Source organism: Empidonax traillii, unplaced genomic scaffold (assembly GCF_003031625.1).
Source record: "Empidonax traillii isolate 1590-97213 ecotype Southwest subspecies unplaced genomic scaffold, ASM303162v1 scaffold277:size2070623, whole genome shotgun sequence".
Taxonomy (NCBI): domain Eukaryota; kingdom Metazoa; phylum Chordata; class Aves; order Passeriformes; family Tyrannidae; genus Empidonax; species Empidonax traillii.
The window spans coordinates 1,521,660-1,593,748 of NW_020955470.1; the positions used below are offsets into that span (position 1 = coordinate 1,521,660).

General features: G+C 40.9%; 1 protein-coding gene across 4 annotated transcripts; it reads left to right on the forward strand.

Annotated features, from left to right (window-relative positions):
- Positions 1-20,784: 20,784 nt before the first annotated feature.
- Positions 20,785-51,186, forward strand: NAMPT (nicotinamide phosphoribosyltransferase). 4 transcript variants are annotated; one of them, XM_027890079.1, is made up of 12 exons: positions 20,785-20,951; positions 31,809-31,965; positions 33,189-33,292; positions 36,094-36,222; positions 36,675-36,833; positions 37,182-37,318; positions 39,307-39,532; positions 40,706-40,825; positions 43,434-43,451; positions 46,154-46,294; positions 46,451-46,585; positions 48,240-51,186. In XM_027890079.1, the coding sequence occupies exons 1-12, from the start codon at positions 20,814-20,816 to the stop codon at positions 48,351-48,353; spliced, it is 1,578 nt and encodes a 525-aa protein (XP_027745880.1). In that variant the 5' UTR covers positions 20,785-20,813; the 3' UTR covers positions 48,354-51,186. The 4 variants fall into 4 exon arrangements, with proteins under 4 accessions (XP_027745880.1, XP_027745881.1, XP_027745882.1 ...); XM_027890081.1 differs by lacking the exon at positions 20,785-20,951 and adding an exon at positions 21,591-21,749; XM_027890080.1 differs by lacking the exon at positions 43,434-43,451.
- The last annotated feature ends 20,903 nt before the right edge of the window (positions 51,187-72,089 follow it).

A 72,089-nucleotide genomic window follows, 5' to 3' on the forward strand; every position in this document is an offset into this window, starting at 1 on the left:
GGAGTGTTCCTACTTTAGGATGAGTTTCAGCCCTGTAACTGCTGTCTGTGTGTGTAATGGGGAATCTGCTGAGATCACAGAATGGAAATCAAAACCCTACCCATATTCAGATTCAGGTAGCTACCACCCTCTAAATGCTTTAAACAGAAATCTGGGACTGCTGATGCTTACATAAAGTGTCTTAAACAATTCCTCTGTGTAGTTATACTCTGAGCTCAGAAACAGTCTCCTTACATCACATAAGAGCTGTCCAGGCCTGCTCCATCTGTGCCCATTTTGGGAAAGGATTAGGAGAGGTTTAAGTGCATAGAGGCAGCCTGCAAAGCTAGAACACTTGGCAGGACTGCATCCTTCTCCCTTGTGCTGGTTGACTTGGGAATTTTCACACTTGGTTGTTTTTCACACAAATTCTGCTTTATCTGAAGGTACAATGATTGTTATAATTCAATCACTGTACTGTGTTCACTGATCTAAATAATTTCTGACAGCTTTATTTGTACTGATCTAAATTTATAAAGAACAATGTCAACTGTGGTAGCAGTTATAAAGCCCTCAAATACGCTCAGATATTACTGAGGTCCATAATAAGTGCACCAGGTACCCTAAAGATTTTTTTCAGGATATGTTTTTAAATGAGGAAAGCCATGGCAGCTTCTTAAGGAATGCAGTTTGCAGTGAACAGACACTTAATTTTAATGCTGATCCCTAATCCCACTTGGAGTAAATCAAAAGTGGAAATAAAATTGTACTATTACACAATTGCCAAGGCAGTCAGTTCTGCTGTCAGCAGATGTGATGGCCAAAGATCCCCTTAATCACAGACACAGGATGTCTGAGTGATACATCTCTGGATAAAGGAACAAATACCAATGTGAAAATGAAACATTGGCAAACATTTCACATAGAGCCTAAGTTATGTAGTGTGCCAGAGGGTCTGAGTCATAGATACATTATACTGTAATATTAGATGCTGCAGACAGTGAAAATGTCACCATTAGTACAAGTTCTGCCCCCTCATCAGGCAGAAATAAAATACATAGGTCAGTTAACCTGCCACATGCTGCATTTTTTTTACTATTATGGCAATAGTATTGCCACTGGATTGCTATGCAATCTCAGGTATAGATAGGGGAATAAGTATATATTTATTAAAACAAATTTATATTTAAAAAAATATTTTATATATTTATTTATGTTGTATATGGATCTCACTACTCTTGATAGTTGCAAACTTCTACAATCACACCACAAGGATTTCTCAGAGGGACTCACAGATTACTGATGTTTACCCCAGGGTAATTACTGTCACACGTGTATCTTTCATCTGACAGATACAGTACATTTAGATAGTGTCTGCCAAATGATGAATGTCTGTTTTCTGAAATTCCTTTAAAGATGCTCAACCTTTAACTGTTCCTCTCAGACACCAGATGAAAGCAGCATTCAGACATTCAACTAAGTTTTGCTGCACATGTTCTCCCAAGGCCAAGGGAATGGAGTTTTTTTGAGGACATATGAAGGTGATCTCTTACAACCCATTTTCATCTGGCAGGTGCTTTGGCACATAATAAATACCTGGAACAAATCCAACTATTTTGAGGGTAGTTGTATAAAGATTAATCTGTTTCAGAATTCCTGTGCAACTGTTGATAGATAAAATGGCATAAGATTATTTTAAATACAAGCTGTCTTCCTCATTCCTTCTGTACTCCCTTTCTTTTCTTTTTTTTCCTTAAACTTTCTTTTGACTTTGAAGTCCTCGATTACATTTTCATTGCACATCATTATGCATGTAACAACCTGGAAACTGAAGGGCTGTTTAATTTCAGTGTATCACAGGGGCTAGGCTAAAATCCATGTAAATTTCTATATTGCTCCTGAAAGCCTTGGAAACAGCAAAGAGGGATGTACTGCAACTTGTGATAGGCTGCAGCTGTCTGTTCAATTAGTCTGAGATTGCATTTTTCTGGGGTGAGTTAAGAAGCTGTGAGTTGTGGACTGCTAGCTGACAAGGTTGTCATACCACAGCTTCAAGGGATTTGAACCTCTGCATTCACAGAAAAAGCAAAGCATTTTCATGGCTGCATATGAGCAATGTCCTGCTAGAAAAGAACACTTAACAATGGTACAGGTGGAGTCCTTATCTCCATCATCCCCCCAAAATTAAGACATTGAGTATCTAACCTTATATAAATACTTCTCTGCTTAGTACCTGAGGAGTACAAGAAGTGCAGACTGACTGTACTCCTGTTACAAGGCATGTGCTGCAAAAGGTCTGGCTCAGATTTTACTTATTGCCTAATTTCCCCTCTACAGACTTATCTGTAGTTCAAAGCAGGTTTCAGGGAATGTCAGGTCTCTCAGTGTTACGGAAAACAAACATTCATCTAAACATATGTTCCTCTCTGGGTATGTCTGCACTATGTGTTTACTACATGTTCTGGAGTGAACTACTGGGCCCAGACATCTGCTGTCAAATTGCTATATGTCTCATTGGTGGCTAATGGGAATTTGGGGATTGCTATTTTGCTCTGGAATGTTGTCAGGCATGTCTTCACTTGAGAGCCCTTCTGTGAGCATTGCACCCGAATGGCAGAGACATCTCCAGTGCACACCACAAACCTCATCCACCTGCTGCACGTGGGTGTGATTGCTGCATTTTGCAGCACAGGATCTAGAAACTGCCATAGGGTCCCTGCAGACTGAGTGACTCCTCCAGGACAAAAAGTGACTTTGGGGCCTCTGGAAAAGAAATCTGAAGAAAGTGTTCTAATGGCAGAAAACTCATTGACTCTGATGGTTACTCCACAGAAAAAAAGAAACTCTGTGTCTTGAGGCTCACAAAGCATGCTCTTGAATGGTCTTAAAGGATTTATCAAACCTGTTGCCTCTCTTTGGACTGCTTGTACTGCTCCATTAGGAGTGGCTGCTCTGCTACCCAGTTCCTGTACGGTGAGCTCCTATACCCTTAGTGGAAGTGGTGCTCCCACGGCAGACCAGGTGTGAGTCAACAGAGCAGTTCTGATTCGGGGTCCTTGTCTCTAGGCCCTGGGCAGAAGGACCAGTCGTGGCAGCAGCCAGTGTCTCTCCACCTGAGAACCTTCTGGAGAGAACGTGTGTGTCAATCTCTGAGGATTTCTGGAAACACACAGTACAACGCACTGCTCATGTGTGCTCCCTCCAGTGCCCCAAACACCAAGGTCTACATTGTCAGCAGAGGAGTGAGAAGCCTGAGAGATACCTGTGTTGTAAGAGGATGAGGCCACTGAGTTGCAAGGCTCTTTCAACACATTCAGCTCAGCAGCAGCCTGTGCTTCAAATCACAGAGCAGGTAGTTGAGCAAGCACAGGCAAGGTGAGGGAAAGGAAAAGTCAGCTTATGCACAGCATATGAAGGACACCACCATAAATGCCCTTCTCTGCTGGGGCTTTATAACCAACTCTAACTAGTGAACGAGCTGAACACCTCCTGCTGATTCATATAGTCCTCTAGGAAAGTGGATGATGCCTTTGGATGCCAAGACTTCCCACACTTGCTGTTCATTTGCAGACTGCTGGGGAGTGACAGGATACACCTCATGAAGTTGGGCGAGAGCATCTCTGTCAAAAGGCTGGCCATCCTGGTAAGATGGGCTTTAAACAACAAATATTGTGAAATGGAGGTTATGACCATAAGATCGTAATGTAAGATGAAGAAGCAGAGGTTGGTACTGGAAACCAAATGATCCAAATTGTTGGTAAAAAGAGAAAGTTCAGGAAAAATAAAACAGGAAAAATGGACACCCATCTCAAATACATGTCCACAGCCTGAAAAAAAACCCACTTTTGTTTTTCTTGGGGTTTTTTTTACAAACAAACTCTTGAGACTTACAGCACTACATGCAGAACTGGAACAACTGAGATGTGGTTGGATAGTTTGTATAACAGGTGAAATGTGAGGGATGGATAGAAACTTTTCAGGAATGATAGTAGGGAAGAGGACAAGAGTTTTCTTCTATGTGAAGAGACAGTTTGGATGTGTGGAGCTTTTTTAAGGGCTAGATGACAATTCTGGTTGAGAGGCGGTGAAGAACATGGTCAGGACCAGAAGACAAGACAGTAGAGATCATGTTGTGGTGGGACTTAATAACAGACCACATGACCAAGGTAAGAAAGTGGATAAAAACTTCTTCTAACATGGGAGTCTGTTGATCACAGACTTCTCAGTACTTTGGGGGGATTTCAGCCTCTCTTATATCTGCTGCAAGGGTGCACAGTGGGAAGTAAGCCATACAGGAGAATTTTGGAGTATACTACGGGAAACATCTCTGAAGTGTTAAACTGTTCAGGAAAGCTGCCAAGGCCTTAAGTGCAGCATCCTCCAAGCACAATTGCAATATGCAGGATATCAAGTAGACTTATCAGGAGACTGGATACTATAAATAGCAAACTCATGACTGAGTCCTAGTGCAATCAACAGCATAAAGGAGGTGGGACCTGGGATAGGCAACAAAGGAGGAATTTAGAAAGACTGCACAGAGATGGGGTTAGGAAAGCCAAGTTCCTTTCAAGGAGAGTTGAAACTTACAGAGGATGTGATGGGCAGTGTGAGCTTCCACCCTTAATTAGTAGTAGAAGGCTGAAAAAAGAAAATATGGGACCATTGCCAAATGCAATGGCTATTTAGTAACAGTGGATACAGAAAAAGCTGAGATATGTAGTGCCTTCTTTGCCTCAGCCTTCGCTTACAAGGTCTCTTAGGCATCTGGGCTGAAAAGCAGGTTCAAAGGGAACTACCAACAAGCAAGTCAGTCCATTCAAGTCCATAGGAGCACAAAGGCTGCACCCAAAAGTGCTGAGACAACTGGCCAATACTGTAGTGAGGCCACTGCAATTTTTGAAAGGTTGGGGAAGGTCTCCAACGAATGGAGGAAGTCAAATGTTACATCATCTTCAAAAGGGGCACAATCAGCCTCCCTACAACCCCTTAAGAAGTCATTTAGTGGGGCTTCTTAGAGCACATTTCTGGGCACATGAAGGAGAAGATGATCTTTACTCGTGTGAGGGTGATGAGGAACAGATTGCCCAGAGAAGTTGTGGATACCCCATCCCTAGAAGTGTTCAAGGCTGGGCTGGACAGGGCTGTGAGGAACATGGTCTAGTGGAAAGTGTCCCTGCCCATGGCAGGAGGGTTGGAACCAGATGATCTGCAAGGTCCCTTTCAAACCAAGCCATTCTGACAGCCTCCTGGGGTGTTAACACAAGCAGTATGAACAGAATGAGTAAAGTGCTTATCTCACTTGGCAGTCATTAGACCACACCCAATCTGATGTGCTCCAGTACAGGAGAGATGTTGATCAGCTGGACTAAGTTCAGTGGCATGGGTTCAGGATGATCAAGGGGCTGCTGCACATGCTCCATTTAGACAGGCTGAGCTTCCATAGCCTGGAGAAGGTCCTAAGTGATCCATGGCAGAAGAGCAAAAGACAATGGGCATAAATTGAAATAAGAAAGATTGTACCAGGCTCAATATTGAGAAAAACTTTTTCACCATGAGGACAATTAAGCATTAGAACAGATTGTCCAGAGAATTTGTGAATCTTCCATCCTCTGAGAACTTCAAGACCCAACTGGATAAAGCTCTGAGGAACACAATCTCATCCCGTAGACAACTCTGAAACCTCCTGAGATCCCTTCTAACCTGAATTATTATGATTCTATAAACTTTGTGGAGTTCTCATTGCTGTTGGAGTTTGCCTCCATGCCCTATTCCCAGTGGGCCTGGTGACACGCCATGGATTCTATGCTTAGGTAGGGATGGAAGAATAAGTTCTAATGGCTTTTGGTAGAAGTTATCTAAAATATACCCTGGTCTCATGCTGACTACAATTGTCTGTGCATCCTGAGATTCATGGATGTGAAGAATTAAGAGGCTCCTATCTTACTTTGTTTTACCAAGAAGTACGTATTTCTTATCACCTTTCCCCCTTCTTTTAACATATCACCAGAATTGTTCTGCTGATGACTGCTTGGACTCTCGGGAATGCCAGTGTGGCCTGACAACAGGCAGACATTTTCCAAGCCTAGTGGAAGATGGAGAAGGGATACTGTAGCCCATAAAAGGAAAAAGTCACACGTGGAAGACTGTGCTGTGCTTTTTTTTCTCAAATATGGAGAATAAGTGCAATGGCAATAGCATTCTCACAGGGACACCATATGACACCAAGCACACCAGTGGCAGGAAACAAAAGCGGATGCTGTTCAGAGCAAGCTTTTCCTTGCAGAACTGCAATCACAATGTACCAAGTCAACACAACTATTGCAGCCAGAGTGACTGACGTGATGTAGCTGGTTTCTGTGCAGAAGTCCATGCCAGCTGATGCCAAACAGGGGAAACACCCAGCTAACAAACCCAGCACACTTCACTGCCTGTAGTTGGTCTACGGCAGGAGGAGTATCTGGGACAGTTTTGGAAAATGCTTGCATTCACAGTCTGTTGCACTCATGCACCTTTCTCCCTTGTCTTAGGGTTGAAACAACTATACAAAGCAAAACAATCACCAGTGTTAGGCTTCTGGGCGGCCAAGAACCATGGCATGCAGACTGAGGATGGTGGTGACAACAAAAGGAAGCTGTTTCCTGATTCCACTGAACAGGCTTCACCTAGACCACTGTTCTTCAACTTGGATGGGAACAAGAAGACAGAGGTTCCAGGTTCCCTCTACCATGACAGGCTTTATATGAAGGCCAAACCACATGTGACATCATGATGAACTCATAGACAAAGTTTTAATCTTGATCATCTTAACCAAGACAATTTTTGACAAGCCCGTAACCAAAGACTCACTGTCCTATATCTTGAACCAACATGCTTCTACCTCTATGCAACTACTGCTAGGAAATCCTTCTGGCAGCAAAACCCGAGCTCCCTTTTCCAGCATAGCCTCACAGAACCTCATTTCTAGACTCAGTGTCTTCCTTCTGTAGAAGGACGAAGTCTGGGACATCTGTCTTTGAGGATAAAAAAGACAAAAGAAGCAAAAAGTAAACCCCTAAAATTAAACCGGATAAAGAACAGGAATAAGGATAGCAAAAAGAACCACAATAACCCCCAGAAGAAATAACAGCAAACAGCAGTAAAATGCAGTGCTCATGCCAATGGGCCCTGGCAGCAAGCTGCTGAGTGGGGACCTTCTCTGAGCTACGATACAGGCCACGGAGGAACACAAAGTGATCAGAGCGATCAGGGAATGAGGTACACGCAGTGACAAAGGCACCACAAGAAATGGTAACTGTTACAGATGACTACATGGAATTGAAAATTTAAGGGCTGAACACAATTAAATGCTGTGAACTGTTTTGAACCCAGAGCCTGGGACAAAGTCTTTGCCCCAAAAAAACGCAGTGGGCTTTAACCATTTGAAAAATGGTTACAAAATTGTATGCCTTGATTTCCCAATGTATTAAAGGAAAATAATGTTACTTACTTGATATATTTTATATGCTTCATTCCTTCAGTGTTCAAAGGGCTCTAAGATCTTAGGAGGATTGACTGATGCAGAAGTACAAAACATATTCTTTTTGATTACCATCTTATTGATCAAAATTTTTCATATACTTGGAAATTCTCCCTGAATTGAAGTGACTTTTCAAAACCATACAGCAGTGTTTGACTACATGTAAAAAATAATCCGAAGACCTTTGTTCCAATTAAGATGAAGAGATGGGAAATTTATTCAGAATGCTGGATTAATTTTCTTATTAAAAAAAAAAAAAAGCAGCAACCAACCCACAAAACTGTAAGGGTCTGTAAGATAGTAAAACCACAATAAAACCCCCCACAGAGTATAAATTCTTTTCATCTCAAATCTCTTTGGGCTTCTGATCTGGCTGCAGCAAGAGATAGAAAAATGTAAAATTTCAGTTCTTGGAGAATTAATCTATTCAAAAAATGTGTGTGAATTACACAAAAAGGAATTAACCAAAGAACGTATGTAATCAACCTTGATTCAAGAAAGGTATGTTTTTAAAATCCAATTACATTGATGGCATTAGCAAAATATTGCAGCAATTTAGTGACTTCTCACCCTTAAGGGGAAGGGAGCATGCAAGATTCATAGATGCTCATGGTCAAGAGAAACAACATAAGAGGGTCCACAAAAACTCACACGCTTTTATTAGTAAACTACATACATTGCCATGGAAATTGGTATGTTGTCCCCTGACCACTTATACAAGTACAAAACAGTGAGTTTTGGATAAAGAGGTTAGATGAAAGGGAAGAGAGAAATAAAGAGGTGAATTGAAATGGAGGAGAGAGAAAGAAAAGTCAGAAAGGGAGAAAGACACCACCAGTCCTGGTTTTAGCATCCGTCCAGCTGATGGGGTGTCCAAGGTCCTGAGGACACTGCCTGGGCTTGGTAGGGGTACCTTTTTATAGATCATTTTCCCCACCCTGGAGATAGGCTTCTTACTTTCTATGCAAATTATTTATCATGCGCAGTCCATTCTTTCAGAGCTTTCTGGAATTGGGTCAGACAATTTGGGTGGTCTTGTTCCCCCTCTACAGTCCATGTTCACACCTCTCTCACCTTCATCTTATCCCTGTGTTTGCAATGGACTGTGTTGTGCTCATCTCCAGGAACTAGAACAAGGACATCAATCCGGGAATCTGCCCTACCTCCTCAAGGCCCCCTTTTCCAGCCACATCCTGTTCTTCTCACAGTGTGTTATTACCAACAATCCTTGGTTATTACCAACAATCCTTGGCTGGCTCCACAGCCATCCAGCTATCAGTGTTTGAGACATATGCAAGATTAGTCAGTTATCTTCTGGGCTTCTACAAATTTGTACATGACAACGCAGTGATGTGGACACTTTTCATTTTATTCTGTAATGCAAGACCTTCTGAAAATGGCATACATGAACAGTGACTGATACTTGTTAAGGAAAAATACAGTCCATTTAATAATAAAATATACCACTCATCTTGTCCACTGGCTAGTTAAAAGAAGATAAGATTATACTGCTTCTCCTGATAGTGTTTTTAATACTGAGAAGCCCAGTCCTGGTGAGCTTAATCAGATTAAACATGACAGGCTTGATATTGATTTGATATTCAGTCACACTAATATAACACACAGCAGGTTTATTCATTATTTGAAAAACTGATTTTATCTAATACATTTAAAAAAATTTGTAAAGGGTACAGATTTGTATTGATTCTTGAAGGATTTAATTGTTACAATTTAACAAAACTGGAAATGGATCAGAAAAAAAGGACATTTTGAAGTGTTATGCTAATGAAGTCTTTTGCTTCTGTTGAATCAGATTTCACATCCAATAATCCATTCTACTTAAACCAGGAGAAAACTTCAGCTTAAATTTGCTAAATTCTGTAATCCTTACATCTGTTTTACATTGCAGTAACTACCACTGATTGCGTTATGCTTATGCATATTTTATATCAACATAACAGAGAATGAAACAAGGCCTATGTATTTTGAGTCTTCTTAACCTCCCCTATTTAGACAACTAAGTTTTATGTAATCAGTATGTATGAAGCAGGTAAGAGTTTATACTCCATCATAAAAATTGGAGTATCTGTACTGGTATGACTGCCACTGAGTGCCAGGTAGAGTCATGCAGACCAGAGCTGTAGAAGATTAAAGCACTTCAGTCGTGATGCTTCTATGTTAACTGATAGGTGTTGCTCAGAAAATGCTAAATGAAGTCCAGGTTTTCCCTAGGCACTTATAATCAAGAATATTAAATCTATGCAGGAGTTCACTGTGTTTTTCTAGATAACTCAGCTAAAGATCAGAAATTTCACAGAAGTCTTTTATACATGAATAAATCACAGCAGTATTCGCAGAAGTATTCACAGGAGCACTGGTACATCTTGCATCCTTATGACTAATTCACAAACTCAAAAAGTATGGAGAGGGATTTCAGTAGGTGTTTCTTATACAGACTTGTCCCACCATCATGAGCTCACCTTCTCAATCAGAGTTGTTCTGAATTATTTTCACCTGAAGTTAACAATCACAGAAAATTTTGACCGCAGAAATCGCTTAAAGGTATTTACATTGCTTATGGTATCCAAAGGGGACACCAGCAGTTGCAATCTACATTCCCTTCTCTGATGGGTATTTCAATCAACTGACTCAAAGAAGAGAGTCATAAAGAAGAGTCATAAGGAGGTTACTACTGTTTCTGCACAGTAAGAGGGTAAAAAGTGATTCATGGACCACACTTCAGCCACCTTCCTTTGCTGTTGCCGTAACATTCAGGGTCTTCCATAATCTCTGGTTATGATGACAGGAACCACTCCTTCCTGGGTTCCAAACAGCCTGCATTATCTGAGCCACAATGCTGCATTATCCGAGCAATTTTCTGGGAATTTTCTGACTTAACAGACAGGAAAGATTGAGTAACTACAAATAACACACCTCATGAATACATGTAGGCTTTAAAGTGTTTCTTAGTAGAAAGAGATGTTAAAATAAAGCCTTATCTTGCTTGTTTCCAACACTTTTTTTAGGCTAGAGCATGCTTGGGAAGCTTCCAGGAATCCCCAAAGACCCAGCTTTATTTAGTTTTCTGACACACAGAGAGGAGCCCTGAAACCCTGCAACCACTGGTTCCAAAGCTTCCAGATTCACCAGATTGGTCAGGCATGATTTGCCCTTAGTGAAGCCATGCTGGCTGTGTTGGATAACCTGCTTATACACACCTGAACATTGTTTTATTGATCTGCTCCATGATCTTCCCAGGCACAGAGGTGAGGCTCACCAGCCTGTAGCTTCCTGGGTCTTCGTTTCCCCCTTTTTTTAAGAGTTGAAGTGATGTTTCCCTTTTTCCAGTTACCAGGGAATTTGCCTGACCTTTTCAAATGTGCTTCTTTTGCCTTATTCTGCACCAGCAAGGCTTCCTGGGCGGTTGTGCATGGAAAGGGAAGTAAAGGAGAACTATCTTCTCCTTGGAAGAGGATTGAGGCAAGTACCTCAGAGAAATCTTGACTCATACAACGTGATTAGACCACACATGCCCTATGTGCTTGGACAAGGGTTTAGAGAACACTCAATAGCAGCCTTGCACTGCCTATAGAAGGTTCCAGCTGGATACAAGGGGTGGGGAGAAATGGCTAGAAGGATAATTAAGCATTGCAACAAATTCTCTAGAGACACTGGAGAACCTATGTCCTTGGAAATTTTCAAGACCTGACTCAACAAAGCCCTGAAGAATATTGTCTGAAATCCTTACTGACCTGCTTTGAGCAGCAGATAAGACTAGAGCTCTTCCAAGGTCTCTTCCAACCTAGACAGCTCTATGAATTATCACAGAGTTTGAGTTGCCTGAGATTAAATGGGAAATGGAGAGGGGGGGGAGAAATTGACTCAGGATTTGCCAAGACTTTGGCTCACCTTCTCCCACTTCCTGACATATCTCCTCCCTTACAAGCTCAAAATAGCATAATGTTTTTAGAGACTACACAATTCCATCCAGGGATATCCTCTAATGCCTAGGTCTGAATCTGTAGCCATACCACCTCCTGACTGTATCTGGAGCTCTCATAGTGATATGGATATCCAGAACTTCAAATCTGCCCTCCCTGCCCTAACCCTGCCTTGCAGCCCATCCTAAATAATCTCAGGCATCTCCACTGAAAAGACAGAAGTGATGCTGGTAACCAGCAGCCACAACACCATTGTACCACGGTGTGACTCAACACATAAATTGGGACACAACTCCTGTGGATTTCCTGATCTAGTGGAGCCCCTGAGAACATGCCCATGGCCATGACTTCCAGGAGGGGTGCGGAAGATGACCCTATCACTGCATAAACAAGGATATCCGACCATTCTTCTACACATATATTCCCACTGTTGTCTTCCGGATAATTTATTTTCAGTCTTTAATTTCACTCTCACCCTTTTCCATTGGTCCATGATAGTTAGTTGACCCTCACCATCCTCTGAATATTTCCCTTTGTGAGAAAATTTTAGCTCTATGGTATTTCAGCATCAAATAGAGCATTGTTGCTTGAGCTACAAACTCAGACATTTCCCCCTCAAATTTCCAGTGTTGCATTTCCACTCTCTTTGTAAAAGAGACCTTTGGGAGTAGCAAATATTGCACAACACTTATCAGTTAATTGTTATTTAAATCTCAAGTCTTCTCAATTCAAAACTTTTAATTGGAATCCAATTGCAGATCTTTGTGGCAGTGTAAGTTAGGTGACTGGATAATAAATAAATGCTAATAAATATAAAGTGACATAGAAATAAATCCTCTCAACAGGAATAAGAATTAATTTCCACTACTATGATTAGTTTATAAAAGAGAGAAAACATTTCTGTGGAAAACATTGAAGGAGATATCTGCTGTGAAAAAAATAAATCAGATACCTTCTGCTTCCCCAGCAAGAAGAAAGAAACTGCTGCCAGAAGCGGCAAAATGGATGCATTAAACAGAATAGACAAAGTGAATGTAAAATGAAAATTCAAGGACAGGACTGGTTCAATATGGTAAAATTAACAAGGGCTGTGGAAACGTTCACATTTCATTTGACACCAAGGATTTGACACAGACTATTCATCTCACAGGGTTCATTGGCTCACAGATTTCCCCAAATATTTGTGGAATGATTATTAATTGCGACCTGATAAGCTAAATGCCAGAATTTTTTTTTTTTTGCTAAAGATTATCTCATATTCATGTTTAAAAAGTATATGCTGCCAGAGGTATAATTGTTGTTTCATCCCAGCTTTAGTGTTGTTCTGGCAAAAAACCCATACCTCTAAAAATTAGCAATCTAAAATCTCTTTTCACTGACTTTGAGATCTCAGGATCAAATTTACAGAGAAATATAAAAGATAACTTGCTAATTATCCCAGAGAAATAACTAGCTATAAACAAGTGCAGATTTCAGGGGTGTGTTCCAATTACTTGGTTAATTTATTGAAAGCACTGCGGAAGAAGTGATACTACAGGCAGGAACTGAATTCAGGGAGATTGGCAAACCAATAGGAGGAGAGAAGCTGGCAAGGAAGTCCTGTGTGCAGGGGGTCACGCTGTAATTCAGCTCAGTGCAACTCATCAGACTGACAAACTCTCCAAATGTTGCCACAGCCAGACCCTGTCAGGTAGGTGCAATCAAATAGCTGGGATCCCACATTGATTCCTGATGCAGCACAAGCTGCTACATAGAATGCTTGCCATCTCTCTCTCTTCTAGGCACAGGCAGCTTTTCCTTACAATTCTCAGCACTCCTTGTAGTGCCTCATAATTTAAGGTAATGTGTGTTTTTTTTAATTTATCCGTCAGTCTGATCTGTACTGAAATTGATGCACAAAGTTCATCCCTGCCTCATCCTGCCACACTAGGCTCCAATCTACAGTTTTTACTTCATGTTTAATTACAAAGCACTAAATTAAAATTAGAACAAAGGAGAGGGAAGCAGAATTTAATAATAATAAAAAAATAAACTACCTAAATCAAAATGTACCATTCATAGAAAACTCTGCATAATGCAGTAGGAGCCTGTTTGTTTAACCCAAAGACCTCTCGGTGTCTATCAGTTTGCTTCAGCGCCTGCCTCTCCTCAGCCTGTCAGCATTCCTTTGCTTACATCCAGAGTGCATTTCTAGGCCATGCTCCGTGCACACTAATGGGATTAAGCTCTTCACAAAACGCAACTGCAGTCTTTCCCCGTGTGGATACCGAGAGCAGAAAACTGCCCACGTGCTTAAGCAGCAGCACCACAGGGAAGGGCCGTGCTGGGGCTCCCAGACTGTGCTCCCAACAGTGCCCTGACCAGGGCATTGATGGTGGATTGGGTCTGCAAGACAGCAGAAGAAAACTACATCTCATCTACACCGAAAGGATTGCAGGGCACTGCTCTAGGAGTGTGTCTGCTGCTTCAGTGACTGCATTTCCTGTAAATCAGTCCACAGAGATCTTGGGAACCCTGTGCAATGCAAATATTGTGTAAGACCACTTCTGGAAAAAAAAAATCAACTTTTTTTTTTTTTTTTCAGAAATCATTTGTGTTTGAGACATCAAAAAGAAAGATCTCCAGCTCTGCAATTGAGTGCACACACGCAAAACTTAATCATTACTGCAATTATTCACCAAATGCACCAATTTTAATCCTGCTCAGGTCAACAGGCTGCTAACATCTGAAATTTAAGTACCTGAGGCAGTTTTTGCTGGCTATCAGCTTAGGCTAATATTCTAAAGTCAACTCTTTTCACTTCATTTTTACCTTAAGAAGCAACAAAATACAAACCTAAATATAAATTTCCACAAGGATGTTCCTGGTTTCAAAGGTGTTCTCCTGGATAATTGTATTTCAACCTCTGCACGGGAGAAGCACAAAACATGGCTCAGTCCAGCAGCAGTTTGCATGCATCAGCTCTGAGTGAGCAGAAATGATTCTGCATCTGTATGCAGGGTTTCCTCACCTCCCCTACAGCTGGGATGACTTGGCAGAACAGCTCTGCATCCATCCTTACACAGAATCACAGCTGCAGACACAGTTACAAATACCCTTGCTGACTGACTGAAATGGTCTTGATTTGTCTCCCCATCAAACTGTAACCTGTGATGTACTGTTATAAGAATGGACTGGGGGCACTGTCCTGATCTCTTTATAACCTAAATATTCATACTCCTCAGGAACAGCAGGAGCAAGGTCTTTGCGTGACAAACCTCACAGGTTCCTTTTAGAAAGGATGCAAGGGAAAAAATCATGTTCCTTTAAAGTGCAACAAATTTTACAACCTTGTGATATTTTTTGGCCAGAACATTTGTCTGTACAATACAGCTTGCCCTCTGTACCATTCTTTCAGAGAGCATAAATAATTTCATTTTTTTTTCTTTAAAGACACAGTATATAAGGTCATCCTCACCGGAGAAGCACTGAATGTCACAGGATCAGGCCAAAGTAAAAAGTGTCTGAGCATGTTAACACAAGCCCAGAGAAAAAGCCAGTTCAAGGCTGAAGTTCATGTGAGGACACTGGTTGATGTCATAAACTGTGAAGCTGCAACTCATGTAACTGATGGGTTGTAGCAAAATGCTGAGTGTCTGGCCCTCTACTGCTTTTTACAAATGTGTTGATTTATCTTGCTTTGGTTCAGGTACTCTCCTGCAAAACCGGCATGAATATTACAGAATGGTAATCAGTAAATACGTATAATCTTTCGTGTTGTCTACACAGTGGAAACAGAAACTCTGGGCAACTGGTGTTTCTAAGGGGTTCCAGGTTTTTTCTTTTCTTCCCACAGAGGTAGAAATCAAATTAAGAAAATAGAACCTTCAACTTGCTAGAATAAACAAGGAGACCCGGATCATTAGAAAGTCATCTTCTGTATTTCCAAACCGGACAGGTGACACTTGGTCCTCAGACGTAACTGTGGCAGCGTGGTTGAACTTCGCATGTGCTGCAGAAGTGTTGTCAGCCTTGGATTTTCACCTAGACACACAGCTGTACATCTGCCCCTCGTATTTGAATGCACACTGTGCATTGTGAAATACTAACCAAAACTCGATCAGTTTAGCTCCAGGTCTCTGATCCCTCCACCACTGCAGACACTGCGGTTGCTGTTGTTACTGTGTTAGTGCTGTTACTGTGTTACTGTTTGAATCAGCCCTAACCACATCAGGTGATTAACAAACACAGAACTAGAAATGGTCTCAGCTCCAGGAGACCAGTATTTACTCCAGACCAGTAAAAACTGGTAAAATTATAAACATTATTCTAGACATACAGCAGTAAAATTTTCACAATGATGTCAGAACTTTACAAATTCTCCACTGGCTAAACACTGCTTAAGAAACTATTTAGAAGTACATCTGAATCCTGAAATAAATGTATTGGAAATATTTAACTCTTACTCCTGTCCATTATGATGAGCTCTACTTTATTTGCCCACACAGATACTCGTCACTGTAATGAAGTGGAGGAAATTTGGGTTGGTAGGCAAAAAAAATACTCTGTGCTTACTTGACTCAAAAGCAAAGGAACTCATCTGTTTGGATGTTTGGGAACCTTGATGTGTGGGCAAAGCACAAGTGATCGAGTCTAATATTCATGTCAGCTCCCTTCCTGCACTTCGTCCCACACTCAATAGCTGGTTCCAGAGGGTTATTTTAGTTGCACATTAATTGTGCCAGGGACAAACTCTATATAGCTCAGAGGCTACTATTACAAAGTTTATTGGCTCAGGTACAGAGCTGCACAAACAATGTTAAACAGCTTTTGGTGTTAGTTCAGATCTGGAAGCAGTTTATCCATCTTTATATTATCTGGAACACAAAGAATCAGCTCTACTAACTCAAGCCAGCTCCACACACTGCGTATCTGGACCACAGTACAAATCCAGGAAAACCCAGAAGTGTAACCTCGAACTTCATAAAGCCATACTAGATTCAGGAAGCTCCTGCTCAGGAAGGTCTTTCTTAATCCAAGCTGATGCTACACAGATGCACTCAAACACATGTTAGCAGCACTTCCTTGCTTTTGTATCAGTAAATTTCAGTGTCCTGTGTCATTCATTCATATGTGTGACAGCATCTTCAAGCTATCTCAGATTCACAATACTCTGAACAATGAAGTAATTGAACTTCTGTTATTCTTTGAAGAACATGCAAAAACCTCAGCATTGGTTAGGCGATGCATGCCAAGAAATAAAAATTTATGTGGTGTGACACAAAGCCATAACCATAATCTGAAATTCACCTCTTCTAAAAATCAACGCAAGAAATCTCACAGCATGCCTGGAAAGCTAGCAATCCAAGTCCCAGCAGAAATACAGGCAGTGACTTCCAAAGATAAGACCTAATGGCCAGATATAGTTCTTAAGAAGGTATAAAGAAAAACTGACTTGCTGTGAGTCATGCTGAGAAATACAAAAACTAACAAACATTTGAAGGTTAGCTGTGCTGACGTATGAATCTTGCTGACCGAAGTCCTGCAGTCATAGAAACTCTGCTTGGTAGCTGGAGTTCACAAAAGAGATGCTATGCCATGGACTGAACAGGAACTTTGGTAAACAGACCATCAAGCAGTATTTCAACAGAATATTAGGAATTATACATATATATAAATACACACAAACAAAAGATCTAAATATCAAAATACTTATAGTCCAGTGTGACTGTTCACCAGAAGAATACGTCATCTCAATAGAAACTTGCATTGGATTTAACCCTGTCCTATATAATGCATAGATAAAGAAATTCCTCTTATTTTTATGCATACAGTCAAGTCATTTTTCATACATATAATCTGCATAGTCCATCATTCTTAAAGAGAAACTTCTACACAAGCCTTTGGATAAACTGCAAGGTAGAAACACTAGGCTTGCTTCGTTCACTGAATATGATTTAAAATGATGAGCCAGATTTTTTTACTCACTTCTGTGCAAAATAATTTACTTCTATGTGATTCCTTGTGACTGGAATACTATTTAACAGGACTATTGACGAATACAGTTTAGCAATGAGAATTAAACTCTCGAGCACACTAAAATCTGCTTAGATGACCTTAACCAATTATGCACTGATTAACTCTGGAGTCCCAGGCAGGTATCCAAGGTGAGAGAACGCTACGAGAACACAGAGGAAACACTGAGATGTTGCAGAAAGGAGTAGGATGGGAAGCTTTAGGAAGGATAGAAGGAGTTTAGCCTTGGGGGAAAAAAAACTCTGCAGTCTCCACAGTGTTTTCCTCATAGCTCCACGGCGAAGAACTGTGCGCACCAAGGTGGCGAATGACAGACACCTGATAAACTCCAGCTACACCAGTGTGGCTGTCAGGCACCAAGGGACTTGCTGCCAAACACTGGAAGCTTAAACACCACCACAAGTAGTAGCTGCACCAAACCCAGAGCACAAAGGAGTACAGCTAAAATTCTGCCCTTTTGCCAGCATATCTGAAAAGAAAAATAACAGTGTAAAGAAACAGTGTTGACATTTAATTTGTCAATATGCCTTGGAATTATCACCCAGATAAAGGGAGCACAGGGTATTGGTTCAGCCTCAGAATTAACAATCCAATTGACCAGAAACACTAGAGGGGAAAACTCATGCCTTGTACATAAGCATGGAGTGTGCAGAAATTTCAGTCACAGAGATCTTCTATGCAATAGTGACGGGAGCCTCTCACAGCTAGATGAAATAAATATTAAGTTTTGCAGTACTGATTGAAGAAGGGATGTAATATACATCTTAATTTGACTGTCCTTATGTACCTCCTAAGACATCAGCCTGAGGACTTATTTGTAGGATAGTTTTCCTCCAAATACAGCAGTAGACTACAGTATAGACTTTATATGCCTAAAATGCTGACTGGATGCTTCTGCTACACAGAATATCATTTATTATCAGAAATCCCCAGGCAACAAAACATGTCCCTGGATTAATATGAATTTATTAAAAATATCTAAACAAGTGCCTCTAAAAATCTCCCACATGCCAAAGCAAAACGTTAGTAGATAACTATGGAAGAACCTCAACTCTATCAGGAGGCTAAATGGTATCAAAAGCAATTTAGCTGAACTCGTACTTAAAGAGCATGATTTCTTGATGTGGTTCCATCAGAACAGAGAAGTTAAGCGCTCCCACAAGCCAGTCCAATAGTCCAAAGTTGGTTTCACAGACAATAGATGACAGATATGGCACAGGATTTGAGTATTTGAGGTTCCTAGGATTACTTCTTTTCTGCCGTTGTAACTGTACTCCCACCATCTAGTGCTGCAAGACTTGTATTTATTTTTTTCCAGACTTAAAATATATTCTCCTCACCAGCAAACTATGATTTAATATAGTTCTGTTTAGCATAGTACCATTTTCTATTAATACTCTGAAGTGCTCTAACTTTACAATATTTCATTACAGATACAGCTTAAGATATGTTCATATGACCTAAATTAAACCATTATTCAAGTTCTGGCATGTCATAAGATACAAGAAAGAGCCAGTAGGAGGAGAAGAAGGTGCTCAAAAAAAATTCTGTCTGAGCAAATCATCATTAATTTTTCTATTGAAGGTTTGAAGATATATCAGGAGAATTCTGTAGTGAGAAAAGTCATCTTTAAAAAAAAAACTCAAACCAAAGCCAACAGAAAACCAAGCCCTGTAGTATTTTTCTGACTTTTCTAATTTCTTGCTAAAGTTAAGATGACTGATCTGATAAAATTATTTTTTCTTTTTACTAACCAGCATTATATTAAAACAGACTTTCCAAAAAGAATTTAAGTTTTGTCCTTTGCGGCAGAGAAATTTCACCATGAAAAAGATAAGCATGGATAACACAGATAAAGAATGTGCTAAGGGGCAAAATTCTGATGTGACATGACAGAAGAAAGTTTTGTGACAAAAACATGTGAGATTTCTACATAAAGGTAATGTCAAATTATCCCATAATCATGTTGTCACATTGATGGAATGCTCCACAAAAGGAACCCTCAGATGGAATTAAGGAAGAGTCAAGTCCAGACAACTTCAGAAAAAACATTTTATATTTAAAGAGGATGTGGAAAAAGACAGAGCAGTTTTATAAATGAATAAGCACTTTTAGACTAGTTTTGCCAATGGAAGAGAGCAGACTGGATTGTCTGTGCAGCGACAAACAAGACACAGAGATAAAAACAGGAAGAGCTACAGAGAGATCTGAGGCAGAAAATGGAATTTTCAACTTTTTCTTGTTCTGATGGAGAAGTAAGGGTAAAAAGATAACTTTGTGTCCATGGGACTGAACAAGAAAAAGAAGACCAAAGTGGAAAATCTCAGACAAGAATTAGTTGCAAGTTCATGGTGGTTAATAGCAATAACAGCAATTACCATTATTACTACCAGATTTTGTTGAAAACCAGCACACAGACAAGCTGGCGGAGGGAAGTGTACAGGAAACTCTTGATATATGTACTCTCTTAATGTTTCCAACTGCTTCACTGACTTTTTCCTATTCCATATGAACACTTTGCCTCCTGAAGGAAAGTAGTTTCACAGAGTCAGAGAGTGGTTCAGGCTGGAAGGGACCACAGGGACATCTGGTCTAACCTTCCTGCTCAGGCAGGGTTATCCCAGAGCACACGGCATAGGATTGTGTCCAGAGGGTTCTTGAAGTGAAGGAGACTCCACAGTCTCTCTGGGATAGATATATGTATGTATATAAAACTGGTGTTTTTATCACATGAAATGGCATAAAGCAAGAGCGTGATGAGGCCAACAGGGGCTGACAAGAGTAATCAAATGAATGTGGCTCAAAGTGCAATTATGGATCCACCAGGACCTATACAGAATCAGGTAAAAAATATCTAGACCCCATTATGGATCTTATTCTTTGCAATTATTTTGGACATTCATACTTCTATGAAAATCTGACTGGTGAAACCCAATGTTTCTGAATCATCTTAAAAACCAGCTATTAATAACTGTTAATTGTTATTAATAACTGTTATTAAAAACAAATTTCAGATTTGTGTATCATCAAACGACAACCCATGTTAATCACCACTGGTTTTACATAAAAGGCTCACTAAGCACCTTTTTTTAATGCAGTTAATTTAATGCATTGTTAATAGTTATTTTTCCATACACCTAATTAGCAGAGTGTGAGACGACCATTTTCCCATCATGGATAAGCCACCATGACAGAAATCGTGTAATGACTGTGATGGAGCACTGGAACAGATTGCCCAGAGAGGCCGTGGAGTCTCCCTCACTGGTGACATTCCAGAACCCTCCGGCCGCAATCCTTTCCCACATGCTCTGGGATAACCCTGCCTGGGCAGGGAGGTTGGACCCGCTGTGGTCCCTTCCGCCATGACCCATCCTGTGAGTCTGTATTCGCTCCTTGTGCCACAAGAGTGTTCTGTGGTCCCAGAACAATCCAAACGAAGGATAAACACCACTCAAAACCCCCAAGTATTTACTCGGATTAGAAGACCAGTTACAATTATAGTGAGCAGGCAAGAAAGCTTTCGGGAAGCAGACGTAACTTTAAACGTAATCTCTGATCAACACCTACTGAAAAGAGGGTAAGAAGTATTTTCTACCAAAAAGCATCATGTTCTCCTACTGAAGCCACCGGTGTGGAGGTGGATGGAGATCTGAGAGCTCCATGGAGGCCGGGGGGGAGCCGTTCCCAAAAGGCCATGGACCCCAGGCCTTCAGTGGCAGAGTCCCGACCGGAGCAGGGGTGCCCTGCCCTCAGATGCCCCGTGCGCGGGCGGAGCCCCCGCCGCCCTTTCCCGTCAGCGCCGCGGCCGCCGAGAATCGAAACCCACCCCGCCGCTCCCCGCGCACGCGCGCGACGCTCCCCCCGCCCGGCCGATCGCGCGCCGGTCGTGCGGTGACGTCACCCAGTGGGCCCCGCCCGGACCCCAATGAAAGGGAACGTGCGGCGCGAGGCGCTCCCCTGCCCCTCCCCCTGCACCGACCGGGCGGCGGGACCAATCACAGCCCTCCCGGCGCTCCGGCCCCGCCCACCCCATGGTGACGTCACGGCACCTCCCGTCGCGGCGCCGCCGCTCGGCCAATCAGCGGCACCGCCCACCCCCCCCTCCCGCCGGCGGTGCCGCGTCCCCGCCCCGGCCGCGCTGCCCGCGCTCCCCCCGCCCCGAGCGCGAGCGGCGGTGGCGGCACAGCCCGGTCCGGTCCGGTCCGTGCGGGCGGCGGCGCCTCCCGGGGCTCGGCGACATGGAGAGCGCTGCGGCGGGCGCCGAGTTCAACATCCTCCTCGCCACCGATTCCTACAAGGTGGGCGCGGGAACACCGGGCGGGCGGGCAGGCGGGCGGGCGGGGGTCACCTCTGCGGGCACAGGACCCGCCGGGACGCTCCACCCGCGGGGCGCCCGGCCAGGCCAGCCCCGCCGCCACCGCCCCCCCCCTATCCGCCTGGCCGTGGCTGGGAGATCCCCGGCGGTGCTACAGAGGGTACCCGGCCTCGGGGCGGCGCGGGGGGGACAGCGGAGGCCTGGCTGGGGCTGCTCCTCCTCGCCCCGGGCAGCCCCGGGCCGCTCCCCGCGCGGAGCCGGCGGGGCCGGAAAAGAAAGTGAAAGCAGGCGAGGTGGGCGCCGCCGTCCCGCGGGCGCGGGGGGCGGCCATGGCGGGCACATGGGAGGCGGGGGCCGCCGAGCATCCTCCGGACCCCCGCCCCCACGGCCGGGCACGGAGCGGGGGCACACGGGAGGCCGCTCCTTCCCTCCCGCTCTGCCCTGCTCGTGCCCGGCGGTTTGAGCCCGGAGGGGACGCGGAGCGCTCCGGGAGCCGACTGGCCCCAAATACATGTTTTCCAGCACTCTGCTCCGCTGCTGCGGTGTCACACTCGCTCGGCGAGGTGTTCGCTCAGAGCGGGGTAATCGCACTGCACAGCCTCGCCTTCATTACTTGGAAATCGTGTCCCTGATAGCGGTGGCAAAGTGTAAGCGCCCTGTCCGCGCTCCGACCCGGTGGTTCTTGACCCGGGAGCTCCTGATGTGCCTCCCTGGCACAGGTGCCCGGAATGTGCCCGGGCCGAAGTCCTGCCTCTGCGCAGCCTTCGTGTATGTACAGCTCCCAGATCCTGGGCAGAGCCAGCTTGCGACTCCCCAGCCGGGCTGGACAGATGTGCCCCGCGTCTCCTAGGCTGAAAAACTCACTTATTTCCTTGAGCAATGTCAAAGTGGCCTAAACAAAACAACAATAGCAGTTCTGATTGTCATTCTCAAGCGTTTAGTATGTTCCAGCTCTGTGAACATTTGGCCGCTTGGATGAGTTTCAGGGAGCAGGGTACTTCCAGATAGAGGAGTCGAAAAAGCCAAAGATACGTTGTGACCAGCTCTTGTTACTGAGTAACTACCAAAGTTCAAGCCCCTCAGTATGTGCTCCGATTGCTGACTTTTGCTGTTGTGCCTTTTCCAGCTCCTCTGTTGTGCCTTTTCCAGCTTCACCCCCCTCTGGGGGTGATATTATTATTACTATTATTAGTATTACTAGTAAATTATTATAATTATCATTATCTTCATCATTATTACTACTCTACATTACATGAAGATGCTCTTTTTGTAAAGAAAGTCTTAACAGTTATTTTTGCTGTTTGTAGGAAGGTATGTTAGAAGACAGGAAGATTCTGATAAATTTTGGAGCAGCTCAGTCAGAGCATCCTAACGCTACCACTGAGGGCTCACAAAGCCACTTCCATTTAGGGCTTAATCTAGATACAGGGCTCTTTATGAACTATGTTTAAGAGTTTGTTGTCTAACTTATTCAAATATGGAAGATACAATTTTCTTCCATGTCTGAGACTAATCACATTAAATACCGCAGGCCTCAGTTTAAGCAGTATCTACCTCAAATCTAATTTGCACACTGCTTTTTCTAAATTCTCTGGATGTGCTTGAGGACTGGTGGTAGTGTGGAGCACTAGAGTGACAGAAAACCAATTTGCTTCTATTTTCTTTGCTATTTCATAGGAAAGATGACTTGGTAGCATTCCGGGAGTGGTAGAAGGAGGTCAAATAAAGGCCTGAGGTAGTTTTTTTTTTTTTTTCCAGTTTAAAGCTGAATTTGGATGAGGTTTTGTGCGGCAGCTAGAAGCATTTTATATTATATTTAGAACTGTTGGAATTGTCTGCTTTGTTAGGGTTATTGAAATTGTATGTCCTTCTATATGCTTTTTTCCAAATTTTAGGAACTCCAGCATCTCTGAACAATGCTTAAACAAGTAGCTGCTCTTATCTTGTTTGGTAATATGAGCAAACATCACTTATCTTCTCCCTGGATGATACTGTCATTTCCTAATCAATGAAACACACTTAGTGAGAGTACTTTCAGTAAAATTGCACTAAAATATCTGGTAGTTTGCAACATCAAGCTTTTTACAGGAGTTACCAAACACTCTTACTAGCAATTAAAATAAAAATGAGAATTGATCTTGGGGTTTTACTTTTATTTATTTTTTTTAAAGATGGTAGTTCTACTGTATCCACAACTGTAGCGTCTGTGTGGAGTACTGTATGTATATAACATTCAGATTCAGAGAAAAAAACATGGATCTGGTCAGAAGGTTGCATGATTATCCTGTTGCAATAGATGCCGATCCATACAAACTAATGTTGGTGACAAAAACCACTTAAAATAAACAGCTCAGAAAGAAAAAATACATGCAAACCATAGTGAACAGTGCAACCCTAGCTTAGGCAGCTGTCCATGAGAAAAAAGTTGTGGTATCTCAGCGTCATATCTGTCACAACTCATTAGTTTGAGTGTTAGCTTCAGTGTCCCAGTTCTCTCTTGCTGCAGTTGGAAATTTGGGGTGGAAAGACAATTCGTTACTGGTTTAGTGCCTATACAATTTCAGAAACAAAGTAATTTGGTAGGCAAGGAGCTGTCTGTTGACAGTGAATCCAGCCTCTCCTCCCTCTACAGTGTCTTTTCCTGTCTACGTGTGCATCATAGGAAATTTCCTCTTAAATCATAGAGATTATCAAATACTTGGCTTCAAAATCTTAAAAGTGTTTTTGAAAAACTCTTGAGGATCATGCTGGTTTCTAGTATACTGAATATTTCTAGATAGGAATAGTTCCCAATAGGTGAACTGTGCTCTGGATCCAGTACTGAGCTTCCATTATAGACTGGACCTTACAAAATTGTACAAGTGCTCCAGAATTTTGAGGCTGGGCTTCAAATTGTGCAGTTCATCTCTAAACCAGATAACAAGATAAGTGTTCTTACATCAGTTAGATTTTTCTTCCTGTGTACTTTGTTACATATTCTTAAGCTTCTACAAATCCCCCAACAGTGTAATTCCTCCTGTGTGCTGGGAATTATATGCCATCTCTTCAGAGTCTGGGCATGGGCATATGGTATGGTGTGTGTGCAACTTGCTGATAGATAACAGCAGTCTTTTTAAATCTTCAGATCATGAGACTCTCAACAGATTCACCAATGCAGTGTTAGCTGGGGAACCTCTTGGTCTGAATGTCCAGTTGTAGCAGTGGCATTTGTCATAGTAAAGTTTTCTGCTAGTAACTTGGTATTACTGAAAAAGGGAAGTATTTGAAGTCGAAGTCCTTGTTGCTAGAAAGCTGCAAGTGAGGGGATATCAGCAGGCTCCTTGAAGCTCCTGTTTGTGCTGTGTGATATGTCTATAGCAAGAAGTCCCTGGAACATTGCCCTTTTGTGACAGTGAGGGTTCTGTTCACTCACTGCCCTTCCCAACCCTAAGGATCAAAGCCCTTCAGGTCCTCATTCGTCTGACATCCTTGACACACCACCGCTCCATTTTCTTTCTTTTGGATCCCCAGTGCTCTGTTTATCCCATATTTGTTTATTTCTGCGAAGGCAAGAAACCTTCCAGGGTATATGTGGTCTGGAACTACTGGGGAGATCAGCTTGGCAGAGCTGTGTTGTTCAGAGGGAAGATACTTGTGACTGGCACATACTGGTCCTGGGTTGGATGGACCATGAGCTGCAAGTGGGGAAAGGCCATTGACTGAACTTTGTTGGCTTAAGTAATGATAGCTTATTTTGCCTTTGCCAATGAGATCTATTACTGTTGCTTGGCATGTTTCGTAATTAAGCTGATAGCTATAATAAGCTGCCATGCAATTACCCCTTAGGAGGAGCTGACTTGCTATCTAGACTGTAAATGAGATCTGTTTCAGAATTAATTTCTTTCTGGATGCTTCAAGGAAACCTAAAAGGTATGTTTTAACTCTCTATGCCTTGCATGTTGAATTTTAAGTATTTGTCACTTCAAATTACTTCTTTTACTCTGTGTGGATGTAGGAGAGCACTGACTTCTGAAGCACTTCACGTGAGTGTGTATTTATTCTAGGCTCTGACAGCATGTATATTCTTTATTTAGAAGGCTAGAGGTATGCAAGGAAGAGACATGAGTACTCTTTAGCCTACTGATTTTGACTAGTACTTAACGACTGCAAAATATTCTTTACAGCAGCCTATATATATCCTTACTTTTTAAATTAAAATCTTGTGATGGGGGTGTGAATGTGTTCTTTTACCTCCTGTAATTCTGTCAGTGGAAAATCATCGGAAACTTCTGGCTCGGCACTCCTCGTAAGACGGAATCTTCACTCTGTCGGGTTCGTTATCTTCCAAGTTTTGATTTGCAGTCACATGGTCCTGTTACAAACGCCAAGACGTCATTGCTGTAAAGGAACACTGCAACTGTACGGTACTCAGACAATTTTTAAATTAATGGAAAAGTAACCCCTTCCAGAATCACTGCAGTTTTCAGTGCTGAAAGGGTAAATGTTTTTTTCTTTTTTCATTAAGGAACAGGAAACGTGTAGCAGCATGTGCAGTAGTACAGCTGACTAGTCACAAATGTGTAAACAGTAAACATAAGGCATTTTGTCATCTTTTTTGTGATAATCTTGGGTGCAAAACTGTGCTGGTTTTGACCGAGGTAGAGTTAATTTTTTTCCTACTAGCTGGTATGGGGCTGTGTGTTGGACCTGTGCTGAAAACAATGCTGATAGTTCAGGGATATTTTTGATTTTGCTGAGCAGTGCTTGCACAGAGTCAAGGCCTTTTCTACCCCACACACCATCCCACCGGCGAGGACGCTGGGGGTGCACAAGGAGTTGGAAGGGGACACGGGGACAGCTGACCCCAAGTGACACAAGGGTTATTCCATACCACATGACATCATGCTTAGCATATCAAGCTGGGTGAAGAAGCAGGGAATGTTTGGAGTGATTGCATTTGTCTTCTCCAGTAACTGTTTCACGAGCTGGAGCCCTGCTTTTCTGGGAATGGTTAAACACCTGCCTGCCCACGGGAAGTGGTGAATGAATTCCTTGTTTTGCTTTGCTTATGTGCACAGGACTTTTGCTTTCACTTTTACCCTTCCAGTTCTCTGCCCTGTCCCACCGGGAGAATGAGTGAGTGGCTGTGTGGGGCTTGGTTGCCAGCTGTGGTTAAACCACAACAAAAACAGATGAAAATAGTTAGTGATAAAGGAATCTACTGCAAAGTGTCACTACTTTTAGTCACTGTATTTTCTCTGAGAAAATCAGAATACATTCAGTTCTAGTGCTTACACTTGACCTTGTTTGTTAAATGAATGTGGGCCTCGTCATTTACAGCATCTCTGCTAATAGTATGCAGCTTCCGTGGGGATCCAGTTGCTTGCATGTGATTTCCTTAGTTTTCTTAGTTCTGTCTGATCTCTTAACTTTCTTTTTCCTCACCAATGGTCCTCTTATTTTGCAACACACGTGTAAGAGATGGTGGATGAACTTGAATACAGAGACATTAGAAATGGCGCAAGGTCATCCTTCAGTCGTAACCTCCATTAGCTTATCTCTCTCATCTCATAAAAGCAGATATCTCCCAATATCCTCACTTTGGTTCTTAAACATTATCTTAATCTTATGCATTCTAATAAGGGGCCTGGAGTCTCTCTGAGGCTTTTTTCTCTGCGGTAATTTGAAGTTCATATAATCAAAGTAGTAAGATTGTACTTGACTCTTGGATTATTTTTAACTCACGACTGTCTTGCACTTTACCTGCTATTGTTGGATGCCCTTTCTCTAGACTTATTAAAGATTGATTCTTCTGACGTTTCCTCCTTTTTCAAATAAGCTTATCATTTAACCATACTGGCTCTTGGTTTGGTTTTCATTTCCACCGTTGTGGTGTGTACTCCCTCTGTGGTTGCTTTGAAAGATACAAAAGCATCCCTGTTGAATATAACTGCTAGTCACTGTTGTGTTGGGGTTTTTTCCTGAAAGGGGTCAGCATTGCCTTACAACTGCTGTTTATTATGTCTCGTCTCCCTCAGATATGTGAGGCATATCTGATAGAGCATTCCCTTTGCTCTTAAATACTGGTTCATGTCATTGTTTTCCATCAGGTTATTGGCAAACTTTGCTTTTAACTGCTCCATTGGCTAAATCTCATAAAGGTTTAGGTAAAGCAGTCTTTCCACAATGTTTGCAAATATTACGTAGTAAGACAATTCATGTTAGCATCTGACCCAGGGGAGCACCAGGAATTAACCACCGATGGAGATTTTTGGCCATGCCTGATTCCTCTGCACGTCTCATCTGTTTTTCTCATGGTTTTAAATGGTTGAGTTGTATAGACTTAAATAACCTTTTAAAGTCATTTCATTGCGATATCATGTCCAAAAAAGCTTGTCTATTATAAGAATATTTATTTTTTTAATACTAAAGTTTTCTTATATATCTTATAGAAATGAAGCATTTACCTCAGTCATCCCTGTCTTGTGATGAATACCCATTAATTCCTTCTTAAAAATTAACTCTTAATGCTTGGGCTGTTTTTTGGATGGCTGATCTAAATGCAGTTTGTGCTTCGTGCTTTTTCTCGAATGGCTACTTGATTTAGTTAAATAGATTTACTCCTTGTGGAAGTATTCTTTGTTCAGAGTATATCTTTATTTGAATTAAATTTAATAAGGAGCTATCACAACTGGAATAAAAGTGCTCCATTTCAGTTATAGTACATAGTCTTGTAGGTAGTTGTTCTAAGGCTGTTTGTCATATGTTTTGTAGACAAAACCTAAACTACAGCCTTTGAACTAAACATCAAAAGACCTTTGAAGATATTTGGGAGGGTTGTTTTCTTATAAGGGTCTCCTAATCCCAGTAAGAGGCTTTTGTTTGGTTTTCTGTTTGATTTTTTTTTTTTCCCCCCCTGAAGAGAAGGCATTTCTTATTGACTTTATGGTCACTCCTACCTATCAAGAGCCTGTCTGTACAAGTCCTGCTTCTGTCATCCCCTAACTGAAAGCATAAATTTATCAATACTGTCTCAATCTGTAAGTCACATAGAATTTAATTTCAAATATTGTAGATTGTCCCTGTTGTCCTTTCCACTTTTCTTCAGGATACAGAAAGATGGAAAGCTTCATCTGACAACAGGGAAAGATCAGGCATTTTTTGAAGCATAGTCTTCATTGTCCGAGTGCCTCGTAGTGTTGGGTTGGGTGTTTTTTTTTTTTTTTTTTTTTGGTGGGGGTTGGTTTGTTTTGTTTTCAGTGGCATTCTTTTCGTTTCCTGTGAACTCTCCCCACTCCCAGAGCTTGATCCTTTTTCAGACTGTTTTTTACCGTGAGGCATTTCAGTACATGCCAAACCTCCTGACCACCACTGTGGTAGATGGGTATTATTTTTCCATGGCCTAGTAGTCCAGAAATGACAGCTGACACAATCAGCTGCTCTGACATTGTGTGGTACTTTTACGATTGTGTTTGTGCCTTGAAATACTAAGTAGTCCTTAAAAGAGTGTCTCAGCTCTATAGGTAAAACTAGCAGCTCTGTGGAATGTCAGAAGAAGCACATTTAAAATTACAGGTGTCAAGCTTGCTCAGGTGTAAATAGTTTAATTGTCAGGGATGTGTATTTTTCCATGTTTAAATAGATTGTAATGTGTGAGGAATATAATTGAATACTACACAGGGAACTTGTAAAATTAGTTCATTATCTCCTTCAAGTACTTAAAGCAACTAAATCAACAAAATGACATTTCTGTCCTACACAAAATTTTCATGTATGTTTCAATGTCTAGAAATAACTATTTTCTGGTCACTAGCTAACATGTATTTTCAAGTTAAGGTATAGTCTCATGTCAGAAAAATGAGCTAAACCTGTGATTTAATGTTTGAGGAACTTTAGGTTGAAACTGTCATCAAGGTAGTCAGGAGGAGCTGTGTCCCCAGGTATGCTACATAAAGGATAAATCTGTTAGCATTTCAGCCTGATTTCAGCTCTCAAGTTCTGTTTTGCAGACAGTGTGTGTGTGTGTTCATATACCCATTAGTTAGAAAGACGTGTCAAACGGAGCCTATTTTTGTCTGCTCCGTAGTAAAGAAAGGGAGATGGGGGATGTGTGTTTGTTTTCTTTTGTACGGAGTTTTTTATTTTCCTTTAAACGTGATGGTATCATGCAGAGAGTCTTCTGTGAGCTGGCAGTTTGATGTACTTCCTTGGAAGTTCTGCACAGAACTAGGAAAGGACATGTTATAATTTGTGAAGCGAGACATTTTTTAATAGCTAGAACTAAATCTAAAAGCCAGGTTTTGTCTTTGCGTCTAACATTACTACTCCTAAGCATTCTGCTCTTGAGTGGCTGTGGAATTGTAACAGAATAGGTTTGTGCTCCATTAAATGCCTGTGGTGCAATGCTTTGTTTGAAGTGAAGGCAGAAAACTTGCAATGACAAGCTTGGGTTTGATTTGATTGGCCTTGAAAACCTTGTGCAAGTAAAGACAATGAAATGATCTGAAAATTGACCTTGTCGTTATTTGAACGTTTCCTTGCAGCATTGGAAGCACAACCATAAGAGCTTTGTGCTGGTGTAGGAGAACCAAAAAATTCAGTTGAGTGGTCTAGTTCATTGTCCAAACTGAGTGAAATACTAAATGTATATGATAGTTGAGAGGAAAAGGAAAACTGAAATTTTAAAATCCTTTAACCTACAGTTTTAGCAATACAGATATGGGAAACCTTCAGATATTTTATTTTGAGAATGTCGGAGGTGCATTTAAAAGAGCAGGACGAGAAGGGAGAAGTAAAACTATCCTTCTTCCAATTCCTTCTGATACTGGAAATTTTTAAGGTTATTTGGAGTAAATAACAACAAGATACTTATAATGAACTCGTATACTAACCTGTAAAGATAGGGTTTTGAAAAAAATTCAGACATGACTTTCACACCACTTTGAGTTTTGTTCTGATGTACAACTGTGTTGTACTGAGCCATAGGAACAGCTTTTCCTTATGGAATGTACAGACTTGTTCACAGACTTTTCATCATAATTTAAGAAAACTTTTGATAGCTTCAGCTTTGGGGATGCCTTACACTGATTTATGTGTTCTGTAATCTAAATATTGATTGTCATTGTGTATTCTTTTTGTTTAATATGGAGTTATGGATTTTGCCTGGAGTTTGCTTTTTACACATTAGGAGATAAAATTTTCTGAGTTTCAGTTTTTAAATGTCTAGAGTGTACTTGTTTCAAATGCTGTTATTACTCAAAGTAAATTTCTAGCTAGATTTAAAATCAGGAGCTAAGAAAAGCTGTTATAGTTGAATCCAAAATAGCATTGTGTGTTTGTATGATCAGTTTCCATGTAATACACACAGGCAGCAACTTTTCATGCTTCCTTTGTGTTGAATGGGAAGTGTTTCAAATTTGGTAAAGAAATCCATTGAGCAAACATTGTGGGGAGGTACAAACCCTGGGTAGATTTTAACAGCACTACTGACAGCAACAGGTTTGTAAGTATGGTTTGAGAGACCCAGTCTGCTCATGTTGAATGAGATGCTTGGGTGAAGGATGTTGTCAATGCCTTCTTGAGTCTAGGTTTTATTTGAACTATGGGATTGTAGCCTTCAAAACTTCAGTCAAATACTTACAGGTATTTGGTAGTGTCATGGAATTTTGTGCTTCCCGTAGCTATTAGACTTGGCCAAAGTGTGGGAGAGCAAAAACTGACCTGGCACGTCAATGTTCAGTGCTGCTTCTAAAATCCTAGCCTGTGTTTTTCCCAGTTCATCAAGGCAAAGTCATAAGGGGAGGGGAAGAGCTAACTGTGAAAATTACTCTAGGGGGAAAAGACTTGATAAAGATGTAAAGAATACCATATGGAATGAACTGAAAATTGAAGGAGGCTAAAACTGTGGAAATTTCCTAAATACTTATGGTGTAGAAAGTGAAAGGATAAATAATAACAGTCCTGAAGAGCTGGGAGTTATTCTTAAGCTTTAATGTCCAAATATGATTTCTGTGTTCTGATGTAGTGATGCTTTGAGGTCTTACAGAAGTTTTTCTTAATGTAGGTTACACACTACAAGCAATATCCACCTAACACAAGCAAAGTATATTCCTACTTTGAATGTCGTGAAAAGAAGACTGAAAATTCCAAACTAAGGAAAGTGAAATATGAAGAAACTGTTTTTTATGGTTTGCAGTACATTCTGAATAAATATTTAAAAGGTAACTGTCTCAAATTCCAGTAAAACTTTACCTTTAAATAAATATCTTTTTTTTCCTCGAACTTGTAGTTTTGTAGTTAAAACAATTCCAGGTTATCTTGGTACACCATAAGTAGTGACACGCATAAGATCTTATTTATGTGATTCTGAAAATAAGTTGTCCACCCTCATAAAATTGTATTCCCTTTGTAATTCAGACACCTCTCTACTACCTTTATTTATGCCAATAATATATTAAAAATGAAGAGTTGTTCATGTCCCAAATTCAGCGGGCTAAATTGAAATAAATGGAAATAAAGCAGCACTATGCATAGATTCACAAACCAATAGAACTATCAATGGAAAACACATTTTGCATTTTGAACATAAACTTCAGTCTGTATTTGCTGGTTTGTTTACTGTGTAAACCAGTAATGGTTTAAATTTTCCTTACATTTTGGATGCCCCCCAGCTTAGATCATGGAATATGGCAGCTACACGTGAAAATGGTTTTAACAGTGCTAATTTTAAGAGTATCATCTGAAAATTCCTTGGCGCTGTTTGCTTTTCTGCATTGTGTACAGGTATCACCTGTTGTGACCTGAATGCTGGTTGCCTTCTGCCAAGCTTTAAAAGGAAAACTTTAGTCGTATGGCTTACTTATCTTTATCTTGAGCCAATAAATATCTCTGCCAATCCTGCCAAAGACTGAAATTCCCTTATGATCAAAACACTTGATGATTTTATTTCTTTTGTCTTTAGCAATCTGAGGATTGTTCTCTAAGGTAGCTGATTTACCCTAGAGCAGTGGCACTGCTTATTCAAATCATGTGCTTTGTCTGTTGGCTCCTGTCACAAAGTGGTCAGTCAAAGATTGGTTGTAACACCTCTCCATGGGGATTCTCCCTGGAGCAGTGTGGCTTAACCCTTGTGTCAACTTGCACTATCAAAACATTCCTCTGGGAAAAGCACTACTACCAAACCTCTTGATAGTGTTTTGACCGTCATAAAAGAATAATAATCTCAAATTGTTCTGAGTCACCTGCAAACCACAAGTGTATTTTACCCTGTAGCTTTCTTGAGCATCCTAATCTATATAATAAATTAAATACTGCATTTGGCACGTTCTTCATGTCTTTGTTGAAGGCAAAGTGACTTTGCTGTGCCTGAACCTTTTTGTTATTTAGTTTATCAATTGATGAACATTGTAAGTTTCTAAGCTTTTATCTGTTTCTGAAACTACAGGTAAAGTGGTGACCAAAGAGAAAATCAAGGAAGCCAAAGAAGTATATAGGGAGCATTTTCAAGATGATGTCTTCAATGAAAAGGGATGGAACTATATTCTGGAGGTAAAAAAAAAAAAATCATGAAATAGTTTGAGATCGTCATGAAGGATTTCTGAATCAACTGTAGAATAAATACAACAGTCTCTCCTTTTAATCTTGATAGTAAAGACTGGATAAATTTAGCTTTTCATGTTTTGTGTACAGGGAGTAGCAGCTGTCAAAGAATAATCATATAATTATAATTCTTGAGAGAAAAGTAATTTTCATCCTTTCAGATGCCAAATACGGCTTTGCAGGTAATAAGGATTTATGGCTGCCATCAGCCAGCTCATGTAAGTGGGGGCTTGTTGGCAAGTCTCCATGTGTAATATAGCACTTAGTGGTTGCTTGCATCATTTACATTTCTTTCTGTAACTAATCATAACAATTTTTATTCTAATGCAGAAAGCATTACAACTTCTTGGGTGTATAAATAGTTCCAGTAAATGCATGTTTTGTTCAGTTGTTTCCTAAATTTTTCAGAGATATAAAAGCTGAAGTTTATTATGAAATACAAGGCTTGAGCACTTCTCACACACAAAACCTTCCAAATTAAGTCTTTCCACAATTATCCTCTTTCCTTTTAATTTAAGAAGGTGTCAGACTTCAACTAATTGCAAACATCTCTTCTCTGTAAAAGCAGCAGATTCAGACCAATACCATTCATCAGAGCTTCTCTAATCTCTTCAGATTAATTAAATGCTAAGTTTCATTGTGGGTTCTGGTGAATGGATATTTTTAGCTTTTGAAAGTACATTTTTTGAGTCCTTTGCATTTATTTTTTCCCTGGATACCTTGGTTGTATGTATTTTTATGGTGGCATCTGTCTATGGTTATATTTGGATGTCATCTTGCCACCGGGGTGGACCATAGCTGTGCAAGACAAGAGTGAATTTCAACTAAATGTTTCAAATGGCAGCAAGGTAAATAAGCTCCCAGTTTTCTAAGAGGGAGTTATGGAGAGGTTTGTAGAGGACTTGCATCCATTTCAGGAAACTACAAATGTGACTTCGATTCATATTTGTGTTTAGGCTACATTATACATTGTGAACTGCTCTCATCTGTATTTAAAGTAAACTTGATTCCTCCTTGGATAAACTGAATTAATACACTTTTAATGCTGCATGTCTGTCCTTGCTGAGTTTTAACATGGTTTGACTAAGTCCATTCCTCTTTCGATTTTGTCAAAAAAACCCTTCCTGCATACCCCTGTATGCATTGATTATTCCTTTGTCAGATTTTATTAAAATCATATGTATGTGTATATATATATGTAAATATAAACCCCAAATATGATTGTCACATCTTGATCTCAGATACCAGTGGCTCACAAACTGGAAGTGTATGTACCCTTTGGGTCTTGGTATGCCCTTAAATGCACACAGAGCCCTTGTTTCTGCTCACTGAATTCTAGTGTGTGTTCACATACCTGCCACTGTTTGCTCTCTAGCTCAGTTGCCTCAGATGTGTTGGGTAAAATGGAGGGTGCAATAGCTGCGTGAATGAAGTGCCAAAATGAATCTGAAATGTTCATGTATCGGTTTGTACCGAGAGATGAATGGGTAAATACTGACAGGGTGAAGGGGTGGAAAAAGGAACAGATTTCCCGGAGAATAACGGGGTGGTGTAAAGGCTGGAGTTGGCAGGAACTGATGAGCGATAGAGATGTAAGCCCCAAACTGTACAAGTTGATTCTATCTAAAATTTTTGTGAAGGGCTATAATACAAAGCTGTGGAATGACCACATTGCTTTTTTCCGGGGACAAAATCAACACCTACAGTAACTTTGAAATCTGTTTTGGAGTTTTTTCACTTAACTATACTTTTGTCTTCTTTGAATCATGAATAAATTATTTTGAGCCTTTTTGAAGGGTTTTTTGTCCTTTGTTAATCCACATATCTCCATGCCTGACAGCTAAACCCTGTGTGGTATAAACACAATATGCTTTAGGTTATTACACTTTCAAATAGACTTTTAAACTCCAGTGTAGAAGAGATTTCTGATGTGTTTTGGGCACTGGAGAATATGTTTTGATGCTACTTATGAATCTGTAATTTCTCTGAATTGGTGCAATTTTTATTGCCTTTAAAGAATATCTCATGAGAAGCTTTCTGTCAAAAAATATTGCCATCCAAAACATTATCAGTGTTGCCAGTTTAGCTCACAGAACTCTTCAGAAAGTTATAATTACTCTATTAGAGTTGCTGTTTGCAAGTTACTCTTTTCCAAAAGGCATATTTCATACAATGTTTAGTCCTTCGGGGATGACAGACTGACAAAAGAATAGACACTTCAATATGAGATTCCGTGTTTAGTGAATAATTGAGATGAAAAATAGTCTTTAAAATTGTTATTAAATGGATCCTGCTGTAATAAATTAACAAAGCACACATCTATACTAAGCAAAACTAGAGACATTTTGGAGGTCTAGATAGTAACTACACTTTTTTTTAGCTTACTTCATGTGAAAGCACTGAAGAAAACTGAGTAGCAAATATTCTTGTTCTGTGGGTAGAACTATTTTATTTAAATAGAATGCTTAAGCCTTCCTGGTTCAGTTTGCACAAGGAATACAACTGATAACCATCATTTATTTTGATAAAGAGACTGGTTTTTAGGTTACAGGATTTTCCTCCTTTTTTGACAAAAGTGGATTTTCTCATTTATTTGGGCTAGTGGGTTTATTATTTTTAGGGTTGAAAGAAATGAAGAAGAAGAAAGCTTTATCAGTAAACTCATAGAACTGACTTTTATTCATTGCAGTCAAATAAAAAAGAGAGGTAATCTTTCCTATTGTCTAACAATATTATTGTTTCTTGCACAGAAATATGATGGCCATCTTCCTATAGAAATAAAGGCTGTTCCTGAGGGCTCTGTAATTCCCAGAGGAAATGTTCTTTTCACAGTAGAAAACACAGATCCAGAGTGCTACTGGCTTACAAATTGGATTGAGGTCAGTTTTGGAAATTTAATATGTTTTTTCTAAGTAAATATTAATACACCTAAATTAAAGGCTGAATCCCTTATTGCTTTAAGGGAAATCTCTGGCAACTTTCATTTTCTGCTTTTAGTAAGCCTGGATTCTTTTTTGTCATCCTCTTTTGCCACCTGGCAGGAGACTGTAATAATTTTACAGGAAATTCACCAGTATTTTTGTCCACTAAAAAGGAGGATGGAGGAACTGTGTGTCAGTAGTTTGGGAGTGATAACTCCTGAGAAGGTCAATACCTCATCTGCCTTATAAGGGCTAATTGCTTAAGCCCCAAAGCAAACTTTGGAGGAATCAGTACTTTCTGAACAGGGAATGAAAATAAACAGGCCTTTTTGTGCCTGCTAAAATGCCAAGTGGGCATTGTTAAGTTCTAAGCAAACGTACACCTAATATTGTGATGGGTTTTGTTTTAGACTATTCTTGTGCAGTCATGGTATCCAATCACAGTGGCTACAAACTCTAGAGAGCAGAAAAAGATTTTGGCCAAATATTTGCTAGAGACTTCTGGCAGCTTAGAAGGACTGGAGTATAAACTGCATGACTTCGGCTACAGAGGAGTTTCTTCACAAGAGGTAATACTACTTGTCTAATAATTTGAAAAGTCTAATTGTTCCTAACTATGATGGATTGTAGCAGGTATCTGTGTCCCTGTTCTGCACTGAAGCTGTGAATGCACAGAGCACTGAGGACTGGTTGTGGAGGGGGGAGATCTGGGGTGGGGGTGGGTAGGTAAGTGTCTGAACTGTAAGCACTAGACTGGGAGAGCTTTTGCCTGTGTCTTCCCTGTGTAAATGCACGAAGAGGGTATTGGTGAAACAAGAACCAAGTCAGAGTTTTGCTGACTGCCGACTGGTGCTAGGGGGTGACTGGATTTAGGTTCCTGTATTTGACGTGGACACTGAAAGTTGCATCTTTTTCAGACTGCAGGCATAGGAGCTTCAGCTCATTTGGTGAACTTCAAAGGAACAGACACTGTAGCGGGAATTGCATTAATTAAAAAGTACTATGGTACAAAAGATCCAGTTCCAGGATATTCTGTTCCAGCTGCTGAACACAGGTAAGATGCTAGGATAAGCCTTTCTAAAAACAGCTTAACAAAATGTAATTTTTTTCTTATCCGTCTTTGTATCCAGAAGTATACCATATAGTATTAGCCATGATTGATCCAGCTGTAGGGGCTACAGTTGAGTACTGATGCCTCTGCATGTTCTAGGCATGATTGGTCTTAACTAGAAATATGTTTTAATTGTTTTTAACTATAACCTTCTTATCAGGTCTAAGTAAATTTGGATTATTCTTTTTAGAATAGACTTGAAGGCTTATAGGTTGTAGATTTTGAGGATTCAAATTATGAACTTCAAGTTTGGTTTTAAACATAAAATAATAAATTGAAAAAAACATGTAAGTTACAATTCTGAACTTTCACAGATCATGTTCTCCCTCCAGAAGTAGTTGCTCTTAAGCTTCCCATCAGCATATCCACTTCAACCAATGGTAAATTCTTGATCTCTCACTAAGAACTGTGAATGAGTTTTTGAGAGTAAGGAACTAATCTCAGACATTTGAGAGGGAGAACTCCTATTTTTTTATATCCAAATGCTGCACCAGGTTAGGAGTGAATGCAAATCCTTGGTTTTCAGTTGCAAATCTACACATTGAAATGAGCAGAATATAAAAGAAGGTTGTGTTTTTTGTATTGAGCACAAAAGCCAGTTTAATAGCATTGACTTAGGATTGCAGGACAGATAATAGAAAGGCTTACATGAATAGTCCTTGTAGGGTAGTGATCACCTTTAAAGGAGCACTGCTTCACAGAACTTTGAGTATCATTGCCTTAGTGCCATTCTAGAACTCCTGCTTGATCAGTAGAAGTGACACATTTTGTCTGAAATTTCTTCTCTTAGCTTAGCTTAATACTACAGTTAAATTAAAAAAATGATGGCCCAAGCAACTATAAAATTTTTTGTAATGAAAGCCAACACATGGAGTCGAGATCAAACGTCTTTTGTTCAGTATATTGAAGTGGTGACATTAGAGCAGACAGCTTAAACTGCCCTACATAAAGTTTGCATTGCCACATGCAGACTGCAGTCGCCCTTTCCAAGTTAATACACAAAAAGGGTCTCACGCAAGAGACCTAACTTTTTCCACAATTGTTACACTATTCCACAATCTCCAGTGTGAGGTGGTGATGTGAGTGTGGTGCTTTCCTCTGGCATGGCAGCAGGGCTGTTCCTGGAACTGCCTCAATCGCTGTGCAGACAAGTTTGTTTTGTGTTGTCTCCTCACTACCGTGATCTGAGGCTTGTCCACACAGTAGTTAAGGATGGAATTTTAAGGTATAAGTTCAATGCCACTGACTCTTATGCTGTACTTGAGAGCATTTGTAGGTCTTTGTGTGCAGGTTATTAAAGTCAGTTATGTCAGCTGGTCTGAGACAGCCACGTACAGAACAATTACTGCAGATCAGCTGGCATTCAGTAACTTATTACTGCTCTCAGCAACTCTGGTTTATGTGCTTGCCTGTACCCTTGTACCAAGGGTAATGCCCTGAGGTTCCTCTGGAAGAATGGTTATACGAGTGAGAATAATGGTTTTATATCACTATTAAAAATGAAAATAAATTCTGTTTTCTTCTTAGGATTTTTCTAACATATGGTGCTTCATTCTTAACTTCTCATTTTGTAGTGTGAAGTTGCCAGAGCAGATGTTCTGTTCTTGCATCTGTAGTTCCCTGTCTGAATTTCAGACTTAAAAGAGAAACTCTCTACAAATGTTAATAAAATTAAAAAATCACATTTACATGTGAAAGAAATTTCATGTGCCAAGAGTTTGTCTGAAGTGCCAAAGATAAATTCAGGGTGCTGTTTATTTATTATATAGACTTATTATCCATGCAACACAGAGCTGATAAGCACATAGTTTATGCTATCTTATAATCACATTGCTTATCATTATCTTGAACTGTTGCTTTTAGGAAATACAGAACGTATGATTTTATGTACAAGTGCCACTCTAATATGAATTTTTCAATTTCCTTTGCAGTACCATAACAGCTTGGGGGAAAGATCATGAAAAAGATGCTTTTGAACATATAGTAACACAGTTTTCTTCAGTGCCTGTATCTGTGGTTAGTGACAGCTACGACATTTACAACGCTTGTGAAAAAATATGGGGGGATGACCTAAGACATATAATTGAAGCCCGGAGTCCAGAGGCACCACTTATTATTAGACCAGATTCTGGGAATCCCCTTGACACTGTTTTAAAGGTAATCCTGTCTTGAAATCATTTGTATACAAGATTGGGAGGGCAGTTATTTGTTTTGTAATGACTGGCTAGCAAACATAGAAACATAATACTGGAACTTGATATTCATCGTATATATTGGATGCTGGCTAATTCGGATTTATGAAAAATGTAAATGTTTGGTTCACCTCAGCATAGATATAGAAACTCTTCTGCAGTCTAAATAGTTTAGTATTTTTCATCGAACCCATTCTTGCATAATACATTCTTGCATTGTTACCAGTTTTGCTGATGTAATGTTGCTGGAATGCTTCTATAAAGAAAAATTTTCATCACTTAATAACAAATACAATGAGAAATATTTGATTATTAACAAATGCAAGTCAATAGAACTTCTTACCACCAAGTTTAGGTATCTTGGCATCCTGTATTAAATCATTGTTTTGTGCTACAAATGCAAGTTTAATGCTCTTCTCCCTTTTTTAAGATGTGCATTTAAGTCAGTGGCACAACCTCCAAGCTTAAAAACGCTTCTTGCCTTATTGCTCTGTAGAGAGCATAGTGATTGTTGCAGTTTCATAATAAAAGCTGTTGATACCTCTGAATTTGAGTAGCTGTCAGCACTGTCCTAATAAGAAAGTAGGGGCAATTTTAGGTACACTGGTACTCTATCAAATTGGATCTATACAGCTTTAACACTTTTTTTTTCCTTTGGGGCAAGTGATGTGTCACAAATAGGAATTGAGAATGACCTTTACTGGAGCTGATAAGAAAAGCTCCTAACGGAAGTGTTTCATTTCAAGTATTCGTGGCTTACAAAATCACAAAAAACTGAAAGCCTCATCCATTGTCTTAAAGGAGGTCAAAAGAAGAGCAGAATCTTCAGCTGACACATTTAATAACAAAAATTCACAGCAAGCAAAGGGAGAAAGGAGGGAAGCATGGTCCTGATTAGCTTTTGGGTGCAAGTTCATAAAGACCGTATGGTCTGTGACTGCTTTAAGGGCTTCCACCACAATGACTGGCATGTGTTTTATTTGTGTGGGTAGATTTAGACCATGATTAGGTGGGTATATTTATGGAATTATTATATTTTTTTAGAGAGAGAATGATTCAAGTGTGGAAATTGTATTTCTTTATTGGAATGGCAGATTTTTATTTTCATTTTGAACTGCCTTCTTTTTCTTTTCAATAGGTCTTGGAGATCTTGGGGAAGAAGTTTCCCATTACAGAAAATTCAAAAGGCTACAAGTTGTTGCCACCATATCTCAGAGTTATTCAAGGGGATGGTGTGGATATCAACACGTTGCAAGAGGTAGGAGATCCTCTTCATGTGTCAGGGTTACACTGGCAACGTGGATATTTAATCTGGACTCTGTTATGACTAGTCAGATGTTGCAGCAGAGACTGCTGACCCCACCCCTGCCCTTCATTCCAGACATTGGCAGCGATATCATAATGTGTAAAACAAATTCATTAAAACTCACAGGAAATTATTAAGATGCATAAAAAAAAATCCCTAAAAGGAATTTTCCTAATCCCCCAGCTGTAACCCTTCTCTTTCCACCGTTTCTCCTTTTGTTTGCTTTCATCATGCTTGTCAAGTCTAATTGAGATCAAAATCTGTGTTTGGTCCTTTCACTGATGTCTAAGGCACACTGTGCATGATCACTGTGCTACAGCAATAGTAATTAACTGGTTTGGCTCATTAGTTATGTACCATCTGATATGTGTTTGCTCTCAAATTTTGAAGGTGTAGTTTTGAAGGAGACTTTTTAAAACCAAGAGTAAGGAAAGCGAGTTCATTGATTTGGCAACTAGTGGAATAAGGATGACTGAAAAGCCAAAAAATATGTGTAAGAGATTAGACTGGAGTCTGAGTCAGAACTGCAATTTCACCAAGACAAAAATTGATTATTTAGGAGATGCTGTGTCTTTGAAACTAGTCATAAATTCTCCACTATTGACTAGATGTAGATATTAGGTAGTATAATATGGTTACAAAGGTACAGACTGCAGTGACTACAGATGGCAAAGGGCATGTAGAAGGAAGAAGACTTGACTTTATCAGATTCGTCCTTGATCATTCTTCTCCAGCTGTATTAGATTTAAAAAACAGAAATATAAGTTGGATAAATTTAAGATCAATTTTACTTGAATTTATTGACACTTGTCCTAGCTTTCTAGGACTTGACACATCTTTAGGTTCTTCTTAACAAAGCTAACTTTTACTGCTCCTCAAAATTAGGAGTAAGAGATTTACTAGGTTTGGTTTTTAGTTAGTCTGAAACTATTTGTGTATCTAGCATGGGCACATAATGTAACCTCAATGACAGAACTCAGATTTGTCACTTGAAACTTTGGAGAGCAGTTGATACTGAGATTGTAACCTGATATGCCAACTGTAGAGCAGTCACGCACTACAGTTTTCTTCGGCCTCCAACACCCTTCAAAGTAAATTTTATTTTACTTTATTTTTTCGTCCCATGTGGCTTTTTGAGAACGTATAGCTCTGTTAGTGTGCTTGATAGAACACAGGCACGAGAAGTTAATAGCTAGAAAGAAAGTCTTATCATTAGATAGCAGGAGAAAATACTCTCTTTGTTAAAAAAAACAAAAAATCAAAAACCACTTAAAAGAAAACTTGTTCTCAGCAATGGTTTAACAGGACTGATGCTGGTGCTAGGCAAACTAAGTTGTGGTTGTGATGTTTATGAGTTGTCACAGGAAAGAAAGAGAAGAAACTAATTTCTTGTAAGGAACTCGGGTTACTTTTTGTCGGTTATACTGGACAAAATTCAAGGATGCTCATATAGCATTGATTCTAGTCAAAATATTAAAACTAGTATTTAAAATATTTGCATTAGAGTGAAAAATGCTCTGCTCCCCATGTTCTAAATAGAGTAGGAAAATAATTGCAACAGCTGTTGGGGAAGGATAAGAGACACGATGAGCAATTCTTTATTCAGGTGATCTGCCTGTTTACCTGTTTTCCTTATCAAGCTGCAGCTGATTATGAGAAGTCTACCTGTAAGATGTTGTAGAAGAGAGTAGAAGATCCAGTTCCACAAGACATACAGAGCAGACGTAACTCCCTGCTGCCTGGTGGCACCTTCTCATCTCTTCTGACTCTAAAATCTTGCTGTGCCTCATGGCAACTGTTTGTCATTGAACCACTGGTCATTAAACTAACTTAAACCACATGTGTAGCAGCAAAATGACTCGGCCAAAAGTGACCACTTTTAGTTTAGTTAAATTTAGTGAACTAATTTGTCCCAAAAAGGGGGGCTAGTACTTACCAGCACTACACAGGAGAAAATAAACTGTTGTTTTGAGCTGGGAGAAACAGGCAGGAAGGAAGGAGACACTTCTCATTTGACAGCAGCAATTTTTGTTGGAGCAAAATGACCATTATCTTGTAACCTAATTTTAGTTGTATTTACATTTCATGGGTCTCTTCATCCTCTTGTGTCAGCAAAACCAAGGTTACCATGCTGACTTTCAGAAGATTGTATAATTGTTTATCCTTTAAAAACCCAAAACAACAAACAAAACGAACACAAACAAACCCCCCAAAACAACCCACAACCCTCCAAAACCAAACCAGCCCTTGAAGTATAATTCATTCTTTTCTGAAAGGAGTTTACATAAACAAAACAAATGTATTGTTGTGGCCATGTTTTTTCCCTCCCCCTTGTAGCCTATGCAAGTCATTACTCAAATTACTCCACATCAGTGTTAGATTTTAGACATGATTTATTGTTACAGATCAGAGGAAAGGTAATGGGTATAATAGGGAAATCCAGAATGGGTAATAACCAATTAGCTATCCAAAGTCTCACTTAGCTATCCAAAGTATGAAACAACAATATAGAAAACAACTCAGAGTATAAACTGGATTTTAAAATTCTTTGTTTTAATAGGGGATGCTGGTAGAACAGGTAAGGAAACTTTTCTGACTTTCTTTGCATTTTCACTTTTTAAAATCATTCCAATCTGCTAACTCCACAATATACTACACTTTCAAAGGATTTTCTTTGAACATTCAATTTCCAGATATCTTTAAATATTTATACAAACAAAATCCTCTAATCTGAAGTCACAGTTGATGTATTAATCATGCTCATAACCGTCAGAGAAAGCTGGTCAAAACCTTGACACCTGAATTATTCTCCCTATATAGGTTTGAAAGTGTGAGACAAGAAATTCTTCTTTATTGTTTCTCCCTTTGGGGGAGGCTCCATTTGTTTCAAATCTGCTCCTTCTTCCCTATTATTGCTGTTTCCCATTTCTTCCCTGTACCTAAGGAAGCTGTTACCTGGGCCTTTGCTGTGAGTCATTGGTACAGTCAGAGCTCTCTTTCAGCTTAGTCCTGATTTCTCTTGACCCCTCACCAGACAAAGATCAGTCTGAGTAAGGAAATGCCCTTGAGAGAGAGGAAAATGAGAAGCCAGATCTTCACCCAGGGTAAGTGAGGATTTACACCTGTAGCACAAGATGAACAAACCATCTGTAAATGAGAGCAGGAATGCAAGTTGAAAGGGGGTTCACATTTCTTCAAGAAAGGTTAAGCAGCCATGGGCCAGCTATGCTATACTTGCAGTAACATCTGTTAACCTGCAAGTTAACCTGCAGTGGACATGAAGTCTAGGAATCACATGCCTTGGAGTAGGGTTTTTATATATGTAGTTCGTGCTACCTTTTGTAGGCATGTTCAAGCAAGTTCAGTGTCAGACCTGAGCTATAAGACTGCATAATAAAAGGAGCAGAAGGTATTGGCTCAGGTTTGGCCAGCAGTTCACATGGCTTCAGGCTTGGTCAGTGTCTGGACAGAACTTGTTCAGACTCCAGGTGGAGTTTACCTACATTTGCCTCTTCAGAAGACAGTGTAGATAAGAAAATTCCATATCCAGGCCCAGCTAAGTCTTGTTTCTTATGGGGCATGATGCTTAAGTAGAGGGTATACAAAATCCCATTTTTTACCATGCCTTTGTCATCTTCAGTTGCTTAAGAGATGCTACAAGGAGTAATTAATTAATTTTAATCCTTTATCTTCCCCAAGTACTCTTTTAACTGCTTCCAGGAGAATCTAATCACTTGAAAATAGAATTTCCTTTTGCACATGGTTACTGAAAGGATATGATGTCTACTGCTAAAATCCACAAGACTGCCACATACTTGATTGGCCATTTTTTCAGGATACAAAGCTTCCAAAGGTTTCTCTTAAGTGGAAGTCATGGTGGTAGAGCTTGAGATTCATTTTGCTTGACTTATTGAGCGAGGCCAAGTAAACTGGTACCACTGGAATGATGGAAACTCGTTGGTAAGATCTCGACTGAGGAGAAATATCTGGTAAAAACATAGTGAGAAGGTGTTCAGGGCATGCCCTCAGAAGGTTATGACTCTGCTGTCCACCTCTCCTGTTGATTGGCCTCTGCCAGGCATTCAGTCTGAGAGTAACTGTGAAGGCAGTCTACATGTGACTTAGTGGATAAACAAAATAGTAATATGCGCTTTTGTTTATACTTCCAGTTTGCCATGGTCTGAAGTTGGATTTACCTTTTTTTTTTTTTTTTTTATGGTCCTTAGCTGTCCCTAAGCAGCTTGACATCAGTAGCTTGTGAAACAGTCCTGTTCAGTGTTACTCCGGCATTTCTTCTTGGTGTAAGAGGCTGAGACTGCACAAAATATTACCAGATTTCTAACGACACTGCTTTTTGAAACTCTGCACTGTTCCCTATAAACTATGTCCTTCCATTCTGTTTCTCACCTTTCTTTTTTCTGGGTAGATGGTGTATTGCTATCTCACCCACTATGGTTTTCTCACCTGCTTTTGTTAGTATGGAGAAGAGAGTGTTTGAACTCTATATTGGGGTTATAACCATAATTTCAGGCTGCTGTAAAGGTAACAGATCAGGGAAATAAATCTTGGCCATTTATGAGCATGACTAAACAAGCACCCATTACTCCAGGCTAGAGGATGTCATGTTTGTCTGGAGAGAATGAGGGTAAGGGGAAATGATACAGTAATTTTTACCTTGACTGTTGTTTGCAGTGCAGTTCACATTGATCTGTACCTGCCTGAGAAGGTGGCAAAGCAAAATTAGAGCAGCTTGATATGTTTTCATTTCCTGTCTTATAAATTGCTAATCTAATTCTAGACAATGTGTCTTCAAGAGAGCTGCTCTGTACAAGTCATTGCTCAGAGCGGGTAATAACTTTCTGGAGTTGATGAGCAAGATGACTGCCTTGTTTTGGGATACATGCCCTGCTTTGAGGTCTTCCCACAATTCCAAGAAATTAAAAGGCTCTGAAGTACTATCATGAAGTCTTTTATTTTCTTTAGAGCTCTGTTTCTCTGGGCATTGCATTACTGTGCCACCCTAGTTTGGAGAGTATATATGCTGGCATGATAACAGTGTTAAGGCAAAAGCTTTCTGTATTTATGCCATGCTGAAACTGTAAATAAAAATGCAAACAGGGTGCTAAGTATTGATTGAATTATTGTATACATCTCCTGGAAACTGAATGTTAGTTGGCTTAATTGTCTGTAAAAGCATTTTGTTTAAGTAGTATAATATTTTTATGGAAAAATGGCATGGCCTAAAAGTATGTTCCATCATGATTTTCTTTTTCTTATTAGATTGTGGAGGGAATGAAGAAGAATAAATGGAGTATCGAGAATATTGCCTTTGGATCTGGTGGAGCTTTGTTGCAGAAACTAACGAGAGATCTCTTAAACTGTTCCTTCAAATGTAGTTACGTGGTGACCAACGGTCTCGGGGTATGTCTTTGTGCAACTTGAACCATTATGCTTTCAACAGAGGCCTCCCCACTTGAAAACCTGTTTGACGTTTCCTGTTACATTACTGCCATCTGCATTAGGTACACAAGTCCCACAGAGCCCTTTCTGTTTAAAAAAATACTCTTTTCATTTTAGGTAAATGTCTTCAAGGATCCCGTGGCTGATCCCAACAAAAGGTCAAAGAAAGGACGGCTGTCATTGCATAGGACACCGACTGGAGAGTATGTGACACTCGAAGAGGGCAAGGGAGACCTTGAAGAGTATGGACAGGTATGAATTTTAGAAATGTATTGCATCATTCTTAATGCAAAAATAGACTGAGAAAAAAGCAGGTTATAACTAAAAAATTTATTTCTGATTGTCTTTTTGTTCAACTCCCATCTTATTATCTCAAAAGTGTCCCCAGTGCCAAATTTGGTAACCAGCAGAATGTCAGAATGACAGTAGAATATTCCTGCTTTACAATTAGAGATCTTTATCTTTTGTTTGTCTTCAGAAACAAGAGAATATTGCTGCTGTTTCCCCAAAATTGATGTCTCAATGTTGCAGACTGTATGCTGCCCAAGTAGTTTTGTTTGGGCTATATTGCACAATTTGAGTAGCTGGAGGTGGAAGAGGGACAGATGTAACTAAAATTTGTTTCTACTTCCCCACTGAGATTTTTTAAATAGTTCCTTCAGGGGTTAATGCTCTGTACACAGAATAATTGCCCAGTTTTCAAACTTGTAGATTTAAACTAGGAATGCAGTTTCCCTGTGACTTCTTAACAATTGCAAAATGAAATGCTATTTCAGTGAAATAAACACAAACTTTATGCCAACCTTAGGCTTTCACTTTGATATCTCTTGCCTTTTCAGTGTGCAACATTGGAATGTTTAACTGCATGTTGACTTTCTGCCCAAATTAAAAAGGACTGAAAATAAGTTTTCAAGTTGCACTTTGGCTTTTGGAAGCTGGAAGTTCCTAGAGTTCTCTGGTATACAGAAGCCTGTTTCTGTGCTAGTAGGCACAGTGTTTTATGTAACAGTAAGGATAAAACTGAGATCTCTGAGAAATTTGAAGATAAAAACCCCTAAGTTATACACGCTGTAGATATTGTGCTCTGGATGCAAAGATCTAAGAAAAAAGAGTTTCAAAATTATATATACACATGCATGCACATAGGTTTGTGATGAACATTCCGAGAGAGACTGGGGCAGGGTGGGAGAGGGTAGGACCTAATGGTGAGAAATCTCTTTAACACAAACCATAAGACTTTGGCTCTGAGATGAGGCAATATATAGTCCCTTCATTTTTGACAGGTGAAATAATTTATTAAAATTTTTTTGGTCTTGGGGTATTAGAGAGGGTCATTTGTGTGGTACAGGTTCTGGGGCTCCCTGGGAATGTCAGGGAAATGTCCTCTTCTGTGGGGCCATTTCCCTAAAGCTCCAGGTCCTTGCAGTAGGTCACCAAGCACAGGGACTGCTCAGTGTTGCTGTTGTGCTGACTTTTAGGTGCCACATGTGCTTGTTGCCCTCCCAGTGTGCTGTTTTATCTTTTTTTCTTTTTCTAGTGGGGAAAAATATTTCATTTAATATTAAATTGTAAAAAATCAGTTGTATTTGATTAGTTGAGTGTAATTTTTCTTACAAACTACTGTAGCAAGGTATATTTAATGTGTATTTGGCTTTGGCCAGGTGTAGATATCTCAGTGAAGGGATTACCCAGCATAAAGCTGTTGTCTGTGCCCAGGATGGCCCAAGTCCCTTGTTCTGGCTAAGCGTTAGTGAAAAATATCGGAAGAAGCTGTAAAGATTACCTTGATAGTTCAAGCTCTAGTCTTACCAGCCTTGATTTGCGTGTTCACTTTCAAGTTTGCGTAACTTGTGTTGTTTCATCATTTGCCAAATTGCTCTTGCTAAAACAATGGTGTTTCTTGCAGGACCTCCTTCACACTGTATTTAAGAATGGAAAGGTAACAAAGTCATATTCATTTGATGAAGTAAGACAAAATGCCAGGCTGAAGAACAGTGAATTACAAACACCGTCTCACTAAGTTCCATTCCATGTCTGTGTATGTGTGTGTGTAACAAGTTCGTACTGCATACCTACTGGTTTATTGTACAGATTTGTGTGTTTGTGTTTTATGACATTGTAGCCAAATTATTTGTTGGTTTATGGACATACTGCCCTATCTTTTGCCAGTCTTTAGAAGATGAAATCAGGAAACGGTACTTACATTGTAAAACATATTTAATGCTAAAGTGTGCTTTTTAGGGCCCTTTGCCAGTAGTGATTCAATCTGGTATTGATCTTTTCACAAATGAGACAGAGCTGAGAAACTTTTTTATATATAACAGAATATCACAAAATGGATTTACATAAAATTATCATGATTGCTTTATGTTTATACTTAACTTGTATTTTTGTACAAACAAGATTGTGTAAAATATATTTAAAGTTTCAATAATTAAGTCTTTCCAACTTTTCATGATTTTTATGAGCACAGACTTTCAAGAAAATATTTAGTGGGGGGGAAAATCCATTGCCTTTTGTCCATTAATCAGCAAATAAAACATGGCCTTAAAGTTTGTTGTGACATTGTTCCATCTGACAACTAAATCAGGACTCGTAGCTCCTTAAGATCCCGTAGAGTTGCTGACCTCACCATTTCTTGTAGTTGTCTGTATTAGTAAATCTGCATTAAACAAAATTACTGTTCTTACTAGAAGGTTTAGGTACTACAGATCTTGCTGGCACAGTAAGGTTTGTAAGTGAAATGCCAAATTTGAAAGGATTCTCTACTGCAACTTAACTTGCCAAGTCTATCCCACTTGGTATATGCACCTCAATATTTTAAGAGTAAAGTTTTTAAGAGATCTCCTCTTCCACTATAGAATATATGTGTAAAATAATGAAATATGGAAGCGGTGTATTTTAAAGTAATTACACTTCTGGGTTTATTTTTCATATGCTGTAAGTGACATGACTTTAAAGCAAAATACTGGACTGGGTAGTGCACTTTTTTACTTTTTTGTATTTTTTTCATTGATTTGCCTTTTGTCAGACTGGATGTTAAATTGTAAAAATGTTTAACTATTTTTGTTAACAACTTTAATAAAAGTCTATGCTAGCCAAACTCCTACATGAATGGCAGACCTGTTTCCCCTTCTCGCCCCATCTCTTTGGGGCCAGGAGGGGCTTTTTTTCTGCAGAGGGTAGCAGTAAAACAGTATATTTGAGAGATAGTTTTGAACTGTCTGCACTTGATTGTATTTGCTCTCTGCATATGCTTGATATAAGAATCTGCTGGAAAAAAAAAAAAATTGTTGAGGATTTTATTTGAGAAGCTATGTAGTAACCTCTGAAATGTTTGATAGTACTGTAGGATGGCTCTCACTAGAAAAGTACCTCCCTTACTTAGAAACAAAAAACTACAGCAAAAGCAAACAGCTCCTGTTATGCTGGTGATCAGCTATCAGCCAATGGCTTAATGTACTGATGTAATTAATGCTTGTAATTAGTATAAAATGTTACTGAAAAATGTTAGGGGTCTTCTAAAATAATTTAAACCTACAAAATTTTACAAAATGTGCTTTTAGAGGGAGCTTGAAAAGCCATACTTCATTATTCTTATCTTCTCACCAAAAATGGCCACATCAAAGCATCCATAATATTTCTAGGGTTTGTGGTTAAGATATTTATGCCCAGTCTCAATAGTTCTTGTTAATAAAAACCTGTTTCTCACTTGTAGTGTATGTAATTATACATTTAAGTGATGTATTGTTTCAAAAATAGTGTTTTAGTAAGATTCTAAATGCTGACCTTTCACACTGAGGAACTGCCTTCCCTTTGCTATTAATTATATAGTTTGGTTTTGGCCAGGAAAGATTTTGAATCTGGACCTAGGATCAGTAGCAGGTATTTCACTCTAGGATCAGTAGCAGGTAAATAGTACAGAGCTTATTTCACTCCTCCACATGTGTACTAGGGAATTTTATGATGTATGGTTTAAAAAACAATAAAGTAAATGCTGCTTTCATTCTGTACCAATAAAAATTTTGATAACTATTGACTACCCATAACTGATATTTTTGTACTTTAGAACTGAGGATATACTGTGGAAGCACTGTTTTCTTGTGTACCATGAAATACATTAGTAATCGTTCAGTATTGTCTAAAACTTTCAGCTTATTAGTTGGAAACTCAAAGGAAATTCTCTACTTGTGCATGTCACTTTCAGAAAGTTGTAACGTCACTCATTTTATTAAATGTTAATATCTCTAAAAGAGAAAAAAAGAAAAAAAATAGAAAAACACCTGGTGCTATTCAGACTTGAATACTTGTCTCTGTGTTTGGTGGTTTGACATTCTGGGCATCAAGGAGTTGACAAAAATTACTGCAGTGCTTGAACCATACAATATCCTAATTCTTCCACATGAAAGCAAACAGCATGTTTGTTTGCTTTAAATTACTAGATTTGTAGTCATTGATATATTTTAATTATCCCCATTTCATAATATAATACAGTATTTGTATTTAAAAATAAGAATTGGGAATTTTGTGTTTAATACTCTGATTTGTAACCATATTTAGCATAAGAAATGGATTTTGTAATACTATTTTTTTCTTCAGCTGCATGATTATAAAAAGATGCTTTTTTGGTACTTTGAAAGATCTGAGGAGAGAACAGAAGAATACTTAACTGTTTGGTTTGCCAAAATCAAATCAAAGCTTAAACAGTTCTTTTCTTATAGGTTTTTACATTCCTTCTTGTTTAGGGAAGAATAAATATTCCTCACTTAAATCCTCTGTTAAAGTAAGTTTAATGTACTTGGCTTCAAATACCAGTATGTAACACACATGGAAATAAAGTTTAGTTCTGGCAGTGAAAATAATAGCCATCTGACTGTGTCTTAAAGTTGTGATGTTGGGCATCAGATGTCATTCCTGTGCTCTTTGTTGCCAAACACAGAGCAGAGCAGAGCTGTGCTGTCACTGCAGCCCTCTGAGGAGAGCTGCTCTGCTAGCTTGCTGGCAGTTTGGGGCACAGTGATTGAATTTACAATCAGCTCACTTCTAGAGAAGAGAAGGGAAACTGGGCACTGCTTTTTTTCTTTCTGCTTTTTTTTTTTTTTTTTTTTTTTTTTTTTTTTTTTTTTTTTTTTTTTTTTTTTTTTTTTTTTTTTTTTGGAGTGAGCACATCTGTGCTTCAGCATCTTGTCTGTATGTGCTTAAAACTGAAGCACTTGTAATTGAATTTGATATAAGGAATTGTCCTCTATATTTAACATAATCCTATCTCAAATAAAGAAGATTCATTGTTTAAACTTTACCTCTAAAGTCCCTAAAAATGCTTGTTTAAAAGCAAATTAATCATCAGTGTTGCAGCCTTCAGTTCATTTTAGTATCTGTGAAAAATAATGTCAGCTCTTCGGCAGAGAGAACATCTCACGTCCCTTTGGATGGGATTTTCATAATTAGAAGAAGTCACACTTTTAACTCCTGCATGACTTCAAATCGTAGCGGGTACCTTGCAGACATGTCAGTGTGGGTGTATAAGGCACCTCCTGTAATTTATCATCCGTTATTTGTCATCATTTATTGCTGGTCCCTTCAGCTCATGCTGTACTATAGAAAGGTGCCCTTGTAGCCTTTTAGCATTTGAATTTAAAGCCTGTTATATTATCTACAGAGAACATGCACAGCCCAAGTGTCAGGCAGGCTCCTTCTCTTCCTTTCCATGCTGGTAAAACCCACCAGCTACAACGCTCCAGATGGTAGTCACCCTTTGTGCAAGTTAAAAGTAATTACGTATGTCAGTGTGCAGTGGTGGCTCCCAGGTCACTGCAAGGAGTCAGCAGGGAAACTGCAGGCCTCAGACTGTGTAGAAGGCAAGGGACTCACAGGAAGAGATTTATGTCCTCCAATTCCACTGTAAAAATTAAAATAGTGGCTGTGCTGAGCTGCTCAAGGCAGGGATTGTGAGTGTGCATTTGAACAATGGTAATTGCATCTCTACCTGGTAACCTTGGGGTTTCCTTATCCATGAGAGCCCCACCAGGATCCTGAAGCTGCACATCATCTCTGTCACATTTGCAAACACCTGAATGAAAGGTCATCCTCTTGACTTAAACCTGGTGGACTTTATGAGGAGAGCTGCATGCCTTCTAAATAGCCTGATGATCAAAAATAAGGAAACACTGAGATTAAAGATGCTTTGTAAAGTCAGGCTTATTGAAATCACAGTTGTTAACCATGGATGTTGCATTCTTTGGGGTTTTTTTCCTGTTTTACCAGCAGCACAGCTGACTTTGTTGATGATTTTTAAACATCTTGAGAGGTATTTTAAGATATTTGCTTTTAATTCATGGCAAAAGATGAAAAGCACTTAGCACTAGAGCATTTCTAAAAAGTATTTTTCTGTGGCACAGTATTTTGCTGAAAGGTACCCTGATGCCTGCTATAACATAATCCAGAGCAATTCGGAGGCTATGGGAGGGTAGTCAGCAAGATTCTTCTAAAGTAACATATTTTGTTCCATATAATTTCCTTACTAATCTTTGTCTGAGGACTCCTAACTTCTTTTCGAACACAATTTGAAGAACTTTCAGGTTAGGTTTCCTGGGGTCAAAATGGCAGTCCTCTCTCCTGCTCCTAGCTGGAGCAGAGAAGACTCTTAAAGGATGGCTCTTAAGGAACCATCATGCCTCCAGCAAGTTTTTTACTTCCCTCTTATAAATCTCAGCAGATGGGCAAGTTTATTGTTTGTTTGTGTTTGAGCCAAAAAAAAACATAAATTTGGGTTCTGTAACTCTTCTTCCCCCCCAGCAATTTATTTTATATATAAATCAAATCAAGCTATTTCACAGATTTACTAGATAAATTTGCACAAGCATACTCTAATTTATTAATACATGTAACTATTTACACTTTCTAGTGTTTCATTGGGTAATATTGAGGTCCATGAGATCTGAAGATCTGATTTTTGGTAATTGTTCCAATGCTTGTAAGCATTGCATGTGAGTAAGCATATTGTATATTGTATATAGCCATGTAATTATAAATGGTTGAAAATTACTTCAGAATTTTTTATCGTTGCAGTACTTAAGAAATTCAAGTGGGTATATGAAAAATATATAAAGGATCTGAGGGCTGGACATTTTTACTTCTTTGTCATTAGGTTGTTAGTGTAACCATTTAAAGCTTTCACATCAGCTAGTTTATACAAAAGGAGATAAGGAAACTTATTTTATAATGGCTGAGTATTCATATCACCAGAATATTAAAAAAGTAGTGCACATGTCAGACAAACTGCATGGACTCTAAACCTTAACGTCTTTTAAGGTGAAGGGAAGAACTTCAGTCTCAAACTTCCTTCTCTTTCCTGCAACTGGGAGAAGAAAAAAACCTGTTTGCTCAGAGCATTTGGGATGTGTTTTCCTCAGCTTTCTGGCTGTAAAGAACAAGGCTGGTGTACTCTTCCCTTTCAAGGCATTTTTCCCTATTCCAAAAGATGCTACCCAATTTTAAGCATAAGGAATTGCGGTTTGTTGTTGGACGTGTCAGAAGGAGGACATACCCCAGAAATTTAATAGGATAATCTCTGGGTGAAATGGCTTTGGTTAGAGATACGTCTGTAAGTCACAGAAAGGTCAGAGCATGACAACTAATCTCCCTCTGGTGGGGGTGCCTCCTGCCATTTCTGCCTCGGCTGAGCAGGTTCAAGTCTATCCTATAATCTGCTGTGAAAACATTGAATCTGTTCAACCAAAACAGTGTTGCCAAGTCCCTGTGATAACAAAGCAGTGGTCTGTTACTGTGCCCCAGTCTAACCTTAATCCATTTTTCAAGGCTTGTAGCTTGTAGCTACTTGTTAAACCAAATGCCAATGACAAACTTCATTAAAGCTCCTGTTCTTCCCACACACTGTGGGTTTTGCAGTCTCACCTCCAGCACTGCTGCTGGAAGGCCATTTTGTTTTTATTGCTACTGTAAATCTCCAGAAGATCAAAAGAAAGATTTCACCTCTCTACAAGGTTTTGCAATCCTTACACCTTCTGACAAAAGCAAATAGATTTATGCACTAAAACCAAATGAGAAAGGTAACCCTTTGCTGCCTTTTGTCCCCTGAGCTGTGATCATGAAAATGTTAATGGACACGTGAGAATCTGGCAAAAATAAGAATTTGTTCTCTTGAAAACTGGTTTCCTTGTAAAAGCCCTGTAAGAAAATGTACGCTTAGAACCTTTACAGTAACAAGTGAAACACTGCTTAATACTCAAGCCCTTCAGCTTTTTTTCTGCAGGTGCTTCTTGACTGACCAGTCCCACCCAGGTTCCATCGGGTTGCTCACAGGTCATCCCATCAGACAGAGGCTGCACTGGCATACAAAGTAGCAAGACAAAGTTCTTGAGATAAAGACCCAGAGAGTGGAATGCTGGGTCTGGGTGAGGGCTGGGCAAGTCCCACACCACTGGAGATACCCTGTCCCACTGCCATCCTGGACCCCAAAGGAAAAAATGCATTTTTGATGGGTTTGCTGACCTAATTCAGCTCCAGCTCCGCTTATAGCTGTGGAGACTATTCCCATGGCTGTTTTGTTGTAAGAAAGCATGTACATGATTAATCCCTGGTCTTTCACAGCTTGTGCTGGATTAGGCAAGACCTGGGAAGAGTTTCAGTATTTTCTTCTCTGTTACAATGGAGTGCTGCCCAAAGAGACAAGAACACATATGCTTATTGACTATGTGGTGCGCTGTAAACCAGCATGAGAGGAGGAGTGAATTTGTGGGTTTTGGTATGATTGTAAATAATAACTCCATCCCAAGTCAATTGATTAGACACAGGTGCTGTCACTGGGAGGGTTCTTTTAACACCTCAGCAAAGACAGGGCTATCGAGCTGTGTGTCAGCTAAGGCTGCCTCTGGTTCTTTTCCAACTCACTTTTTTTGGTCACTACACTCTTAAAACACATGGACTTTGGGAAGTACCTCCAGTGATACCATGTATCATTTTCCTACAGTGGAAAAGCTCTGTGTTACAGTCCCTGTTCTTGACTAACATTTGAATTGTCTGGGTTTGGTTTTGTTTGGTTGGTTTTAGTGCTATTGAGCTTTGTACTGACATTTTTATGAAGCTGCTTTTTATAACCCCAGGATTTTCTATTTAAGAGGTAGTAGGTGAATCATAACATGTCACTTCATGCAAGGTTAGGATTATTTTCTCCTGTACACATCAGTTTATGCTGAATTTAATCTATTTTAATTTGCAGTCACTGTGTTTCATAAGGTCCTTTTGCAATTCTTCACAATCAGCTCCCACCTTTATTACCCTGAGTAACTCAGCACCTCCAGCAAACTGTCACCTACTTACCTATCCTTCTCTATGCTGTTTAACAACATGAGCTCCAGCACATATCACTGAGTTTCACACTCTGAGAAAGCTGAGTAATTTTCCTACTATTTTCTATCCTTTGATCAAAGTTGTATCCATGTAAGGACGTCCCCTCATGTCTCAAAACTTCTTAGCTTCCCTCAAGGCTTGATTAGAAACCTTGTTGGATACCTTTTTTTTGAAATTAAAATAGGTTGTATTGGAAGAGTCTCCCTTATCCACATACCTGTTGATTCTTTCAAAGGACTTCAAAAAAGTAACTTTCTCTTGTACTTATGTCACTCAGAATCTTCCTCAGGAGCTTAAATTCATTCTTTCCACTGTAATTTCTCCCTTGGTCTTACTGTGTTTTTGTCCACAAGATGAAAGGTCTTTTGAAAATTTAAAAAATCTGACTCCAGACAACTCAGAGAACTTGTGAAATGGATTCTTTTTCTCATGCTGTCTTTGTCATCTTGCAGTATAGTGCTCAGTGGTGAATGGCATAATGCTGGCAAGATTCTACAGTGGAGTACCTTGGGATAAGAAAAACAGTAAGCCATTAGGACAAATCTGTTCCTCAGGTTTGAATTAAAGAGGAACAGTTACCAAGTGAGAGACCACCTTGTGGGAGGCTTGTCACCTGGTGATGCTTCTCAGGGACTTGCATGAACAGGAAATCTGGACATAATAAAAGAGGCAACCCCACCAGGCACTGTGCACTAGAGGCAGAGATAGCCTAACATGCACAGTGCTCGTTCTTGGACTCCGAAAAAATTCTTCTGTTCAACAAGGGACTCTGGACTAGACCAGACTCCAGAATACTTCTGGTCACTTGTTTCAAGGGTATTTTGAAACCAGAAGTTTCAGTGCAGATGCCTCTGTCATGTTTGCTGGGCATCAAGAGAACACTGGCCATTGGTAATTTACATATACTGACTGTACAGGGGTCACATGCAAATAACTGTATGTACATATATATATACATATACAGTTTGCACACAGGAAATGTTCATTAATACTAAGGACATTCTAATAGTGATTGTTCATGCACTAAGATCTTTCTTAAACTCTGTGTACAGGGATCCTTGCTCTGTTTCTTCCTGATAACTTCATTCTATATATGAAAAGGTTGTGTAAGCAGCCTTTTCAGCTACTGCCTGACTGGCAACTTATGCTGAAATGATCATCTATGATTACTCCTAAATCTGTCTCTGGTTTACTGCTTGCCAAGAGAGTCTATGTGTATCTGTATCTGGTGTTGTGTAAGTTGGTATTTAGCTACCTGCCAGTGGGTGTCATGGGACTGTGATCAGGCAAGTCAGGTTTGCATAACAATAACCTGTCTTTGTCCCTCTATTACTCTTCAATTTACATGTCTTCCACAGGCTTTATCAGCAGAAGTGTTATGTAATTGTCTAGGTCACCGATGAACAAACAAATTGTGGCAACAAGACCTCAGTCTTTTGGCACCACTGCTAAATATGGTCCTGCTCGTTGGTGAATCCCAGTGATCAATATTTTGAGATCAATGAAAGAACTAGTTTTTAATCCACATAGTTAGTTACCTGAAAATTACATATTGCTTGAGTTTTTAAGACCAAACACAATGTTGCCCTAATGCCTTGGAGGAATTAACATTACGTAATGATGTTTTTCTTTACTCAACACACCTGGAAAAGTAAAATAATGAAAGAAAAAGGCAACAGCCTTATTTCATTCGCTTCGTTACTACCAGCCAGCAAACTGCTCTGGAATTAAGGATAATCTCCTTCTCCCTTTAGCTTTCAGCAGGACCTGCTGCTGGCCAAATTCTGGTTTCTCCTGCAATTCCTAATGATGAAAAGAAATATCGTTAGGTAAGGAATTTGTTGGGAATATTTGGCTGGAGAAAACACATCCCCAGAGGAGAAGTGGGGTATGTACATTAGCTAGGTAAACTCACAGGAGAAATGGAGGCCATCACCCTGGGACTGTCCTGCCTGGCACAGCCCGGAACCTGGCAGTTCACCCGTCCCTGCTCCAGCAACATTTCAAGTTTCTGAAATGAACATAAATGTAGTGTTCCCCCATGTTTCGGGGGACCAGTTCACGAAACAGCAGTGATGATGAGGTAGGAGAAGACAATAAAGACACAACATTTTTAAGGGAGGGCACACCTTAAGACACACGTGGTCCAGCACAAGCCAGTGATACAGCTCTGCAGTGGGAAGGACAGCTAATCCCCAGCCCCTGTTCTGCCAGTGGTGGTCATACACACAGGAAGGTCCAGGCAGTTTTCTGTCAGCACTGATTTCCTGAAGACAATACACAACGATCACAGAAGAATGAGTCTGGGGTCTGTTTGCCTTTCGAAGAAAGCCATCAGTGCCATTATCCAAGCTTAAGAATTTTGCTTAAAAGGGATGCAGTGTTCTGAGGTGTTGGGATCCTGTGGGCACAAGGTTGGGATAACCACTGTCAGTAACAGGACCACCAGCAGGCAAGGGATTGTGCTGCCTCTGACCCATGCTGGGCTTTCCTACAGAACAGGTCTGCACAAGGGTTTGGAGAAGAAAGTCACAGCCTCTCCAAAGCCTGCATGTGCCAGCCAGCTACCTGCAGAGATAGCAGGTCTGTGAAGGGAGGAACTGCTTCAGCCAGGACCTGACAACCCACAGTGGTTCAGCTAACCTCTCTGGGAGAGGAGCCTGTGCCTGTTTAGAGCAGCTCAAATGTAAATGTGTGCTGTATTTTGGGATTATCTGTAGTGCATCAGAGATAATGCACCATAATACACTTCCCAGAGCCTGCCTTGGTTGCCTCCCTGGGTTTCTCCCGCCCTGCTTGCTCACTCAGAGACAGGAGGGTTCATTTTCTGCAGGAGTATTCACACACCCACTACAGCCCCCGTGAGATCCCCGTGGGGTAACAGAGGGCTCTGCCTGGGGTTGTGTCCACCTGTACAGGACATCCACTGAGATGCAGCACAATCTCCTTCCTCCTCCTCTGCTCTCTGGTGGAGCTACCACAGTGTTCTTACAGCCTCCAGGGCCAGTGGTCCTGGGCAGCAGCCTCCAAATCTGGGGCCAGAGAGGCCACTATAGTGCTAGTGTCGCCAGATTAAACATATGGCTGATGGCAGGATGAAATTTAAACTGCTGAGATAGGCAGAACCCAGGTCTGGATCAGAGAAAATTAATGTGAAGAAGGTAGGGAATAACTAAGGTCAGCAAACCAACCAAGGGTGAAGAACAAACTCTTATCAAATTCCCAGCATACACCATGGAAAAAAAGAAAAGGCTGTGAAGTGCATTTTCCTCTTCCACTTTGCTCCCATTCAGTTAGGTGGGAGTAGGGATGGGCAATCACCACTAGGAGTGCAAGGAGCTTCCCAACAGGCCAAGCTGAGCACGAGAGGTTTGTTTATGTTTCAGCACTGAGTCCCAGATCAGCACAGCTGCAAGCTAGGAAGAGCAAAGGTGTACAGACCAAAGGAGTCTGTAGGCATCCAGCTGCTCTGAGGATGCCAGATTCCTCTGTCTGCATCTAAGAAAAGCCAGAGGGACAAATACTGCTGTATGCATCCTCTTAAGCTTTCCTGTATAGCTTTCACTGGTGACCTTTCAGTGTCTAAAACTGTGGCTGTAACTTAGTAAAAAACACTTTGACTTTACTATCACACCTCATCCGAGTGGAGGTAGGGTGGGGGGATGGAGGAAATTAACTGGAGCCAGCTGAGCACACTTTGAGCGCAATGCTCACCCAGAGATGCCAAGCTGCAGCAAATCCTCTTCATCAGCAGTTGCTGCCCAAATGCTGCTCTCAGGAGGGACCTCTCTGTCCCTGCAGCCCAGCAGCCCCTGGAGCAACTCCACCCACAGATCCGGTAAGTCCAGAAGGTGAGTGAGCAGCCTCAGGCCAAACTACATCAGGTCTTCAGGCAGGGTCAGGCTTCTAATCAAAACTACTGCATGTGCCTTGTGTCTGTGTAGGGGCACCCCTGGGTGACAGGCAGGAGTGGCAGAGATGCCTGTGGGAGATGCGCTGTGCTCCTGCCTTGTTCGTTGACACTTCCTTCTGAATAGGATCCTCTCCGGTGGGCTCAGTGTCAGCTTGAGGCTGGTCAGGAAAGGGCAGCCGGCAACACCAGAAAGGAAAAATTATTTTGAATCTGGAAGAATCCAGGGTCCTCTGATGTCTTTCTCTTCTAGGTGAATAACACACCATGAAGCCACAGTGTTTGTAAGTGTAGTCTTCTCTATATTTTTAGCAACTGATCTATGAGATCATTTTACTATTTTCAGTTGTTTGTGACTTGGGACTTTTTTGCTGGGAACATACTGAGTGGGAAGGAGCACATACTCTGAGGTTCCAGCGAGGGGCTGAGCAGACCCTACGTACCCAGTAAATGATACTCATTTTCTGAGCAGCACCTCCCCAGAGCATCATCAGTCCAGAGTATCTCCAGCAGTTGGGGAAATGCCCTCCAGTGTTCTTCCAAGGTACAGGAGAATAGGCAGGTACCCTGGAAAAATCCAGACACTCTCCATTAAACTAACCAATCTCTTTCATAAGCACGCAGTCAGTCTGTAAGCCTGGATGGCATCTCCTATGCCTCATTCACAAGCAAATAGCATCTTGTTTAAAGCAGGAAATACAGTTCTCAGTGGTTTCAGTGCAAAGGGTCTCCCAGCATATATTCTGCATGTCCTGCACTGTTCCCAGTGTTCACACAGTGCTGGCTACAAACACCTACATCTGGCAGCTGGACATCATTAGCAGCCCCTGCCCTCAAAAGGGGCAGCTTGATCATCTTCCTCTTACCTGTCCCTCCCCTACCTGCCCTGTGGCATTAGTGCCTTACAGCATCTCGTCTCAAATTACAAAGAGACCCTGACCCTGAGAGCGGCTGTTCATTCATAAACAAATAAGGATGCAATCATTAATTGACTGAGAGATTAACCACTGCTAGAATTGCACATCAAGCCTGCAGGATTCCCCCAACACCGCCCACGCTGTGCTAAAACTGTGGATTCCTTTATGTACATTAGAACTTTAACATGCGTTAAAGAGAGGCAGCCTCTTGCCACCAGGGCAAGGCTCAGAAGAGAGGAGTTACTGGGGTTGCCTGCACGTGGTATGACCCCAGCAGTTCAGGAGTTGAAATGTAGGGCTGTGAGCCACAGCTTGACACGTTCCTGCCTGGCACCTAAGGCACAGCCTTAGCCCCTTGCTCTGCTTTACACATTTGTTTCACATTGTAGATGTGATTCCTTGGTGGCAGCATCCTCCTGGCATCGCATCCCACCAGCCCAAGTCCTCTACACCATCCCTAGGAGTAAACGTATGGATGTGCACCGGCCACTCCCAGCCTCTCTGACAGGATAAATAATCTCCCACAGCAAAGTGCATCATAACAAGGAGCTTATCCTCCTTCCCCAGCAAACCTGCACCACACCAACAACCCTTCAACAGTCCCTGCAGCAACTGCCAGCTGATGCCAGCAGCACCACTGTCCTCTCTGCTCAGTGTCCTCCACGGCCGGGCCAGTGTCTCACAGCCAGACACGTGACTCGCACCCCAGTCCTGCTGACCTTTAAGACCTTGGCAGGGCAGCAGGCTTCCCAGCCAGGATGGAATTATGGCTCTGGAAAACAAAGGGTAAATCTGGGGCCACAAGTGCTTGATTTTTGTCTGAGCAGACCCCCAAGTTCAAGGTAATTTTTAGATTTTGCATGTTTGAGAGCTTCAGCAGGTCTTCCATGAGTGAGGCCCAGCCACTGACCCAAAGATCCATCAGGACACTGGAGCCCTTCACATCCTGACAGTCATGGCTGGCATCTGTAAGCCAGTGAGAAACATGTCTCAGCCTTGGAACTTCAGTGTTTCCATGGCTCCAGGTTCACCAGCTCAGTCACAGAAGTTTTAAACTACCTTATTACATTTTCTGTAGTGCTTATAAAAGTACAAAATGGCAATTTTAGTACCAAGAGGAGACTGTTTATCTGTTTTTATTTCCTTTTGAGTTAGAGGAGGAGAGTGGAAAAAAACACACAAACTTGCTTTCTCCAAGAAAACAAACTGACCTTTGAGTGTTATGAAAGCCTTTATACAATAATTTGGGCAAAGAGAACTGGAATTTCTTCTGTGAAGCATTTTTTTCCTTAAAAAATGCCAGTTTGCTAAAACCAGAACAGTTTGCAGAAAGGCTTAGTTTCAGTGAATCTGCCCATATGATAGATGGTTAGAAAATTTTTGAACTGCTGAAATGCTAAATTTGTCAGCACAACTCTGAAAATAGGAAGTTTATTTACAATTGGAGTTAAATAAAAATAGAATGAAAATTTAAAAAGCAGAAAAAATATTAAACGTAAAATTCAAAGAAAATGAAGTATTTTTGCATTATTTAGAACTAAAATGTTTAAACTGACCTAATCCAAAACACACTGTGATCATCAGTTTGCAACAGCTTTGAAAATTGGATTTCTGGGAAGTGGAAAGTTCACCCCACCCTGGAAGGAGCCGGGTAAGCTGCTCTGGCAAGAAAGCTTCAGGCAGGTGGGGACAGGGGTAGGGGCTGAAGTTCATGCTTGTGCTCCTGAGAAAACTGCCAACCTTGTGCAGTGGCATTACTTTCTTTCCAGGTATCTCCTCTGAAATGGGCTCAAATAACTCCCTGATCTGTTCCTGTGACCATGGCCATGCAAAATATGAGCTCTGCATATGGACAGGCTGGAATGCAACTGTTACCTCCTCTAAAGAGCTGCATGCAAAATAAATATACCTAGGACTCTGATGCAAAAATAATGACAGTCTGAAATCAAGAAACCCCGTGTCTTCTCTCTGCCAGCAGCTGGGAGGTGGGACACAGCCACTGCCTGGTTCCCTGAGCCTGCACAGGGCATGGGGTGGGCTGGGACAATATTGGGCTGCCCTTATTTATGCTTTTTTAACTCATCTGCCCCATTTGATGGGTTTGGTTTCAGTTTTCAGAGCAGCACATTTTCAAAGCAACAGGTTTCTGACAACATTTCTGACTCACTCCCTCTTCACCAAAGGCAGTGCAAGACTTCTAATGAAAAGAAAAACAAACATTTAACTAAAGGCACATGTCGGTCTTGCTAACCAACACTAACTAACCTTAGAGGCCTTATTGCATGTTTAGAGCAAGATAAAGATCCAGTCAAGATCCTGACCTCTGCTGAAGGCATTATTGTCAAGGAAACATTAGGAATAACTGGTGGGTGTGGAAAGCCAAAGGAAATAATTAAAAATGGGTGTGTGAACTGTTTGGTTTTTTTTTTCCCCTGGTTTGTTGGTCGGGTTTTTTTGCCCCTGCTTTCTGCACCAGAGAAAGCACAAAAATTCAATTACATCCATTCTAATTTTGGAAAAATTGGGAGGTTTAAGGTCAAAACAAAAAGGAAGATTTTATCGTACAATAACTTCCCAAAGCCTGCATTGGCAAGGTGCTAATGTACTTCCTTTCTGGGTGAAGTGATGCTGTCCCTGGTCTTAACCCCCATGGGACACCAAAAGGCACTAAACTACAGCTCATCATAGGTATCTTTTATTGTGGCTTAGGGCCAAAATGGCAACAATAATACTTTTATTTGCACAACATGTTTCATAATCCACTGGGGTTGCAACCAAGTGGGTTGTGTGCAGCTGTGCCATTCTCATTCAACTTTCTAAGTACCAGATTAATATGCTGGTTTGTGGTTGTTACAGAAGACACAGAAGTGGCCTGTTTTTCCTCCTCCTTGCTTGATAATGCATCCTGCTGTGAGTCCTCCTGAGAGCTGCTACTGTTGACTTTTATCATTCCAGGGCTGAAACAACATTTCAATACCAAACAGTACATAATCAGTGCAAACCTACCCTTACTCTGGTCCCCAGCTGGAATAAGAGATGTATTTGTTTGAAACCCAGAAAGACAAACCATTCTTTCTCTTGGCTGATCATCTCCAAACTGCTTTCCCTGGCAGCTTGGAGTGAGGCTCCTTCATCTAGAATTAATGTCTGCTCTTCAAAAAATCATGCATTGCTTATTTTTTTCTCCTTTCTCCTAAGCCTAACATTTTCCTGAGTAGCCAGAAATAAACTGACACTGTGGGGTTTTCAAGTTCACAGAGCTCTGTGTTATTAATAATAGTCAAGAATCAAAAGTGTTAAGACTAAACACTTCTAATAAATATAATTGAGAGAGAAAGAAGTCCGAAGGCATTTTTACATCTGAAACAGGTTAATTCAAGGGTCATAAAAATTCGCTGCTATAAAAAAATATAAGTACCTGGAGCTTTTGGAGTAAATCCAGTACAAGCCCAAAGAACATCTACCAGAAATGCCTTTAATAAACATTTAATTAATCAATCATTCATAACTCTCTTCTAGCAGGCATTTTACCTGATAATTAGTTTATCTGTTCACTGAGCTCACACCATAGCTCAGTGTGCTCCTCCTGCTGGGCAATAGCACTGGTGGATGCTCATCAATGGATTCCATAGTCCTGGTACAGCTGTGCTGGCTCAGCACTCAGAGGCTGCATCAGAGTCACACCCGGCGCTACAGTGCTCAAACAGCCAGCCCAGGTGGGGTAAACTGCACCCAGGGCTTGAGGTGTGGCCAGGCATCCAATGTCCCCCACAGCAGGCAAAGAGGGATGTGTTCTCCCACCAAGACCTGGGATAATGCATCAGCTTCCCTAATCACCTGGAATTTTGTTGGCAGTGAGGAGTCTCCCAGGTGCTGCTGCTACTGTCCATGGGAGTCACAGGGGCAGGACTGAGCTGGACTTACTGTGCATGCTGAAGGCTTATCCTCATCCTCCAGGAGCCACAAATCTCCCAAGGCAGCCAGTAGGGTGGTGAGAGGGCTGAAGCCTGGATAATTGGTACCCCAGATGGGGCACGTTCTCCCCTCATCCTGGGAGATGAGCCTGACCACAGCTCTGCAGAGCTACATCCACCCATGCTATAGCCCCAGTTCAAATACTGATAGTATGAAACTATTTTATTTAACTCAGTTTTGCTTTCTATGAAAACATGGTAAGAAAGTTCATTTCAGCAACTGAACCGTGGAAATCCATTAGATAACTATCCTTGTCCAGCTTTTGGAACTCCTCTGTTGTCAGATGGAACTGGTTTCTTTTGAGAACTGTCTTTATTTTCAATATTTATTTAGAATATTTATTTTGACAATCAAACTAGTATAAAAATGCTGCCTTGAATCCATCCCGGGCCTAACAGTTTTGGGGCTGAGCTGCTTTAAATTTCAGAGACTGGAAACCAGTGCTGGGCTTGCAGAGGGTGCTCAGCTGCAGCCCTGTGGCTTGATGTATCACACCTAGCTTTGTCACCTGAGGGTGACAACCAAGTGCCTCCACAGCTGGGTTGAGCAGTGTTTGCAGGGCGGTTGCTGATCAAACTTGGCACTATGTGATGGGATTGTGAACTGTGGGAGAAGCCAGTATCAGTCAATATCAGCATTTTCAGCATCAGTCTCAGTTACATGAAGGGCCGTCTCTTTCTATGAGCCCTTTCCTCACATTCCGTTATTGTCCAAGCAAGTTTCTTGGCTGCTTCCTCACTCCTGTGCTGGGGCACACATGGGAGGGAGCATAGGGGATGGTATCTCCCCCTCTCTGTGTTTGGCAGGGACACTGCCATCACCATCCTCACTGTGGGGTTCCCTGCAGAGCCTGTGGCAGCACAAATGACTACACAGCAAGTGCACAAGACAGTCCTTGTGTTGTGCACATCACCATGTCTTTTGTCACCACTGCTGCAGTGTGACTGCTCATATCTCACTGCTTGTAATTCTTTTTAATGAGAGGAGGTGGACTTTAAAGCCCCAGAGGAGTGAATTCAAGCAAGGGAAGGTCGATGGTTGGCTCAGTCTTCCTGGCCAACTTCCTAATGCTGAGGCTAAGCTGAGTTTGCTAGTGGCTAGTAAGAAATGTGTGGATGTGCCTCTGCTCCAGGAGACACATCAATCCAGGTTGCAATGACCTACCCTGTCTGCAAGGAGATACAGGCAAATTTTCCATGGCTATCCTGAGTGGCAGGATGCACGCTTGTATTGGGCTCAGTCATCCAGAGGGATTTCAGGAAGTTTCAGGGAGATATCAGGAGAAGTATTCCTGTAAAGCAAGCCATCACAGGTTGGTCACTGCTCATAAATCCAAGGAGGACACTGTGGCGTGTATGGGCTTAACATAGGAGGGTAGGCATGGCTGGATGGGATTCAAACAGAGGAGAAGGAGATACCATGTAGATAAACAGGAAAAAATGGTGGGTTTTTTTCAAGGAAAAGCCTACTTTTAAAACCGAAATAGGAAAACCTGAAGGGGTTTGGATGCTGCTCTCCTTCATCCTTTGTTTCCATGAGCAAGGCAGAGAACTGCAAAGCAGCTGCCAAACAAACCCAGGGAGTGTGAGTCCAAGGCATGTGGCAGCTACAGCTGGCACCATCTCAGCCCCGAGGCTTTGTCCTCCTGGGCCTGAAACCCCCAAGGGTGGCTGTGCCTGACTCTGGTCTCATATAAATCACTATAAATCAGCATAGGTCCCATCAAGTCACATTAGTGCCATCTGTACCTCATTTCTCAGTTTCTCATATGCCATTTCACAAGATTTCCCAACTTTTTGGTGCAGGTTGCCTTTTCCACACATTTTAAAGAAGGTGAATTAACCTGAGGCTGTTAATATGTAAACCAAGTTGAAGCATTTGCTGGTAAAACATGGAGCTTAGTTTGATAATGACAACTGGAAATGTTGCTAGAGCAAAATGTAGCATCCAAAAACAGAACACTGGGTATGCACACGAGGCTACTGAGCTGGTTTGATGGGGAGCATCGATTTTCCTGTGCAGGCAATTGCTGCCACACAACTTCTCAAATACTCCCTGCTCCTGCTTTGTTCCAAAATTAAAAAACGCCTGCAGTGCTGGGGACAGGGTTGATAAAACAATAACTCTTTTTGTCTTTTCTTGGCAACACAGGGAGAGAAAATTGCAAGGGAAAAAAAAGAAACAAACCAATACATATCTGCCAAGATGAGGTTTGTCCTTTTTGCCAGTGGGCTGAGCAGAGCACGTAGCGTCTTTCTCAGAGGAATCATGACTGCTGTGAAAATTACAACTCCAGTGTCAGGAAATCCTAAGTTTTCCCACATGATATGACCAGAGGAGATTTCTTTGGTCACTGAAGACTAATAGCCACTTCCCCAAAGACAACAGAGGAGTTAAGAGAGCAAGCAGCTGCCCTCAAGTGACAGGACTATATAAATCTCTGTCTCAAGGATAACAGAAATTAAACTACCTCAAGTGTTATTGGAAAATCCTTCCTTGTTTCTTATTGGGTAGAACCAAACAGAATTTAATCACTATTTTTTCCTTACTTGGGGCTGTGCATCTTGTAGATAAAGGAAGATAAATGTAGAACTGTCCATCTCTGGCAGCTTGTGTGGCTGATGCTCTGTGCACAGGGGCAGGAGAAAAGCAACTTCCAGAGTGAGGCAACAACTCATTTGTACTGAAATCAGGTCCTATTTTTCCTTTCAGCCAGGGAAGATCCAACATCAACATTGCTGTCATAGCAGCTGCACAAGGAAATAAGTGATTTCCTGTCTGAGCATGTTCCATAACTCAGCATTTTATTTTTGTGCTAATCACAACCAGGTGTGTCACCCCACCCTGTGCTGAGGCACTCTACCCCATCTCCTGACACTGGAAAGGCACTGGGAAAACATCATGGGGGCAAAACACACCACAGAATGCCTGCTCAGTACTTACGCCAAATGCCTTTCCTAGAAACGTGATGCCAAGACAGAGTTTTCTAGACTTTTGGAGTAGCCAAGAGCTATTCTTGCAATATATGCCCCTTCCTCCCAGAGCTGTCAACCTAAATCAGGACAAGAAATTCATTCCTCGTGTCCTGGTTTTGGCTGCAATAGAGTTAATTTTTTTTTTCTTAGTAGCTGGTACAGTTCTGTGTTTTGGATTTAGTACGAGGATAATGTTGATAACACTCTAATCTTTTAGTTGTTGCTCAGTAGTGATGACCTTTAGGTCAAGGACTTTTCAGTGTGTCATGCTCTGCCAGGGAGCTGATGCACAAGAAACCAAGAGGGAATGTGGCCAGGACAGCTGACCAGAACTGGCCGCAGGGACATTCTGTACCACAGAACTTTATGCCCAGTATATAAAGTGTGTAGCGTTGACCAGGAAGGGCCAATCACTGTTCAGGGACTGGCTGGACATCAGTCAGTGGGTGGTGAGCATTGGTGTACTGGGCATCACTTGTTTTTTCTCTTGGATTTTATTCCTTTCAATCTCCCTTTCTTTTCCATTACAATTGTTATTATTATTATATTTTACTCTATTCCAGTTATTAAACTGATCTTAACTCACAGGTTTTACCTTCTTCAGATTCACTTCTGCATTCCAGTGGGAGCATAGAGGGGGTGGTGAGCAAATGGCCACATGGGGCTGAATTGCTGCCTGAGGTTAAACCATGACACCTTAGCACAACCTTCAGTCCAAACTTGCTCCAGAATCCAGAAGATAATTAAACTTTCTATCTGGCTGTGTAAATAATGAAGGGGGAAAAAAAAAAACAAAACAAAACACAAAACTCAAAAAACCACAAAAAACCAGACATTGATCCCTCTTGTTTCTTTTCCTTTCCTCAGGAAAGGAAATATTATTCTTATAATAAGATGATAGTTAACCTGCATCCTAAAAGAAGTAGATTCTGCTTGGGTGCGTTGCCTCTAATGTCCATGAGAGGGCTACCAGCAAGTGCATTTGAGTTTTCCACTCTTATACAGAAATACAGAAAATGCACTGCCAGCTGATTACAAAATTCACAGGCTCCTCCTGCTCCCTCACAAGCTTTTGCACAATCTCTGGCTCACACCCAAGTTCTCTTGCAGCAGCTGGAGCAGGAGGCAGCAGCTGGGTGCAATGTGCCCCCCTCTCCCCAAAGCAGCTCTTGCACTGACAAAGTCATTAATGACTTCGCAGCATCAGGGCGCACTTTCGGGGGTTCTGCTGCCTCCAGCCCTGGCTCCCCACAGGCTCCTGGACAATTTTCTGCATTGTCAGAGTGTCTGAGACAAATCCCAGGCCAAGGACTGATTTTCTTAATATGGCATTTGAAACAAACCACATTTTAATCACATGCAGTTGAAAGACTCTGTTGTACCCATAATGACATATTTTGTGTCTGATCAGGTTTGAATTTATTCTCATCATTAAACAAGGCAAATTTCACAATAAAACATACTTTCAAAGTGAAAAAACTAGGGCATTTTAACTGAAAACATGTAAAAATAAAATCTTATCTCTATACATGTATGTTTTATCCACATATGTAACATATTAATCAAAATATTTCATACTTTTTTCTTTTCTGTGTGTATCATACCATTACTTTAATCCAAAAGATACTTTCTATGTTAGACACCATTTTTGGGCAACATCAGAGAGATTTGGGGGGAATAAACCATCTATCAGAAAGAAAAAAAAAAAAAAAAAAAAAAAAAGGGAAAACCTGAACCCCAAATCCTTTTCTGGGTCTGAGATTTTTCTGCCATTCACTTTTACAGTCATCATTAGAGCTGATGGCTTTTCTGAATGCACATGGAGGGAAATTCAGCCTGTCCTGAGGTCAACATGAATGTCAACATTACCTAGATGGACTGGTCCTGTTTGAGAGGTGCATGATCTATAGACTAGTGCCGGTTAATTGCAAAGGGCTGAATGTGCCCTTTAGATTACTCCTTCAGCTCATCTGAGACTTTGTACATTATCTTTGGGACACTGAGCACTGCAGGATGAGCTCTCCAGGGAAATTTTGCAGTGTTGCCAGCTTTCTGATGGCAGGTCCCATGGAACGCAATGTACTTCTATCTCCAGCTTCTGGAGTCATATGATTATGTGAGGATCTCAGCTTTCATGACAATGAAGAGTACATTTCTAGTCATTGAGACTGCGGAGAAAAGCTGGTAAATGTCACCTCCAAAAGGCAAAGGATCATAAGACAAATAAAAGGAATCTCAGCTGTATCAAGAGATTGATTTTTAACTTAACTGCATGGCTTAAAAACAGCACTGTTTTGAGGACCAGCTGTTACATCTTTGATACTTGGAATAAGAAATAATAAAATTCTTGAAGAGAGAAAAAATTGCTCTTTTACTTCTCCTTCTTCCTTCCTTTCTAAAGCTGTATGTTCTTTGATGCCTCTCAGTCCAGAGCTGCCATTGGAGGAGGATGCTGTTAACCAGTCAGACGGAGTGTGAGTCCTGGGAATTTTCCAGGTTTACAAAATGTTTTCCTTGCATCTGCCAAAGCTGACGGCAGACGTCGCTGAACACGTGCCACTGGAAAATCACAAGCAGGCCGACTGCCAAGTATGCAGAACCCTTTGGACGGAGGCACACCAGGGTCCTGTGAGTGTGAAAGGGCACTGCCGTGTCTGAGCTGTCCGGGCAGTGCTGCCGGCTGTCCCCGGGCTCGTGTCAGCCCACGGCCACATTCCCAGCCTGGAGAGCTGGGGCTCAGCCAGGCACTGCCAGCAGATCCATCCCGGGAGCTGACAAGCTGCACGTCAGAGCGGGTCTTGTGCGAGGACTGTCTGCCTGCTGTCAGAATCCTGCGTTTATTTGTAATGGAACAGGTTAAGTGGAAGTAAAGTCTTCAGCATGGAATAAGCAATCTTGGCTAATGGCTTGCTGACATTCAATCGCAGTTCAGCAGGGACATCTCCAGCACCCCTTGAATCTTGTGCCAAGCCGTTAAACCCCTCTCACTTGGCAATAGGCATTTGAAAAATGAGGCTAAAACGAAAGCTACCGAGCAATTAGTCTACCGTGAGCGTGAGAAGAAGAGTGTCACCCGTGTGGTGTGGGAGGATTTTAAATTTATACTGTGTGTGTATGTCCATACTCTCTGGCAGTGCCCAAAACCAGGAGAAAGATACCAAAAAGTGTGGAAATTTTTGTCCCAGCCTCAAATTAGTTTTGACTCACAGGATTTGGTGAAGGAGTCCATTTGCCCTTGGCATTGCAGGAAAGAAGGAGACATTTTTTACAACTTGATGAATCTCATTACTGTCATCATTTCTCATCCAGAGAAAAGCTGTTGGGAAAGAATGAATCCATGGAACTTAGAGGGACCATAATTTTTCACAGGATCAAAGAATGATTTGAGTTGGAGGGAACCATTAAAAACCATCTAGTCAAAGCTCCCTGCCACAGGGAGCTTTTTATGCCTTTACTCCCTGTCATAGGAAGGGACATCTTTCACTAGACCAGGATGCTCAAAGCCCATTCAACCTGACCTTGAACACTGGGCAACCTGTTCCACTGTTTCACTATCCTCACTGTAAAAACTTCTTATTTATATCCAGTTTTGGTACTATGTGTCCAGGTGAGAACCTCATCTTACATGTACAGAGAAGAGAGGAATTTTCCCATACAAACACACCTCTGTTTACAACTGCTCTCATTTGAGTAGATTTCTATCTTCATGCTTTTGCACTAAAGCCAAATACTTCCATTAAAACAATTTATTTCCACGGGAGATGCTCAATGGCATCCAGTTTTAGGATATGATTTTCAGGAAGTTATTCTTGATTTATAGCAACTTAATGAAAAAATTCAATAAAGCTCCATCTTACAGAAGATTTTGTCAGAACACTTAGGGCCTAAATTCTGCCTTCCATTAACAATATGCCTTTTAATTGGATGCTTGGAATTCATAGCTTAACGTAGATTATATATGCATATGTTATGTGCCAAACCTATATACACCTGTTGGAGGGAGCTCCAAAAAAACCCAAACCATCGGTTTTGGATGTTAACAGCAAAGCACAGGGAAGCTAGAATTTTTTGGCACTATGTATAGCCAAGAATCTGATGCATGCTCAGTGCAGAAGGGATGAAGGGAGGAAATGCAAGTGGATTTATGCCTTTATAGAACCAGCCAAGCTGGGACAGCCTCGCAGTTTGCTGCCTGTGCCCCTCAGAGGTTGTCGCGGCTTTATGTACCGAAACGCTGCCTGGGGCTGACAGACTACCAGCAGGACTGATTAAACCAGCCACTGGAAAAATCCCCAGGAAGCCAGTCAAAACACAGCATTTCCAGCGCTGAAACACGAGCCGCTTTAGCTCCTAGAACAGACTCCCAGGTCTGGTTGTTTTAAATCACCCGTTCCCACGGGCAGGGGCGCAGCAGCCCGTGGTGGGGAGGTGACGGCACAGCGGGTGCCTCTCTCAGCGCAGCAGAGCCGGGGCTGTGCTCAGGAGAGGCACGACCCGCCAGCCGTGTGGACCTGCAGGAATTTGCTGAAGAACTTATTGCAATGACAGTGCAATGGCATCAGGACGGGTAAAGGACACCAGAGTGACTACATAATTAGGCATCATAGAAT

Bases quoted from the DNA above. Each gene is read 5' to 3' on its own strand.
- NAMPT (XM_027890079.1), top strand. From the start codon at position 20,814: ATGACCCATCCTGTGAGTCTGTATTCGCTCCTTGTGCCACAAGAGTGT. The intron at 46,295-46,450 runs GTATGTCTTTGT...TTTTCATTTTAG, and splicing joins TGGTGACCAACGGTCTCGGG to GTAAATGTCTTCAAGGATCC. The intron at 46,586-48,239 runs GTATGAATTTTA...TGTTTCTTGCAG, and splicing joins ACCTTGAAGAGTATGGACAG to GACCTCCTTCACACTGTATT.